Raw genomic sequence first — 71072 nt, 5'->3', positions numbered from 1 at the left:
CCCTTCCCTACTCTCCTCACCTCTTTGATCCTTTTCTTAGGAGTTCCCGGACCAAATAGGTCTGAGTTCAAACCTCCCTCTATCCCCATCCCATGCAGGTGGACAGTCTTTGTGTCACACACCTGTTTGCACTTGTGACTTAGGGAGCAGGGCAAGCAGAAACACCAAGTATCCGCCCTGGAGGCCCTGGGGCAGCCACACTGCCCCCACTTGCTCTGACCTCTGTTCAGCAATCCTACAGCTGTAGGAACACGGTTGGAAACATCTAAGGAAGCAACAGCCCCATCTAGGTCTCCCAGGGATCTGCCTCCATGAAGAGGGGCCTCTGATTGGGTTCACAGGCCTCCCTCCCAGTGCTGGCTAATTTTATGTCAACTTGACACAAGCTAGAATCATCTGAGAGGAGGGAGCCCCAGTTGAGAAAATGCCTCCATAAGATTGGACAGTAGGCCAGCCTGTAAGGCATTTCCTTATTTAGTGACTAATAGGGAGGGGCACAGCCCATTGTGGGTGGTGCCATCCCAGGACTGCTGGTTCTGGGTTCTATAAGGCAGTAGGGTGAAAAAGGCACATGGAGCAAGTCAGTAAGCAGCATCCCTGCATGGCCTCTGCATCAGTTCCTGCCTCCAGGTTCCTGCCATATTTGAGTTCCTGCCCTGACTTCCTTCAGGGACTAAGATATGAAATTTTAAGCCAAGTAAACAATTCCTTCCCAGCCTGCTTTTGGTCATGGTGTTTTATCACATCGATGGAAACTGTAATGAAGACACTCCCCTTTGGAGGCACCAGAGTTTGAGGGTTGGACTTGTCCTGTCAGGACTGCTAGTTCCTTCTGCAGGGGTTGTCATGCTGGATACAGGCAGGGGAAGTCAGTGGGGTTTGGCACAGAGCATCTTTTGGTTTCCTCACGTTACCCTGTACCTTCTGCCTGGAGCCCTCAAAGGCCTGCAGATCAGTGACAGCCCATCTCAGAGCCTCCTTACTGCATCAGTGGGGCAGCCAGATGCCCGAGAGAGGTGGCTGGGAGAGGCCTGGTGACCACTCTGTGACGCCCAGGCCAGACGTTTCTAGAGCCCTCCCTCAGTCTGCCAGACGGCGCCTGAGCAGGCAGAGGGTCTGGCAACGGGACAGGACACTAACCGTGACGAGGGTAGTAATCACAGAGCTACTGCAGCATCCAAGGGCATCGAGGGGCCAAGGCTGAGGCCATCCAGTCCTGGCTGAGGTAGAAGGAAGACTGTGCTGAGGTCAGCCAGCTTCACAGATGAAAACACAGATCATGGGTGGGTGGAGACTTCCCTGAGCTTCCTACTGTGTGCTCTCCAGGCCAGGTCTTCAGTACGATCTGTGGGCCAACACCTGGCACCTTTACAGCCAAGCTCACAAGAACTTGATGTGAGGAGACCCCGGGGCCTCCTGAGGCCCATGGCTCAGCAGGGGAAAGCAGGACACACAGCACACAGGTGAGAAAATGAACCTGAGAAGTTTGGTGGGGATAAGTGTCATGGAGACCCCAAGACACAAGACAAGGAGGGCTTGGGGACCTCCCCATCGGGGACTACTTTCTGTCCTGGAGCTTAGACACTGTGGTAGAGGGAATCCCTGGAAGAGCTGGGGAGGAGGCTGCTCTGGGCAGAGGGAACAGCCGTGCAAAGGTCCTGAGGTTGCACAGCTTGTCATCATAGAATGGAAGGAAGGGCAGTATGATCAAGTGAAGAAGGCAGGAGCTGATGTGACTGTCATAACTTGACTGTGACGAGAAGGTTAGCCATGGTGGGCAGTAGTAGAAGGCCTCACCTAAAGGCCAGCTGCAGGGGGTGTAGGAGAGAGAATCCTGGAGATGAGGATGTCTCCTTCCTCTCTGTATGACAAGCCGGTCCCTCCTGGCCTTTACTGGAGTTTTCACTTTCTGCCTCTGGGTCCTTTGTAAGTAGAAGTTGAGTCCCCCAAGACAAAGACTCAGGCCTCGATCACAGTTTCACCTTCCCAAAGAGCCTGGTACGAAAGGGGACAGTCTGAGAGTCCTGCCCTGACTCATGGTGTGACCTGGCTCTACTCTGTGTCCTCTCTGGGCCTGCCTCTTCCCTGCTCAGGAGGGGGCTAGTCAGGAGCCACATGTGGCAGCTGCCTGTCTCTGAGCATGTCTTTAGCCCCTGTCTCATCTGTGGAATAAGGCTGGCAGAGTCCCAAGGTCACTATGAGGTCATCGGTCACGGTGGGAAATTCCTATTCTTTGCCTCTCTATGGCTGTTGCTAGGGCTGTCATCAGGATAATTATGTAGACCTTGCCCCGTGTCCCTTCTGGCTTCAGAGAAGGTGGATGGCTCAGTAGTCAGTATGTAGGAGGGTGACTATTGACACTTGGATCTCAACCTAGGGTTGGGGTTGGGGATGGGGACAGATCATTCCTTTTGGACTGAGTCTTTCCATTTGTCCCAAAGTTCTACCTGGGCCTTGCCCTTCCTCTCCCCTCTCAGAGGGAGGCACCATGTCTTCACCTTCCTGAAGGCCGGCCTGCTCTGCTGCAGAACTGTGTCCTGCCTATGGGCTCTGTGGCCCAGCTCCATCAAAATGCAATTAAAATTCAGGAGGCGCCCCCGTCCAGAGCTCTGGGCTTGGTCCTAATCACTCCCAGGCATCTTGGCTAAGTAGCCACGGGCTGCTGGCTGCCCTCATCCTGTACTGGAAGGGACAAGTGTAGACCCGGAGCCAGGCTTCAGGCTCTTGGCCTGTGAGTGGAGGGCAGTTGGTCACGGCTCCTGGGCAGAGCTAAGCAGAGGCTGGGAGCACAGGCTGTGATGGCAGCCAGCACGTGTGGCTTGTGCTGCTGCCGTTCGTCAAGGGACGTATGTGTTCTAGGATCAGGCTCCCCATCTGGAAAATGGGATGGTAAAGCTCTCTCGGGAGAATGGTTCTGGCCCACAACCAGTACTCAATACACCCACTGGAAGGCTCCCCGCTCCAACTTCCCTTCCTTTCTTCCACCACTACCACCCACCAGACACTTGGGGTTCTGGGGAAGGGGCCCGGGGAAATTTGAAACTCTGCTCATGCATCCACTTCTGACCCATTTCCTTCCCATCCTCAGCTCGCAGTTCCCTAGGATGCTCAGTGCACACGCTGTACTCCCAAACAGTTACAAGGGCTGAAAACACCCTCATCGAACCTGAGCTCTGCTCCTATTGTGTGCTTAACACAGCTCTTCAAAAAATCCTGATATGCCATTGCTGACTCAGCGGGGAACGGGCTGGAAGGCATAAGGTGGCGAGTTGGCCCCGCTTCCTGCTCATTCCCAGCTCCTTACGCAGACATGTCGTTCCCCAGGATTCACACTGCACACGAGGGCCAGCAGTTTCCTTTGTCCCTGGAACAATGGGCTCCGCGCAGAGCCTGTCAGCGCAGAGCCTGTCAGCGCAGGGCCTGTGCGTCAGACGTTTTCATCACTGCATCGTTTTCGGCACTGTGGCTGGGCCACACGGCTGCTGTTGCTGGGCAGCCGAGCTGGGGCTAGTGTCCTGTTACTAGCAGGGCTGTGGGGAAAGTCCTTGTTGGTGCCACGGTGTCCTCGCAGGCCTGCTTCTCAAAGGCAGCGTCCTAGAGGCCAGTGGGCACCGTATTCTTTATTGCTGGGCTCAGCCACATCCCACCTAAACTGGTCCAGACTGTGTCCTGGTGTGGAGTTCCCAAGCCCTCCCCTCCCCCCGACCCCGCTTCCACGAGTGACTTTTCTCACTGCTGTGATCAAACACAAGAGTAGAGGCAGCTTATAGGAGTAAGGGTATATTTGGGCTCACAGTTCAAAGTTAGAGTCCACGAAGGCAAGGGCATTCATGACTGCAGGGGCAAGAGGTGGCCTTGTCACCGCCGGCAGGGAGCTGCGTCAGATGAATGCTGCTGCGTATGAATGTATTTGAGGATGTGTGTGAACACTTGTGTGTGCTGGCGTGCATAGACATGACATGTGCGTGTGCTGGGGGAGGGAGAGAGAGAATCAGAATGTATGAATGTGTGTGTGTGTGTGTGAGAGAGAGAGAGAGAGAGAATCAGAATGTGTGAGAGTGTGTGCATGTGTGTATGTATATGTATATATCACACACACACACACACACATATATATATAGTGAATTAGAATGTGTGAGAGTGTGTGTGTATACATACATACACACACACACACATATACACACACACAGAGAGAGAGAGAGAGAGAGAGAGAGAGAGAGAGAGAGAGAGAGAGAGAGGGGAGAGGAGACCAGAGGTTAACATTAGCTGTCTTCAATCTCTCCCCACCTTGATTTTATGAGATGGGCTCTTTCACTGAACCTGCAGCTTCAGCTGGACGGGATTATAGGTGTGGACTGCCCTGCTCAGCTCTTTCCTCTTTTTTTTTAAGGGGAATTTGAACTTTTAAGTTCAGGGGACTTGACCTCAGGGTCTCATGCTTGTTCTCACCCTCCCCTCCCCTCTTCTTTCTCTAAGAGCCTAGCCCATGGGATGGTGCTGCCTATACTCAGACTGAGCTTTCCCTTCTTCCCTGATTCTCCTTGGAGACCTGTCTCCTAGGCAATCCCCAAACATCAGGCTGACAATAAAATCCAGCAGTCCCACTGGCCTTCCCCAACCACCAGGCCACTTGCCTTGTTCATATCCAATTGTTAAGAGGTGGCTATTGTCCTGTGGCCTTGGCAATCAGGTCTAGTAGAAACAAGTTCTCACCCCCATCTTAGGGGACACTGCCACAAATACCGACAGAACCTGGGTGCACAGGTGCAAAGGATGGTTCAGTAGAGCTTTGATGTGGGATTTCTGCAGCCAGGCACCCAGGTTCACATCCAGCCTCTGACATTTGCAGGCTGTGTGACTCTGGGCAAGTTACTCAATGTCTCTGAGCCTTGGTGGGATCATGAGACGTGCCAAGGTAGTAGGGGTGCCTGGTTCAGATGGCTGCTACGCACGGTAAATGAGTGAGCGGATATTGCTGGAATTGGATGCTTCAGCTTCTGGTGTAGTCATCTGCCCTGTGGTACAGAGAGGAGGAGGGGTGTGTGTGTGTGTGTGTGTGTGTGTGTGTGTGTGTGTGTGTGTGTCGGGGAAAGTGATTAGTGAGAGGCTTGTTCAACTTATGGAATCCCTACCTGGAAGGGAACCAGGGGATCTGTGAGGTATGGGGCTGCAGCCAGGCTGTCTGCTCCCCAACCTTCACCTCCACCCTCTCCTTGTGGATCTTATGTGGGGCTGCTCTGTCCCTGTCAGGAGGGTGGCTGGCTCTGGCTGGTATACGAGGTTTCCAGGGCTGGGGCCCAGTCCACAGTTCAGGCTTGATGAGGAGCAGATGTGAACCCAGGTCCACTCGCCCTCCTCCCACACTCCTCCCCCCTCCCCCACCACCCTCTTCCACTGTCCTCCTCTCTGCCCGGGGCACAGATAGCTTCCAGATGGGCAGGCCATGGAGCTGGCCCTAAAGCAACTTTGTCAGGGTCTCCTCAGGGGCAGGCTGAGCTGATTGCTCCTGGTCCCAGCGGCTTCCTGACACAACACCTTGGTTCAGCCCCAGTGGTCCCTCCTTCAAGCTGATCTCCCCAGTGATGTGTCTTAGGAAGCAAGAGGGGATGGCCTGCCCCAGTAACCACCTCTGAGGAAGCAGCTTCTACTTTACATGTGTTTTCTGAGGATGTACTCCCCAAGTATAGCTTGGTCTCAGGGTTACGAAGGGACACGTGCCCCTGCCTCCAGCCCCTGAGGCCACATCATGGCCGGTTCCCTGTCAAACTTCCTAGGTATGTTTTATCCACACACGGGCCTGTGCTGTCCTTTGCTGTCCCAACAGAACTCTTCATATCTATATCTATATCTATATCTATATCTATATCTATATCTATATCTATATCTATATCTATATCTATATCTATATCTATATCTATATCTATATCTATCATCTATATCTCCCACTAGGACAACCGCATTCTTTCTGAGGCCCAGTGAAGATGGTTTCAAAACACAGAGTTCAGCATGGGCACTGATCAGCCAGAGTGGATTCCGTCCAGCCTCTGCACATGGACATGGCTGACAGCCAATACCAGTGCTGCTGCTGTAGTTTTTCACAGCCCTGGCAGGCCAGCATGCCCCAGGCAGTCTGCAGGCCAGGGCACAGGTGGCTTCCGGTGCTTTCCCTTTGAGTCCAAGTTGCAACAAATACCATCTTGTATGTTTGTGGGAAGGTGGACAACATTTTCCCTCCCTCCCTTCCTCTCCCCCTCCCTCTCTCCCTCCCTCTCTCTTTCTTCTTTCCCTGCCTCTCTCTTTTTGATACTTAGTCTAAAATACCCTTGAACTCCCAATCATCCTGCCTCAGTCTCCACAGTGTTAGGATCACAAGCATGTGACTTTAAACACAGCAGAGGGTAATCTTCTCCCTTCCTTCCTTCCTTCCTTCCTTCCTTCCTTCCTTCCTTCCCTCCCTCCCTCCCTTCCTCCCTCCCTCCCTCCCTCCCTCCCTTCCTTCCTCCCTCCCTTCCTTCCTTCCTTCCCTCCCTCCCTTCCTTCCTCCCTCCCTCCCTCCCTTCCTCCCTTCCTTCCTCCCTTCCTTCCTCCCTTCCTTCCTTCCTTCCTTCCCTCCCTCCCTTCCTTCCTCCCTTCCTTCCTCCCTTCCTTCCTTCTTCCCTTCCTTCCTTCCCTCCCTTCCTTCCTTCCTTCCTCCCTCCCTCCCTTCCTTCCTTCCTCCCTTCCTTCCTCCCTTCCTTCCTTCCTTCCCTCCCTCCCTTCCTTCCTCCCTTCCTTCCTCCCTTCCTTCCTTCTTCCCTTCCTTCCTTCCCTCCCTCCCTTCCTTCCTTCCTTCCTTCCCTCCCTCCCTTCCTTCCTTCCTCCCTCCCTCCCTTCCTTCCTTCCTTCCTCCCTCCCTCCTTCCTTCCTTCCTTCCTTCCCTCCCTCCCTCCTTCCTTCCTTCTTTCCCTCCTTCCTTCCTTCCCTCCCTCCCTTCCTTCTTTCCTCCCTTCCTTCCTTCCTTCCCTCCCTCCCTCCCTTCCTTCCTCCCTTCCTTCCCTCCCTCCTTCCTTCCTTCTTTCCCTCCTTCCTTCCTTCCCTCCCTCCCTTCCTTCTTTCCTCCCTTCCTTCCTTCCTTCCCTCCCTCCCTCCCTTCCTTCCTCCCTTCCTTCCCTCTCTCCCTTCCTTCCTTCCTCCCTCCCTCCCTCCCTTCCTCCCTTCCTTCCTCCCTTCCTTCCTTCCTTCCTTCCTTCCTTCCCTCCCTCCCTTCCTTCCTCCCTCCCTCCCTTCCTCCCTTCCTTCCTTCCTTCCTCCCTTCCTTCCTTCCTCCCTTCCTTCCTTCCTTCCCTCCCTCCCTTCCTTCCTCCCTCCCTTCCTTCCTTCCTTCCTCCCTCCCTCCCTCCTTCCTTCCTTCTCTCTCCCTCTCTCCCTCCCTTCCCTCCCTCCCTCCTTCCTTCTTTCCTTCCTTCCTTCTTTCCTTCCTTCCCTCCCTTCCCTCCCTCCCTCCTTCCCTCCTTCCCTCCCTCCCTCCTTCCCTCCCTCCTTCCCTCTTTCCCTCCTTCCCTCCTTCCCTCCCTCCCTCCCTCCCTTCCCTCCCTCCCTCCCTCCTTGCCTCCTCCCTTCCTTCTCTTTTATGCATGTATGGCAGCATATCTGTAGAGGCAGAGGCCAGCCCTGGGTTTTAGTCCTCATCTTCCATCTCCTTTTTAAAAAGGGCCTCTCGTTGCTACTGTGTAGTCCTGCCTGAGAACTTTCTGGCATCCCCACTTCTGCCTCCCATCTTGGCATAAGAGTTCTAGGATTGTAGACATGCTACTGTGTCTACATGGGTTCTGGGCATCCAAACTATATCTTCTCTTTACCTCCCAGCACCCATGGAGGATGATTTTTCTAGGAGTAAAACTGCATTTTACTCTCATATTAAACAGAAAGACCCGAGAGATGGCACAGCAGGCAAAGGCACTGACTACCAAGCCCGAGGGCCCGAGTTCAATCCCTGGAACTCACACAGGAGAAGGAGGGAGAAAACTGACGCCTATGAGTTGTTCTCTGACCTCCATACATTCAAGTCAATGACCACACACACACACACACACACACACACACACGCACGCGCATTAAGAAAAAAGGACAATTTTTAAGAAATTAGAAATTAAGAAAAAGGAAATCAAGAAAGGAAGACAAGCTTCCATCACCTTCCCTCATGCACCTTGAAGGAGAGAGCCAAGAGCTAAGTGGAAAACCTAGAGCCTTACAATGTCTAGACGTAAAACAAGAGAAATCTCACTGTGACTTTTGGTCAAGCCAAGAAGTTTTAGACAAGACACAAAAACTATGAGATAAAAACTGGAAACTTTTGACTTAAAATATAAAGGTTTGGAACCTTTCCTGGTGGCTTAGGATTCAGGAGGTAGAGGCAGGAGGATTAGGAGTTCAAGGTCATCCTCAGCTGCACAGCAACGTCAGGGAAGCATAAGATCCTGTGTCAAACAAACAAACAAACCAACAAACCAACAAACAACCCCCAAACACAGACAGTAACACAATATGAAAGCAGCACTCTAATGGCATTGGCTGTTAAAGACATGAAAAGGTAAACCAGATATTAGGATGTGCAGGCAAAACCAGCATGGGTAGAAGGCTTGCATCTAGAAGGTTCCTATTATCTATCTGTCCATTTATTTGTCTCCATTTCTTTTTCTAAAATTTTATTTATTTATTTATTTATTTATTTATTTATTTATTTAATGTATGTGAATACACTGTCGCTGTCTTCAGACACACCAGAAGAAGGCATCAGATCCCATTACAGATGGTTGTGAGCCACCATGTGGTTGCTGGGATTTGAACTCAGGGCCTCTGGAAGAGCAGTCAGTGCTCCTAACCACTGAGCCATCTCTCCAGCCCCATCTCCATTTCTTTTTTTTTTTTCTTTTTTCTTTTTTTCAGAGCTGGGGACCGAACCCAGGGCCTTGCGCTTGCTAGGCAAGTGCTCTACCGCTGAGCTAAATCCCCAACTCCCCCCATCTCCATTTCTTTTTTTTTTTTTCCCTGGGGCTGGGGACCGAACCCAGGCCCATCTCCATTTCTATACTTGATCTTTGTCTATGTAGAGAAAGAAAAGAGAGAAAGCTTTCACAACTCAGTAAGAAGAAAATAATCCAATAAAACAGACAAAATATTTAAAAAGATACTATATTTATTATCTTTAGGTATGTATGTATGTTTGTATGTATGTATTTATGTATGTATGTATGTATGTATGTATGTATGTATGTATGTGTGTGTGTGTATGTTGATGTGCCATGAGCCTGGCTAGTGCCTGTGGAGGCCATCAAAGTGTGTGAGAATCCCCTGGAACTGCAGCTACCACCATGTGGTTGCTGGGAATTGAACTCAGGACCTCTGCAAGAGCAGCCAGTGCTCTTAACCACTGAGCCATCTCTCTAGCCCCGAGAGACTGTATTCATAGCATTTTTATCATTGTGAGGAAACCCCTGAGAACAGGACTTATGGAGGCTTCTTTTTTTTTTTTTTTTTTTTTTTTTGGAGCTGGGGACCGAACCCAGGGCCTTGTGCTTGCTAGGCAAATGCTCTACTACTGAGCTAAATCCCCAACCCCTGGAGGCCTCTTTTTATTTGGTTCATGGCTTGGAGGCTTCAGTTTGTGGTTGCTCAGCTCCTTGTGTCTGGACAGAACATGGTGGCAGCAGGAGTGCATGTATGTGGAATCCTCACTTCATGGTGTCCAGAGGCAGAGAGGAGGAGGGAGACAGAGCGGGAAGGGAGAAGGAGGAGAAAAGGGAGGACTCAAGAACATGCCCCAGTGACCTTAATTCGTCCAGATGGGCCTCGCATCCTAACATTTCCAGATCTTCCCCGAATAGTGTCATGAGCTGACCACCCCTTTATTGACTCTTATTTAAACCATTACATCATGCTCCAAGCCCTCAATGTCTCCTCTCCATCTCGTAACGCAAAATGCATTTGGTCCATCCGGGAAGTCTTCACAGCTGCTTTGGGCAGCTGTCACGCTGTTCAAAAGGGTAAGTCCAGAGTCTCCTCTGAGACTAAAGGCAGATGCCTGTAACATCAAACACAAGGGTCAAAACCACACAAAAGCATGGAATAAGCACTCCCATACCAAACAGCAGGCATTAGGAGAAAACGGACCCAAGCAAGATGGACAGCCTGCAGGGGAATCGTGAAGTCCTGTAGCATCGTGCTCCCTCACGGATGCGCACACACACTGATGGGATGCGAGTTTGAAAGGGCGTGGGCAGACCTGCCCTGTGGCCTTGCCCACTGTGGTCCACATAGCTTCTATCTTGGGCTGGTACCCAATGCCCACCTTTTACTCAGCAACTTCACAGTCTTGGCACCTTCAACATCCCGTAGTCTCCATGACAACTGAGGCTTCAGCCTCATGGGTTTATAAGTCAGCCTCTTGGGGGCTGCCAGTAGGGACTCTGACCCTAACACATATCTTCTGATTCCCCAAGGCCTTCCATTTGAATCTAGGTGGAAGTCATGACCCCATAATTTTAGCCTTTCATAGCCTTCTTATGAGTATCACTTGACCAACACCAAGGTCTGCCACCAGCTTAACTTCCAACTGCTTGGGCGCTGAACAGAGTCAATCTTCGAGAAACACCTTCCCCTGGTGATCCTGTGTGCGCAGGTGCCCAGGTGCTCTTCAGGCAAGGGAGTGTCTTTCGGGTGACTTTATTCTTTCATGTTCTTTAAATTAAAAAGAAATACCTTATTTTATGTGTAGGGATGTTTTGCCTGCACATATATCTGTGTACCATATGGGTACCCGATGGTCTTAGAGGCTAGAAAAGTGTATCGGATCCCCCTGGAACTAGGGTTACAGGTGAGGTTAGATGGTTGTGAACGTGAGTGCTGGAAATCAAAACCAAGTCCTCTGGAAGAGCAGCCAGCGTTCTGAGCCATCTAAGCCCCCCTGACTTCTTTTCTGCTAACTTCCTGTGAATCTATGCCTTCCTTATCTTTTCTGACTAAGCTGTCAAATTTTCTTTCTGCTCCTTATTTTAACCATAAACTTGGCTCAATGCAGCCAGCAGCCAGGTCTGACAACGCAGCTTGAATTCTGGGTGTAGTAGTTACTTTTCTATTGCTGTGATAAAGACATCATGGTCAAGGCGTTTTATAGAGGAAGGCTTTATTTGGGCTCATGGTTACAGAGGGCTAAGAATCTGTCACCAAAACAGTGAGGAAGCATTATGGTAGGAAAACAGCAGTATGGTGGCAGCAGGCGGGAATGGCAGTTGGAGCAGCAAGCTGAGAGCTCACGTCTCAAACCAAACAGCAGAGAAAGAAGTGCCGGGAGTGGTGAGAGGCTTTGAAGCCCCAAAGCATGGCCCACTGACACACTTCCTTCAGGAACACCGCACCTCGTAAGCCTGCCAAACAGAGACATCAATTAGGGAGAAAACATCTGACCCTGTGGGGACATTCTCACTTAAACCACCACACTGGGCTACCTTGGCATATCCTCTGCCAGATATCACATTTAATTACAGCCTCCCACAGTCAGTCTCAGGATGCAGGAAAAATGCTGGCAAACTCTTTGCCAGAAGGTAACCTCCATGGGTTATAATCCAGTTACCAGTTGACCCCCTGCTTCCATTCCTCTTGGCGTTCTGGCCTTCTGAGGAGCCAGGGAATCAGCTGGTGAGTTCTACAAAGAGTGTTCTAGACTTTTCTGTAGCTTGCTGACCTAAAGCTTCCCTAATTCCTTCAAAAACCAAGTCCAAAGATTTAGAAACCACATGGTCCGACTTAGTTCCATCCATGACCTGATAACAACTTTCATGATGGTTACTTTTCCTGTGGATGGGACAAAATGCCTGACAGAATTGTAACAGATAAATTATAACAAGGCCCCAGACCTTCACACAATTAACACCAGGACAGAAGGACCTTGCAGGCCGTAAAGCTAAGCACACATAACATAGCAGGACCTACAAAAATGGAAACAAAGACCTAATCCATCCAGTTCCATAGTTCCGAGGAGGTCTCTAAATGAACTGATCTTGCTTTTCAGCTTCTGTAGTTCTGAGTCTGCCTAACTGTTCCTGTTAACTGAAGTGCAGCACCCCAGGACATATTTTTTTGTGCCTAAAAGCTCACCTGAGAAAGGCTCGGCGCTACGTTGGGATCCCAACCGTTCAGTGTAGTTCCTCACCGCTAACAAAGACTTTCTATTGGTTTAAACCCAAGTCTGATTAGTCATCTCCGGTGAACACCCACAGCAGAAACAACTGGGAGGAGGAAGTTCACTTTGCTCATGGGTTTTGGAAGTTTTGGCGCACTGCAGTGGGGAAGCAAAGAAGTTCACATCATTGTAGCCAGGATGGAGGGAGTAGGGAAAAAAGGGAAGGGGAGAGGGAGGGAGAGAAGGAGGAGGGACAAAGAAGGAGGTGGGAAGGAGAACCCAGGAGGAATGGTTACTGCTGTGATTTCAAAGAGTTGTGTGGCCTAGCAGCGGCTCACTTTGCTCCTCTGTAAAGTGGCTCTTTCTGTGTCTGAGGAGACTGCAAAGCACAGAGGCGGTGCTCAGAGACGCAGTGATCTGGCAGCTCCATTGCCTCCCTCCTTCCATCCCTCCTCCCCCTCAGCTCCTCCTCCCTCCCAGCTTCCTTTCTTCCCCAGTATTTATTTTTCTTCATGGTGACTGTGATGACGACGACGACGACGACGACGACGACGACGACGACGACGATGATGATTGGCTGGCACACAAAAAAGAGCTTTAAATCGGGTGTGCTGGCATACATCTTTAATCCCAGCAGCACTGGGGAGGCTGAGGCAGGCGATCTCCAAGAGTTCCAGGCAGCTGGGGCTACATAGAAAGACTCTGACTGAGCAAAACAAAAACCGTAACAACAAAAAGAAGTGATTCGTCTAGCAAGCGCAAGGCCCTGGGTTCGGTCCCCAGCTCCGAAAAAAAGAAAAGAAAAGAAAAAAAAAAAAAGAAGTGATTCGGTCCCCAGCTCCGAAAAAAGACCCCCCCAAAAAAAAGAAGTGATTCTGCTGCGATATTCTTTCTTTCTTTCTTTTTTTTTTTTTTTTTGGTTCTTTTTTTTCGGAGCTGGGGACTGAACCCAGGGCCTTGCGCTTCCTAGGCAAGCGCTCTACCACTGAGCTAAATCCCCAACCCCCTGCTGCGATATTCTTAAAGGCGCTCACCATTAGTCCCCCATTGCCCCGATCTCCTCCCCACACCATGCAGGTCTCCTCTCCTTCCGTGTCACATATATTCCATTACTCTGGTTTGCCCCTCCTCTCTTTAGACTTCTTCTGCCCTCTCATAGCTTCATTTCCATTTTCGTGTCCTACACTCACGGGTGTGTGTGCGCCTGTATTTAACCAGATTCCTCGTATGAGAGAAAAAGGTGGTATTAGTCTGTGCTGTTCAGTTTTGTAAACTTGTCACAAACTGGAGTCACCTGGGAAGAGGAACCTCAGTCGAGGAATTCCCACCATCAGGTCAACCTGTGAGCATTCTGTGTGGGCACGATCTCCATCCATGATTGATGTGGGCGGGCCCAGCCCACTGTGGGAGGGGCCATCCCTCGGCAGGTGTATTTAAAAAAAGTATCTGAGCAAACCAGAGAAAGGAAGCCAGGAAGCAGCGTTCCTTGTGGTCTTTGTTTCAGTTCCTGCTTCCAGGTTACTGCGTGAGTTCCTGTCTTGATTTCCCTAAATGGTGGACTGTGTCGTCGGGTGCTGGTGGAGAAAAGGATGATTGTGGACAGGGCTCTCTAGAGCACCCTTGTCCAGTTCAGCCTCAAGGTTTCCTTTCCCAGCTTCCCAGACACTGTTGCCCTCTAGTGGCCTAGACAGGTATAGGACGAGGCAAGGGTAGAAGGGAGTCACCGGAGGACAGAATGGTGGAGCAGATGAGACTCTTTTAAGGAGTGTCTGTGCTAAAGACACATGGTTTCACTCAGGGGTTGTGAGAAAATGGAAGGATGGATGAAGTGATGACAGACAAAGCTACCCACCTTGAGGAACACCATTGTATGCCCGGGGTTCACAACTCACCAAGTTGCAAGGCCACTAGGATAACATGCTTGCTCAAGATCAAGCGGCCAACCAGGCACAGCGCTGGAGACATGCCGGGTGACTTGCTGGTACGCTCTGTGGCTCCACTTCGGGGAGGACAGAGGGGTCCAGGGTGTGGAGGCACAGTCCAGCAGTCTGGGCATCTGGACCCTGTCTTAGCAGCTGGACAAGAGCAGGCTTGCTGGGAAGCAGCTGATGGTACAACCTTCAAGCATGGACGCTGAGTCTTTGATAGGCAGCTGGAGCAGCACGCTGGGGAGAGGGCTGTCCCCCTTAAGTTCCACATATCGTCTGAAAGATGTATCCTTTTGGACTTTATGCCAAAGCCTTTGGAGTTCTTTTTAAGGGCATCTTTTTTTTTTTTTTTTTTTGGTTCTTTTTTTTCGGAGCTGGGGACCGAACCCAGGGCCTTGCGCTTCCTAGGTAAGCGCTCTACCACTGAACTAAATCCCCAGCCCCTAAGGGCATCTTAAGACCAGTTTTCACAATATTTTCTTGACCCGATGTTGGTCAAAGGGCTTAAACTCAAAAGGTGCAAATGTGAAAACGTAGGCCCCTTTCGGCCTCCTTCCAGCTCCAGCCTTTGCCCAGGTCCCTAGAGCCATCAGGGCACTCGTTCTAATGCCTTCTTTCACACAGGCTTGGTGCACGCACGCCCACCCTGCACATGAGGGGTGTTCCTTTCCTCTGCACGGGTGCCTCACCCTGCACTCTGACATACATGCTTTTTCTCTCCGCAGCACATCAGTTAGCTGTGTGATCCATCCCAAGGCCCGTCAGGACGCTATCAGGCCACACAATGCACATTTTACCCGACCCCCCTTTACTTCTGGGTATTTCCGGTTTTCTTGTGTGCGAAAACATACGGGGCTGGAGGGAGCAGCATGGACCCAGGAAGCTTTGAAGTTTCACTTGTGGGACAGCCTAAGTGAAAGGGGAACTTAAGGATGCGGGGGCCAGAGGGCGTGTGCGCGGCCATTTTGATGGACGCTGTCAGATGCCTTCTACAACAGCAGAGCGGAGTCTCCCTCCTCTGAGGAAGGCATGGAGAATGGAGGCCTGCCTAGTCACCGTTCTGACTCTGTGGAAATGGTATCTGTGTGATGTGTCATCGTGATTTGGATTGCCAGTGGGAGGAACTGTCCTGCTCTCTCCCATGCCATGCAAAGCAGACCTCATCTTAGGAACACTGTGACACGTGGCAGGAAGGGCCATGGAATGCCCCGTGAGGGTCTAGTTCTGGTCAGTGTATGATGTGGCTGTGGTAGAGCTGTTCGTTGTTTTAATGTTCCAACTCTATGGCTTACTTCCTAAGCCTTGGATTTCCTGTTGTCACGCTCATTTTATTCATGTTGAATGACCATGTTCATGGGTTCTGAGGGTCAGGACCCAGGCAGGGCAGGAAGGCAGCCTTCGCTGGTGGACTCCAAGCTGGGGGCTGGAGCCACTACCCAACTGGCTTTTGCCACCGCGAGACAGGGTATGTGTGTTCCACCTCAAGGAAGAGAGGAAGATGGGTAGAAACCCAGGGCTGTGGAGTGGGCTGACTGATGGAGACCCAGAACAGGAGCGGCAGCCTCAGGATTGAGCCAAGATCTAGCAGTTTCTGAGGCTTTAAGTTGGGATGGGAACTGATCCTTGGGCCCTTTGTATAAACAGTGACTCCACACATCCCTCCTCCCCCCATGCCTTCTGCTCTCTGACCAATGGGCTATAGACAGATGTTTTCACTTTCTTCTCAGAATGCCTGTCTCCTTTGCAAAAGGCCTTTTACTACTGGAGTTGACTGAACACACAGGAGGAAAAGGTCACCAGAATTCTGCAGTATGAGGTACATAGTAGGCATCTTATGCTTTTTTTTTTTTTTCTGAGTGGATGGGGCTGACGGATCTGGATGAGTTTGTTTCTTCGGTAAGGTGGCTGACGGGTGTGTGAACCTGCAGGTGATAAAGGCTGAAAAATTTTAGGTATATAATGGGGGTCAGGGAAATGTGAGTTATGGTATCTGTTGAAGGGACGGATTAAACAAGCTGAAACACGACTGTAGGGCTCTTAGCACTCTACCATACAGTAGGTGCTGAGCTGATAGCGGACACCATCTCCACCATCACTATCGTTTTTATTTTTAGAATATACACATTCCCAAGTCAGAAGGGTCCCACGGGATGAATGAAACCGTCTTAAAATTATCTGGAGTGTTCACTGTTGCCTGGGGGCTGGTGTCTGCAGGTCATTCATGGCTCTCCTGGAATGTTGAACTCTTGTCTTCTGAGTCAGGTTTCTGTTCTGGGCTTGGAATGGCTTGGGACCTAGACATTGTGTGCTGCAGTGAAGGCCATTTCACTGAAGTCACTGCTCTCCCTATCCCCCCACCCCAGGACTACAATATGTCCCCAAATTGAAGAGAGTGGGCAACGACCAGGCTGGCAGTTACTGATTGAGCGACACCCTCTAGTGGCTGTATATGGGAACACCAGGCAGCCCAAGGTGAAGGATTGGGTTGAGATGGGAGGGGTGACTCTGAAGACTGGTACAGCCTTGCAGGAACGGAGTAGGAAGGGCAAAGCGACATTGTCAGTCACTAGAACATTATCAAGGGACCAAACAACGACTCCATGACTCCAGCCAGCTGTAGGACATCTCTGAATGTTCCTTGCATTGTCTGGGCCTGGATCTTTTCTTACCAGGAGGGTGGGAGAGATGTAGCATGAAGGCTTATCTGAAGCCTTAGGTTACAGTGAGGGCTCTGGGAGAATTTTTTAAACTTTAAAACATTAAAAAATATTTAAAAAATATCCAGAGCCCTGGGTTAGGAAAAGAGTATCAGGTATCAGGTCCCTCACCTCACAAGGGAGAGCATAGCTAGATAATTGCAGGCCCAAGACCTTCCACTCTTGCCCTGTAACAACTATGGAATTTAGAGCCTCCAGTATCATAGGGTTTGAACTTAGCGGGAAACTCCAGACAGAACATACCTGGATTTCCCATCTATCCAGACTCAGACCTTTGAGCTCTGCGGTCAGAGCTCGTGCTGTGGTCCTTAATCCAAATCCTGGAAACCTAGGTGCCCTTCCCCCCAACTTATTCTAGAATAAGTTCTTCTTAGTCATTTCTCAGCTTGTTCATAATGTATAAGTCTGGGTGGGACCCTGAAATCTGAAGCTGTGAAACTCCCTTAAAGCCCAGCACAGTGCAGAACCTTCCAGATGCATACAATGGAGCCAGACCAGCCTTGTCTCTTCCTCATCCATCACAAGGTAAAACAGAAGTCCAGAACAGGCGCAGGCGCAGACTCCCAGCTAACTGCTCACAGGCTGGGTTTACATCAGGTCACCAGAAGCCCAGGTTATTCCCATGAGTCAATGAGACCGTGCTTCACAAGTTGAGGCCTGGGCTCTATCTAATTCAGGAGTCTAAGAGTTTCTGACTTTTGCATCTGGCTAAAGCTCAAGTGTTCTCTCTCTCTCTCTCTCTCTCTCTCTCTCTCTCTCTCTCTCCCTCCCTCCCTCCCTCCCTCCTTCCCTCTCTCTGTATATGTGCGTGTGTGTGCACATGCATGTGTATGTGTTCTGTACAAGTGTATAGAGGCCAGAGGATAACTCAGGTGTCGCTCAGTGCTGGCTAACATTTTTTGAAACAAGGCTCTTTACTGGCCTGGATCTTGCCCCTTGGGGCAGGCCGACTGGCCAGCAAGGCCCAGGCATCTGTGTCTCTACCTCCCCAGTGCTGAGACACAAGGGCATGCCACTATATCTGGCTTTTTCATGTGGGTGCTGGGGGTCAAACTCAGGTCCTTTGCTTGCAAAGCAAGCACTTTAATGATGGAGCTCCTGAAAGCCTCCTTCTTAGGAGGAACTGGTCAGCACTCCAGCAGGAACCCTGTCTGTTCTCAGTCAGTCCCCATGAACCTTGGCTACTCTCAGCCAGAACACTCTGCAGAAGCTGCCCCGGGAAGTCCACCATTGTGAACCTCTGGGCATGGTGGTTCCTAACACTATCTGATGCCCAAGAAGTCTTCACAAGTTTCTTTCATTTTATCTTTCTTTAAAAAGTAGCTGGGAGTCTCAAAACAACAGGGAAGCATTTCAGAGGTGCGAACTTCTGCAGAAACCTGGGCCCCTGGCCTGACAAGCTGGGTATCCAGATGTTCTCGTGGGGCGCCAACGAGGAGCACAGCTACAGGGTCAGCAGTGGTGGTGGGGACCCCCACCTGCCAAGTGTAGGGTGGCTGTGCAGGTCACTGTGTGAGAGAGTGACATTATATCACATGGAGCTTCTCCCTTGCCTATACCACATCCTCCCCAGCTGTCTCTGGTCCTAATGCCCAGACTCCTCCCAGCAACAATGGCAGCTCATTGGCCAATGGCAGGGTGAGGACAGACTTGCCATTTGGTTTGTTTTACCTGAAGGCTCCTCCCAGTATCCTTCCTGCCTGGAGTTGGGGGCATCACAGTAAAAGAAAACACTCAGGGTATCCACGTGGAGGGTGGGTAAGTGGGAGGCCATCCCAACTGCTAACCCAGCAATCCTCTCTACTCCCCAAACACACTTGAACTTCTTCATAGACGTGATGTGCGGACCGAAGACAGAGTACCCATCACTTCCTTAGACGTCAGTCTCTATGGGGACGATGGGCCGTAAGGTAGCAGGGTGGTGAATGGGGTGGGCGCGACCACCTCTTAAGTTCCATTTAGCTTCAGTAGCCTTCGGGATTATTGAATAACAGGAATCACAGTGCCATCTGATCCTGTGCTTGGGTCTCCAAAGGCCTTGGGAGGCTGGTCAGTTGTTGCAAGGTCGTGGCACTACGATAGGGAGAGCAGAGTGGGGTGGGGGTGGGGTAGGAGGTGTGGGTGGAGCGGTGGGAGGGTGATCAGAGCGGGTGTTGCAGGCACTTCCAAGGGGGTGTGGTGGTGGGCCCGAGGCCACTGTCTAGCCAAAGGACCCCTAGTGGCTCCTATGCCACCATCCTGGATAAGGGGTTCAGGCCGGGCCCTCGGAGGTTCCAGAACCTGTCTCTGGTGGCCTCATCGAAGAGGCAATGGCTGAATGCTGTAGAATCGGCCTTGAGGGACTGGCCTGGTGAGCAGTTCTTAACTCCAGCTGCAGGGTCTCTCTGGCTAGAAGCAGAGCTCTCAGGACTTGTCAAGTTGCACCCAAACCTATACCTCCTAAATTGTAGCTTTGCAAAGACGGAGTCAGGACAGAGTCACAAAAAGATCTAGAAGAAAAAGTTTGTTTTGAGGTGCAGAGAGCCACACGGGGGACACAAGCTCAGTCTCTTATGTCTGATATGGACAGTGAAGAGCAGAAAGGAAAACAGAAGGAAATGAAGAAAAACGTATACGGAGAGAAGGGAAGTTCCAAAGAAGAAATAAGGATGTGAAGAAGGAAGTGACGGGGAGAGGAAAAGGGAGATCGATAAAATATAACGCAAAGACCGGGCAGATGGGAAAAGTAGCCGACAGAAAGAGGGAAGGATGTGGAGAAAGAGCGGGGCAGGGGAGAAGGAAGGAGCCCACAGTGGAAGTGCAGCAAGCCAAAGGCAGAGGCCAGAGCTTGAGATGGTCACTGGGAGCCATGCTGGTGCAGCCTGCGCTCCAACTTCCTGTCCTTGCGCTGGCGCCGATCCTTCCGGTTCTTCTGCCTGGGATTTCTTTCTGCAAGAGAACGCAGGTCCTGTCCAGGGAGGTGCTGAGAGCCGAGGAAAGCCCCAGTTGTCCCTGCAGACTGCAGACCTGGAGTGCTGGGCTCAGAGTCACCCTGTTTTAAATTTGGGCCTGGAGGTGAAATTGTTCCAGAAAACTCCTTGGTGATCCTAGGGGGCTGGGAGGACACTGGCCTGAGGGAGTGGCTGAAGTTGAGTGGAGCTGGGAAACAGCCTGCAAGGGCTGAAGGACCACTTGGGTCAGCTCCCCATCAGGACTTAGGATGGCCTCATGGGGGTCTGTATGTCCGCCTCCCACCCCATGTACTACCTCACTGTTAATAAGGCTTCCTGCTGGAGACTGAGTTTCTTCTGCTCGACCCTGAGGTTTAGCTGCTGCTTGGTGTGGGCAGGATGTCCCGGAGAGTAAATCCACGCCATGGGAGCAAAAGCTACAATCTCATCCCATTCACAGGCAGAGAAAGAGCCTGGGCAGAGCTGGGGCGGGGGGATATTTGGCTGCAAATCCCAGACCCTGGTGTGTCCTACAAGCCCTGGATGAGTACGCCACATGTCCGATGTCTGATTGGTCTCTTTTCTCAGAGAAGGCCAGATGATTAGCTTGCTCAGGACCCTGGAGTTCCTGGAGCCGGTACTGAGCTCCCCTTAGAGAAGCTCATCTGGGCTGAGGTTGCTGGGTGACCAGTGGCCGACGGCTGAGTGTGTGGACAGAATTCCAGCATGCTGTCTTTAGGAGGACCCTGGCAGGGTCCTCTGCCGGCCTCCCTCAGTACCTCGGTTTTTGCTCATGGTCACTAGGCCAGGCTGTGCTTCCCCTAGTGATCCACACTGCTCACCAGCCTCTGTGGGAATCTACCTGTCCCCTGGGGCACTCTCTTCCCAGCTGCTAGCTGCTGTTACTGATTGACAGGAGGAAAGGCCGAGGTTCGTCTTGGAGCCATAATGAGCCTAAATTTCTAGTTTATAAGGTATCTCCTCACCCAAGCCATTTTCACACGTTCTTTATCTCAAGGAAGTCTCCTGGGGAGCTGTGTGTCCTTGGAACTAATGGTTCCACTCAGGGCACTGCCTTCCAAGGATGTACGCAGACGGGGCACACTATCTCTCCAGGGATAACTAACTGTGCTTTTGCAAGGAGCCAGGGTCTCAGCATCTCCCTTTTCAAGGCAGACTCAGTGTTACCTCACAGACTAGAGGCTCCCCACCAAATCTAAATCCTTGGAGGCACTGCGCACATCACAGGCGAGGACTGGATCTGGGGACATCGAAGAGCATTGCCTGAGGAGTCCTTGTCAGCTTTGAGGGCTGGGATTGGGAGAGATGAGTGATTTGTGTTTTCGACCTTCCCCTATGTCAGTCTGCTAACTGACTGTGCACACCTCCATTCATACCACCACGATTCCACTCACCTACGCTCCATCCCACCCACACATCCTCCCACCTACCTAGGTAATCTCCCACCCACCCATATACCTTTCCAACCATCTAGCTATGGACTCCCAAAACTACACCTTTCCATCATCCTATCCACTCATCCCCGCACCCTCCAACCATATATCCACCCACTTACCTAATTTTCTACTTACCCACCCATGCAACCTCTCACCTCCCACCCATATGCTCACCCACTCATACAACTGCCTAGCTACTCATCCCACCCACCTACCTATCCTCCCTCTACCCAAGAACTACCCATCCCACATCTGGGTCCTGTTCCAGCACCAGAGATAGCCTTCATTTGAAAAAGGGCTTTCTTTGAGTTCTGGATATCTAGTCTCATCTAGGCACCATTCTCTGTCCCAACTGCTCACTGGGTGTGTGTGGGTAGAGTCCCCAGGCTCAAATTCTGCCTCCAGCATGTGGCAGCTGTGTGTCCCATGTGTCCTGGTTCCGGGTCTTTCACTATTGACTACAACTTAGATTCTTCTTTGGCCTACTGATCAAGATCTAGGCTCTCCTAGCCCTGGCTGTGTGACCCAGGGGCATGGGCCTCACACCCATCACAGTCACTGGTTCAAAGGCACCAGTGACTATAGAAAATTTAACACACCATGCTCACGTGGTTAACACTGCTTTTCCGTGTTAATGCCAACTCCCTCACACTTCACGACCCACGCGGCTGGCCCTCTCTTTTGTGGTTTTTACTGGTCTCCATTGGAAATCTGTGGCCTTACCCAGTGACTGGGTCCTACTTGGTGGGGTGGTATAGCCACAGGCCCCCGTTCTACTGTTGCATAGTTGACACCATCGACACGGCAGCTGAGAGCTCTTTGCCTATGGTTTTAGAGTGTTTCACTCAAATGTCTATGGCTACCCTGGCTTTCTGCATCCTTGGATCTGCCTTCACTGACCCATTTATGTTGGGTCAAGCACCGCCTTCTTGGCACCTCTTGCCTTTTGTATTCCAGTAGGTGCCACACTGCACTGCAGTCACAGCCACACTTCCCAGGCTTTCCTGGGGACTCCACTAGAGAAAACAGACTAAGTCCTTACAGTACGGAGGTCTGGGCAATGCAGACCAGTGTTCCTACTATGTCTGGGACACTTCTCTAGAAGTACCTGACAGGGTGATAATTAGCTCACAGAAAGAGTTGGCAGGTGGGGGCCTTTCAAGTGGCCTTGCAGATATCAGCCATGGGTGGTGTCTCTTTCCCTGGACCCATTTACCTCTGGGTCTTTCCCAGAGGAACCCTGCCAGCCCAGTTGCTCACCTCCTGGGCAGGGCCTCTTTATAGGACATTTCCTGGACTCAGATATCACTCGGCAACTTGCCATCTCTTCCTGCTTGGCTGGGCCAGCCTCCCGCACCCGGGTCTCTAGGCCCCAGCCTGAGCCACAGGTCTTCCCATTGTGTATGCAGGGGCTCCAGCTGCCCCAAGGGCTCGGCTCGCACTCCTCTGTGGGCAAAGGGAGAGACAGACAGGTGAGTCAACTGGCAGTGTGTGCCTCTTGGATTCAGTGAACAGGGCTCTAAGGATACCATCTCTACATGCAAGGAGCTCAGTCCGTTGCTGGGAGCAGAGAACTGCATTTCACAGGAGCTTGCAGAGAACGCAAGGAAGGCTGTGCTAGAAGCTAGAGCTGGCTCCTGTGAGTGAAGCGGAAGGCTTCACAGGAGGTAACAGAGCTGAATTAAGCATCCCTGGCCAGCAGGATTTGAGAGTCCAGATGGATAGAATTCAGAAAGGTGCAGGAGTTGGACATGAAGTAGCTGGCTGCTAAAAGGTCCCCAAGAGCAGGGTTCTAGCTTTGAACTTGACCACATGCCTTTGATCAACTGTAGAAGGCCAAAGCCACCTAAGTGGTGCTGTGAGGGAGACAATGTGCTCATGGGCAGAAAGTTCTCAGAAGAGGGAATTACAGATACATTCCACTCATTTCTGAATGGGAGGCAACACCCAGCCCAGGGGACAGGAATGTCCCATCTTAAAGTCCTAAGTGCTGAGACCTGGGGCAGGAACAGGTGTACACAGCAGGGCTGAGAAGAGGTCTCCAGGCCTCAGGTAGCTATTCTGTCACCACCCAGGGGTTTCACCTGACCAGTCAAGATTGAACATTTATTGTTAGACTTGAGGTTGTTGGTATAGAGGGGCAGTTGCATTTAAGAGAAACCCGCCTGCTCCCAGAATGCACCATGTTGAGACACTGCACCAGGAAGGCAGGGTGTTTGGAGGGCACAGAAGTGGTGGGAGCCCAGAAGAGGCATGGGCCATACCCTTGGGTGCAGGAAGACTTCTTGGGGGAGACTGTGTTTCTAAGTCTCCAGGGGAGTAGGAAAGAGAGGCAGGAGGTGCTTCCAGGGGATGGAGTCCCCCCACAAAGTCCCCAGGACGCTGAAGAGGGATGAAAAGGTCACAGATGGAGACCTTCAGGCCCAGGCTCTGCCAGCGTCCAACAGGAGCCACAGAAGGGCCTTGAACAGCAGAGGCACAGGTGGGCCTGCAGGCTCAGAGGCAGACCCAGGAGCCCACACCAAAGGAAAAAGATGTAGGACGTGTTTGATGGGGGGAACTTTGCAGTGCTTCAGAATTCCTCTCAAAGATTCGGTACCTAAAGTGCTGGGGACCAACTGCATGTCCCTTCTGTCTCCCCCTGACGTGTAAGGACAGTCTTAGCCCCTCCAGGGATCCACCTGTCTCTCACACTGCTGGAGTCCCAGGGAGTGCCCGCCGTGCCTGGCTTTTACTGGTGCTGGAGGTCTGCACCTGCACAGCAAGCCCTTTCCTCACAGAGCCACTCCCCTGGCCTCACACAGCTACTTAAAAAAAAAATCTTCAGATGAAGTGACTTTCTTGAGATGGCTACTCTGTTTCTTGGTGCCTTGTTGGTGAGAAGACCCTTGGTGACAAAAGCAGTGTCAGAGTTGGTGACACAGTATCCACAATCCTGATGGTTACAAAGGCACCAGAACCCTGAAGATTCTCTAAGTACCAACGTGGAGTCAGGCTGCCCACCACTCCATAACATTTCACGGTTTCCAAGTCTCATGTCCTTTTCCCCCAACACTAGGACAGGAGGCCAGGGCCTCACTCACCCTGGCACTCCCGGGTACTCTGGTGGGTCAAGGTGCCTGGCGGACAGGTGGGCAGACACTTCCCTTTGTAGAGGTGAAACCGCCTTTTGCAGCGGATACAGAAGTCCTGGCTGAAACAGCTCTCGCATGTGGCCCCGCATTCTGCAACAGAGTCAGGGACAACACAAATGAGCTGCGTGTGGTGGGCCCCATAGCTCTGCCTGAGGTAGGAGGGCTCTGTGCAGCCCCAAGCTCTGGAACACTGGGGTCGGGATACAGTACCATGTCAGCAGCCCAGCCTTGGCCACTGTTGAGCTGGGCTCCATGTGAGGAAGCCGTCCTTTCTCATCCGAGCTAGGCTGAGCATGGGAAGTGATAACACTATAAACATCACATAGCAAATCTAGGCTGGGAGTGAGGCTCCTTCACCCTTTACCTACAAGACTAAGATTCATTTGTCCTAGGACACAGTGAAGATGGAGGAAAGCTTAGGGCTACTTCTCCTCCTGGAGCTAGACCCAGAGGAGGCGAGGAACCGGCTAGAGGCCATACAGAACCCAGGTCGAAGTAAAAGTTCCCTGCCCTATTTGTGCTGAGACTGATGGTGTCCTCTTAGGGCTGAAGGAACCAGAGAGGCGTCTATCTGGCCTTGGGCTGCAGGAACAGCTAGAACTAGCGAGCTTGGGGTTGGGCAGGGCTCTGCTTCCTCCTAGGGTACATTTAAGGAGAGGGTGGGATGCAGGACGCATCTATCTAAGGTTGCCTACGACATTGGAGGAAATACGTACTTTTGCACCTGTTGGCCTCCTGGCCACGGATTCCGAAGAAGCCAAGGGGACAGTCATGCACACACTTGCCGTACTGACGGATACCTTCCCGGCGGATGAAGAGGAAAAGCCTTTGCTGGCAGGTGGAGCAGCCATTCTCCTCCGAGCATATGACACAGCCTGTGCAGTTGCCCCCCAGACCAGTGCCTGCTGCAGCCAGACCAGGAGAGAGGGGGAGGAGAGGGGGAGGGAGGGGGAGGAGGAGGGGGTGAGGGTGAGGGGGTGAGAGAGAGAGAGGGAGAGAGTGTCAAATCACACACGTGAGCTACTTAGATGGACTCATTGGGCTCTTAGCTGCATACAACAGAAGACTACATTTCCAAACATCTTTAGCTACTAGATAACACACGATCAAAATCTGGCCAGCGGAACATAAAAGTAGGCATTTACAGACCACTGAGATGAGAAAAATCAATGTGTTCTTTGCTCTCCCACTGTTACCTGGACTTTTTTTTTTGTTATAAACACATTTCCTCTTTACTAAAGCAATTTTGTGTGTGTGTGTGTGTGTGTGTGTGTGTGTGTGTGTGTGTGTGTGTATGTGTGTGTGTGCGCGCGCGCACATAGGGACGGGTGGGACCATCACCTTCTTGCCCAGTTTCTGAACAATACTCCAGTCCCCACTGTTACCATCAGGTTCAGAAGTCACGGGGAGGAAGCTGGGGAGAAGGTGAACAATGTTCAGTAGCAGGGCTGGATGCTCTACGCCAAGGTTCTCACGGAGATCTTTGCTAAATCAAGTGGGGTGCTAGTCTTCATGCCCTAAAGCTGCCACCAGTCTCTTCTTGTGCCTCTCTGAGCAGAAAGGGATCCTGAAGAGTGGGGCAGAGAGCAGCAGCAGGAAGCCAAAGAGACTTCATGGCAAACACGAGGGACTTGCACCGAGGGAACTCATGGAGAAGTTAAGCCTGAGGAACTTGCAGCAAGGGGATCCATGGAGGACTCAGGCCATAGGGTCTGGCTATGTCTTTCAGAGGCACGTGCCCAGAAGAGAGGGAATGCTGTAGACCACAGGGGTGAGGATGTGGAAAGAGCTGGAATCACTAGGCAGGATTCATTCTTGCAGGAGTCACTAAGGACGGATACAGAAGTTGCTCAGAGTGCATTAAATTGTTCTATGTTTACATCTTATTAAGCTGGGATACTGAACAAGCTGGTTGTCCACCCTGGCCCACCTGACCCCATGACTCCCCACAAGAGGACATTTTTGGCTCTCTAGCTCCCAGCCCTCCCAGTCCCCTTAGTGTGCATTTTCCCCACTGAGGTGCCTCTGGTGTGTGAGGTACCAGGATCTCCCTAGAGTAGAAACCAGGGGCCACCCTTCCTCCTGCCGGCAGAGGGCAGTCCTCTCAAGGCCTGGCTGATATCAGATTCCCCATACACAGTGAGGGACTGTGGAACTGTCTGCTGTCTCTGCTTAGCCTTGGTTGGTTTCTGTCCCTCTCTCCTTTCTCCCAACTTAGCAACCTGAGAGCCTTCCACTTTGCCACCCGTTTCTGTTGCTTACACCTAAGAAGCTGACTGATGTGGTTGGCCCTCAGAGGGTCACCCTGTAGCACATGAGCACCCTGTGACACACCCTGGATACCAGGCAAGGGTGCCAGTGACCTGGATGCTCTTCTTCCAGGAAAAGACTGTGCAGTGGGATGGAAAAGTAAAGATTTGGCACCTCCGAAAGTGGGAAGCCATGAGAGGGCCCTGGACTAGAGAGGGCAAGCCACATCATTAGAGCCAGACAGAGCCAGGTCCTTCCCACACCCAGCAAAACCTGCTCAATTCAGATAACACCAAGGACAGACAGCAATGAGAGGAAGCCCTTCTTTCTGCTATGTGTGTAAGCCCTGAAGAAAAACCCAACAGCATCCAGTCAATTGAAGGCTTGCCTTCTTAACGCTCCGTAGTTCAGCATCTGAGCCTCACTACAGAATGGCTGTGTGGTTGGTTAGTTTCATGTTGAGTTGAAGTAGGACAGAAAAAAGAATATGGGGACATGAGAAGGGGAAGGAACCCCACCCTCTGGGGTCTAGCTAGAGACTCACTAGCTGAGAAGCATTAATCCCAGTATAATCAGCAGCGTTGACTTGAGGGCTTCTCTCCTTCCAGATGGAAACCTGAAATTTTCTAGAACCTCCTTGTGCAGCTCCAGGGGCTTGTGGTTTTACTTTATCAGATTATAACCCCACCGAAGAGACACCCTAGAATCTCAGTGATCAAAAGCGGGACTAGATATATGGGAGAGTCTGGTACCTTATGAGCCCATTTAGCAGGGACTAGGGAGATGGTTTAATGGACAAGAGCATTTGCTGTGAAAGCAAGAGAACTGATTCAAATCTTCAGCACTCACAGAAAAGCTACATCTGGCCATGTAACTTTAGCACTAAGGGGCAGAGACAAGCAGATCCCAGGAGTTTGAGGCCGGCTGGCCTGGCCAATGGTGAGCTCTGGGTTCCGTGAAAGACCCTGTCTTGAAAAGACAAAACGGAAGGTAATAGAAGATACTTGATCTCCTCTTCAGCCCACTGAATAGATGTGCATCACACACACACACACACACACACACACACACACACACACACACACAGAGAGAGATATACACATAATACACATACTCAAATACACATAAACACACAGACACATACACATAACACACACATACACATAAACACATACATACATACACACACATACATACACACACACTCACACATACACTCAGAGACATATGCACATAACACACTACACACATACACATAAGCACACACACATACATACATACACACATAATACACATAAACACATACAGACAAACACACACGCATACAGGCACAAACACATACACAAACACACGGAGATACACACACACACAGAAGCTCCCAAAGTCCTTTCTATTGTCAACATTAGGACACTTCGGTGTGACTTCTTTGAGAAACTTCCCTCCCGCAATGATCTTGGGAGTGTCATATTATTTCCTCGAGTGCCTTTCTTTTTTTAATTAAATTCCGGCTCCATTTCATACTAGACTGTCCTGAAATGCTTTTCTGTGTTGAAGCCAAGGGTCTGGTTTTATCTAAGATGAGATTAAGGGAACTTCTTAGATGCCAACAATGATTCTGGGGGGAGGAGGTCCTCTATTCCACAACAGCTGATGACTCAAAAGGAGGAAAGGTTTACCTCAGCCCAAAGTGTCAAACCAGTTCCATCCATGATGGCAGAGAAATCGTGGTGGAGCAGAGCAGTTCCTGACTGTGACAGCCTACGGCAGAGGCTGTTCCCATCACAGTGGGCCAGGAAGCACAGAGGGAGACGGGAAGTTGGAGTAAGGAAAATCTTCAAAGGGTACTTTCAATGACAGACGTCTACCAGGCTGGCCCTGACTCCTATCAGTTCGACAGCCTCTACAGTTTCTCTAGCTATGGGACGGCTCTCAAAACACCAAGCTGTGGGGGACATTTCAGATTCAAATCGTAGCAGGAGGTCTAGGATGAAGCTTGAGGACCCACTTTTCTACCAGGTGACCGGCTACCGCGTGTCAGCAGACCTCACTTGGGAAACCACAAGGCCAAGAAAGTCTTGCCTGTCTGTGCCAAGAGACCCTGACAGAGATGTTTACGCAGGGCGGCTTGATAGCACACAGTCACAAAAGAGAACCCCGCTGTGGGAAGAACAGATAAACATGTGGTGGGGTAGTCATACCACAGCCGTACACCACACACACAGCGCGGCCACGATCACCGGCTGAGGCAGAGCTAGTTATCATTGTGGATGCAGCTCAAAGCCAACGCGGAGAAGAAAGAGCGAGCTGTGTGGTGAGTCATGTGGAAGACACCATCTGTATCAAGTTCAACAGCAGAACCATGATTTGTAGCGTTGCCTATCTGAGGTATCTGAGGGATGAGACACGTAAGGGGCACGCACGCTTAATTCAGGATGGGGGCACCTCTGGGGCAGAGGCGGGAGGAGTTGGGAAGGACGAGAGACCTCCCTCATAGTTATCGTATCTAATCTGAAGCAAATGTGGACATGGAGAGATCTGGCCAAAGTGGCAGACGAGGGTGGTGGGTGGGAAGATGGCTCAGTCGGTGAAGTGCCTGCCGTGAAAGCATGGGGAACCAAGTTCTGACTTTCAGCAGCCAAACAAAAAGCCAGCAGTGTGGAGCGTGGTGGTAACCTCAGTGCCAGGGAGGCAGAGACACGGGCTTGCTAGCCAGGCAGTCTGGCCAAATTAGAGGGCTCTGGAATCACCAAGAGACTCTGCTAACAAACAAACAAACACAAACAAACAAGCAATCAAACGACATAGAGAGTGACTGAGGAAGACTTCCAGTGTTGACCTCTGGCTTCCACATGCTCACACACGAAAGCACACACAGCACAAGCATACGTATATACACCAGAAAGTTAATTATATTCATTTTTAATTTTTAGTAGAGACTTGAAACAGTTTGCGGTAAAATCCATTTAAAGGAAAAAGAATTTAGCTTCTCTGGTGTACCGGAGGAGGGGAGTACTACAGCTTTAAAAGAAGATGATTGCTTTGTGTGTATGACTGTTTTGCCTGTATGTGTGTGTGTTCACGCACCGTGTGCAGGCCTAGTGCCCACTGAGGTCAGAAGAGGGTGCTGAGTTCCCTGGGACTACAGTTAACAGATATTTGTGAGCCTGTCACGTCGGTGCTGGGAATTGAACCAGGGTCCCCTAAAACAGTGGCCAATGATCTTCACCCCTGAGCCACCTCTCTAGTTTCATAGGAGTGTATTCATTCTTCCCCATGTCCTCCGGATCCCCTCCTGCCCCACCCTGCCCTCACATTTAGGTGATAGGTAGGGAAGGAAACGATCTGGAGGAGGGGCTTTGGGAGCAGTGGAGACCCAGCCTCAGGCCCTGGGCTACTCACCTCTCACATTCATTCCCCCTGTCCTCAGGAAGGGGCCGCTGAGTTTTAACAGATTTGTCTAAGAAAGGTCATTTCCTAGGCCCCCTTGCACTGTAAAGTGGTCACATGTGTAACCCTGGTCAGTGAGATGGGTATGTCATGGGCCAAGAAAGGACCACATCACTCTTCTCTCCTCTGTCTTCTGCTGTTAGAGTTGGGGTTTCAATGGTGATCCCTGTGGCAGAGGAATCGTGAGAAAGGCACCACCAATACATTCACCACAGGAGCCCAGGGCTTTAATAGGAGGAGGAGAAAATCTCATGCACCCTGTTCAGGTCACTGGGCCTTGCCAATTCAGCAAGGCCTGTGTTGCTGGGCAGGTCAGCACAGTGGCGTGGGTGGCAATGAGGTGCTCGCTCTGTGCCACACACCAGGGAAGACCCGTGGAGCTGAGCTGACACCCCAGTGATGAAGGGCAAGGGGCCCTCAATTGACACAAAAGTGTTGCCATGGAAACCTAGACACACTGCAAGTTACATCCTGCCATCGGAGTGCAAAACTGGTTTTCTTTGCAAACTGAATTTGTGGACTGAGATACCCTGCTATGGGGGAGGGGGGAGTTGCCATTTTCCAGCTGAGGAAACCCAAGCTTTGAAGGAATGGCTCAGGGCAATCCAGAATCAGGAGGAGGCGGCGACCTCCCGCTGTTGTCACCTCCTAACCCCCAACCCAGAGTGCAGGTCTTGTTTGTGACCAGCAGCAGGAGATGAAGCTGTGGCCTGGCTTCCAGGGGATTCAACGTAGCAGGAGTGGCAGACACCACAAAAATAATGTCTGAGGAGACAAAAGTACCTGGAGACCTGGGCAGGGCAAAACTGTCTCCAATGCCAGAAGAACTTAACAGATCTCTCAACCTGACACTTGCAGTTTCACTGCAGACCCTGAGATGACAAGGGGCAGGGACTTCCTCCAGGGAAAAACAAAGTCTCAAATCTACAGAAATCCCTACTAGAGCCACAGCACCCTTTGAAGATACTGAGTTTTGCTGGAGGCAAAAGAACACCATAGGATCCTTCCCCTGGGAGGTGTGTGTGGGAGGGGTGAGGGAGGGAAGGAGGGAGGGAGACAGAGAGACAGAGACAGAGATAGAGAGAAGGGGGGCCTTCTGACTGCATCCTTGACTCAGCAATCGACTAGAGTGCCCTCTAGTGTTTCTACATTGTAATGGCATCTTTTGATTTTTCAAGGTATCATTAGACAGAACACTGGTGCCCCCTCAAGCTCATGGGAGTAGGAACAGCAGTGCTCACTTTATGAATGAAAAGTGATGACTACTGGAGTTTGGACAGTGCTGCTCCAGAAAGACCCAGACAGGATGGTTCTTAAACCTGACTGTATCAAAGTCCCAGTGAGGCTCAGGAAGTGGTTAGTTTGGGTCCAAGTCTGAAACAAGCACACTGGGCCTTTCACATTTCACAGTGTCTTTCTTGTTACAGTTTCCTTTCCTTGAGCAAAGGAGCTGGCCACCAGGCACGTGCTGTCTGGTCCTGGCTTGGGTCTGGCTTACCCAGGCCAGTCAGACATAACTCTGGAGAGTGACTTTGGATGAGAGCTGGTGGTCAGGGCTGTGCTCGGTAGCTAAGGACAGTGGCAGGTGGGGGTGGGGTCTTCCCCAAGGTAAAGTGGCCACTGGTGGGCACTGACATCTTTTCTAGCAAAGGCCAGCCCTCAGCTCACTTGACTTTTGACACATGTGGAGCCATCTATACTCTGGAACACATTATCTGGCTTGAGTAGAAAGATCCACCATGCATCCTTGACCTGAGTGACCACTGGTCCAGATCCAGGCATGTGTCCCAACATGGGGTTTTCCTTTTCTTTAACTCAATAGGGGTGTGTGTTGTTTTATTTTATGTGTGTTAGTGTTATATGTTGTATGTGAGTGCACGTGCTGTTTGTGTGGTGGTGGTGGTGTGTGTGTGTGTGTGTGTGTGTGTGTGTGTGTGTGTTTGAGAGAGAGAGAGAGAGAGAGAGAGAGAGAGAGAGAGAGAGAGAGAATGAGGTGTGTTGTTTGTGTGGTATGGTCTGTGGTGTGTGCATGAGTGTATGTGCTATTTGTGTGGTGTGGTATGCAGTGTGTAATGTGGGGTGTACGTGTTTGTGTGGTGTGTGGTGTGTGGTGTGGTGTGTGGTGTGTGGTGTGTGTGTGTGGTATTTCATGCACGTCTTCTTTTCTGCTCTTTGGTTCTATGAAGCTCTGGACGGTGGATGCTGGTGAGTGCTACCCAAACCAAGACCCTCCTGACAGTGAAGAGCACACAGCAGCAGAGCCAGGAGCTGTATCTGAGCTTCAAAGGGAGCCTTCACCCCACTGGCCCGCCGCAGAGGTCCCGTCCACTCTTCTCATTTCTCACGGCATTTTCAGTTAGCATTTCTGTCACTTGCAACCAAATGATTTCTGACTAATACAGAAGCAGAGGAAGAAAGAGAAATAAACAAATGAGATGCAGAGAGAGACGCATCAGCCAGGAACCTCACGAGCTCCAAAAGGCAGCAAGGCTTCTAAGGGCCATCCGGGCCCTCCCAGGGCTTGGCTTCCTCATGGCTCTGAAGAAAGGCACTTTTCCACTAATGCTTCTCTGTTAGCCTGTAATCAGAAAAAGACCCCAATAGGAAAAAGGCCCTGGTCGGCAGCTATGCTTCTGCAAGACAGAGGGGCCTGCAGTACCACTGCCCTCCGTGCACCCCGGGGAAACCCTGGGTCTTTCTTTATGTCAGGTGGAACCCCTACCCTATCCTGGATCAGGCATCCGCGTATAAATAAGCACATTTGGGCTCTAATTGCAACCTCATGATCTTTCTTGGCACATCAGAGTCAACGCCCATGTGATTCTCCTGAACAACTGTCTCTCACAATTGAGACCGGCTTCCCCCAGGGGAAATGCCAGTTGACCCCACAGGTATTGCTCCACCGTGGGCTAACAGCTGAAGGGGTCTGAAGCACACCGAGTCACCTATCTTTCTCCCAGTACTGGGGAACAAGTTAGCACTTGGAACTTCACTCCGTAGAGCATGACAACTGCTTTAGGCTCGACCGTTTACAAGGTAACTTTGGCTTACAACTCTGAGTGCACTAAGAAACCCAGTCCAGACACTCACTCAATAAACAGTTGCCGGACCCTTTGAGACGTTTTTTGGTGGGGGAATGCAAGGGAGTCGATGGATACATGCTTTGGGGGTGGCACGGTGTGCACCTGGGCAAGATCTGTTACCACCCTGAGCCCCACCTTTTCTAGGTCGAAAATGACACGATGGCACTCATCTTGCAGGGCTGCCGTGATGGAGGGAGACAGTGTGTGCTGTGAGCTCAGAGCCCAGCACACGGTCAGCATTTGTGAAACTGAAGCCATGGTTAGCATCTTGAAGAGGATGGTGTCATTTCTGTCTTCAAAAATATTTACAGATGTGTGCAGGTGACCAGGTGGACGTCCTGCTTCCTCTGCTCGGTGAACGACCTTTACAAGTCCCTTCTCACTGGTGCCTTGGTTTCCCCACTCGATGACTTGAAGTAGCAACTCCCAGCCCTGCAACCTTAGAGGGGCACAAACCAGCAGACTGCCCCACACATAGCTCATCTACACACTGAAGTGCCCTCCTGTCTCTATACCGACACGACCCACAGTGGAACTGTGAACCACCGTGTAGCCCCCTGTCTCGTGTCGGACACGGACATGGGAAAGCCTAGAAGGTAGAGGTCAAGGACTGGAGACATGGCTTTCTGTCACCACTGATCTTATCAGGTAACTTTAGTCTTAGATGAAGGGCAGGTTTGCTCTTTCCTTCGGGGACAAGGAATGACCCTAGGGTCAGAGTCATCTGTGTCCCAGGAGCCAATTCCTGTTAGACTTGGCCATTTAGAAACTGAGCAGACTTTAGGTCACCTCAATATCAACATACACCACGGCCATCTTTTCCCTAGGGCTCCTGTGGACACCTGGGACTCCGACAATGACAAGCTGGCCCAGTCAGGTTCATCTCAGTAGCCCACAGTGTGTTTGACATTAAAATGCCTACGGTACCCAAGCCAAGTCTGCAGCCCTACACTTTTTTTTTTTAAAAAGAGTAATTGGAACAGATGGTCAGATTTATAAAATCAAGAGATTTCACATAATAAGCTGTAATTTGGACTTCTGGAAAAATCTAGGGCATCTGCCAGTTCACGCTACATACTCAGGGTGGCCGTGACTGAGGCGGCCCACAGTGATGCTCTCAGGTGCCATTTGCAGACCCTCCAAGTCCGATACCCATCCTGGTGCCAGGCATGAGGGAAGAAGCTCCAGGTCTCACTGTGACCGGGGAGTCAGTCGCACCCACTACCCTCTCAGTGACAACGGGAAGCGAAGGATCTTCCGTTACTTTTGATTTAAAGCGGGGAAGTTTTTGCTGTGCTGCTCAGGCGGACCTTGAATTCTTGGGAACCCCCCCCCTTCAGTCTTCCAAGTCTATGGAACAACAGGTGTGGGCCGCTACACTGTGCTAAGCAGGATCCATTCCCTTTGGGCATACATGGTTTCTCCTGAAGGTTTGTGGATCCTCTCTAGCTGTCGAATCTATACTTTGGGAGGGCCTGTCAGGACCTGGAATGCACACATGGCTTATGGATCCTTCCTTATAGTCTTCAAGCTCCACTTTTAAATCTACTAGTGCAGATCAGGTTCAAGAGTAGACTACATAGGTTCAAATCCTGGTTTGGACCCTCCCTTCTTATCTGTGTTACCACAAGCCAGCATCCTTACCTCTCTGAGAACCAGCTTTTCATTTGTAAGGCAGGAATCCTGTGAGTTCAGCTCACAGATACGATGCATGGAGCTGCTGGGCAGGACTGACAGATAAGAGGTTCTCAGTGATATCGCTGTTTGGCTATGACGTTTACCACCTGCCTGGCCTCCACCAACTGTGGCTCCTGTTTCTGACAATCACTGCAGAGCTGTTTATTTCAACGCCAATGGTTTTGGGGGCAGAGTTTCTTCATAATTTGGGTGTGCCCAGTGAAGTACGCCTTGCATGAGAACATGGTTTGTCATGGTGGATAAAAGATTTAATACAGCCGTCCTCAGGACTCCCAGGGCGAGAAGGTGGGGGAGGAGGGCAGGCAGAGAAAGATCGTGGTCCTTGCCCCTCCCCTGCCCTTGGGAAGGGTCCAGAACCCCAAAAGAGGAGCTGCAAAGAGAGGGTTGGTTAGCACATCTCAGTTATTCCCCTGGCAATGAGGGATGCATGTCATTGATGACCAAGGGAAATGAACAACATCTGGGCGCCCGCCTGCCCGCTCTGACTGCCACATATGGGAGGCAGTTGCCACCGCTGGAGGCTGGCTCCCAGGGCCAGCACATTCCAGCCTGGGGGGAAGATTGCACCATCCAGACTCTGGAGATAGCTCCCGGCTTGGAGGCTCCCAAAGAGTGCAGGCTTAGAGGCTTCTAAGTCCCTTCTCAGCACCAGGATGGGACATCTAGAGGTTACACACTCAGCAGAATCCAAGGGCTTAACCCTGGTGTCAGTCCATCACCTGCTCCTTCAAGTCAACACTCAGTGAGAGCCGCAGGCCCTTCACTAAGGTCCTGAGAGCCTTCCTAATGGCATGCTAAGTTGACTGTCTTCTCCAGTGTTAACCTGACCTTAATGGAGGTAGAAAACCTGCCAAATGAGGGAAGGGACAGTTCTGGCTACCTCAGGCCTGACCCAACATCTGCCTTTCTAATCTCAGTCTCTCCCAGGAGCCATGGAACAGGTCGGTAAGGGCTTCTGAAATGAGGGGACAGTGGCTTGGGATCACTCTGTCTACAAGAGGAACTTCAGTTGTGGACAGTTCCTCCCATGCCTCATATTACAGGAAAGAAAAGGGTTAGTTGGGTCCCTGTGTTCTCCCAGTTGGTGTATCTGTGACCACCTCTAACAGACTGAGATGACCCTGGATGCAGCATGGAGAAAAGCCTTTGGCCTTTGCTCAGCGGTGCCCCTGCCTGGCCTTCTGGTGGGGTGCAGGATATAGACTAGAAGAGGCTGCTTATACCCAACACCGAAGCCTATTTCTTCTCCCATCTCTGCAGACCCAGCCTGGACCACCAGATGTGTTCTGCCCTGTTTGCTGCTCAATAGGAGAAGCTAGATTGGTGTCCCTGGTGGGAAGGGTGGGAGGTTTGCAGCAGAGCCAGTCATCCTCGGAACCAGCAATGTAGAGACCGGATCCCTCTTCTTGGGGCCTCACTGGTGTGGACATACTGAGATAGGAAGGTGGGTAATATGGGAGCCACCAGCAGGCTTCTCCCAGATTGTCTCCCCGAAGCCCAGCCTTTTGTTAGCCGCCAGTGCGGAATCATCAGAGAGCTGCCCTGAGGGGAAACTGTTGGAGAATCCACCAGCCTGCCCTACATGTCAAATGTGTAAGAAGGAACTGAAAAATGGGCCACGGAGACAGCTTGGTCAGTAAAGTGCCCGAGGCATAAGCATGGAGACGCAGGCTAATCCTAGAACCCACATAAAAAGTAGGACATGGTGCAAGCTTGTAATCTTATAAAGTGTTGACAAGTGGAGACAGACAGGGGGACGGATCCCAGGAGCATGCTGGTCAACCAGCCTAGTCTAACTGGAGAAACCCAGGTTCCTTTAGAGACCCTGTGTCAAAAAGCCAAGATGGATGCCTCTTGAGGAATGATACGAGGTTGACCTATACCCTCCCCATACACAGACACGTGTGTGTACCTGCACACCCACTTGGGAACCCGTATGAGTATGCGCGTGGCCCTAGGTCATCACAGACTGCAGCAGCTGTTGCATGGGGCTCAGCAACTCGGGGGCCAGAGCCCTCCAGCTGCTCACTGTGGGCATTGACTCCACTGGCCTTTCCCAGCCATGAGATGCTGAGGGCAGGGTGGGGAAAGGGAGGAGCTCATGCCGAGCCCTTCGGTTCCTTCCATCTATCTCTAGAGCAGCCCAGAGGTTGAGCTGAAATCCAGCTGGGCTGATGGCAGGAGCAGAGGAGGGCTGTGCTCAGGGCAGCCAGGGGCATAGGCTGCAGAGGCAGACGACCCAGATGAGTCTCCCTAAGTCTCGGTTTCCCTTCCTGTAAAAGAGGGATCCCTGTCCCCATATGCGAGGTCCAGCGTGGCGGCCTATGTGAGCCTACGCTCAGAACATCTGGCAGGCGGCCGGCAATGGGAGCTGTGAACATAACCCTTGTACTTGGGTTTTATTAACTCACAGACAAGGAGGCTAAGGCACACCGGAGAGCGAGTTGCTGGGGGCTACATAGTGAGTGGGTGTGGAGCCAGGCAGTCTTAGAAACCGGAGGTCACTATTTTAGGTGCTGAGAATGCAGACCCCATGTAGCTTCTATCTGAACATCCGCCCCTCGTGAGGCAGAAGGCGGCTTTGGAGCATTTGCTTTCAGTGTTGAGGGAATCTGGCCCCACTGCCAGTGAGCGGCAGGGAAAGCCTCATGGTCAGGCCCAGGTTGATGCCAGGGTGGACCCTGTCTGTCAGGCCCAGGGTGAGCCAAGGGTGGACCCTGTCCATCAGGCCTGGGGAGACGGCAAAGGGTGGCAGAGCTGAGAGCCACACTTGGCTCCGCACCACACCCGCTCCTGGGAGCACATTTAGAATCTGATTTTTATCTGACCTCTCCCTGTGGGCTCCCTCCTCCTCTCAAATCCTGGAATTAGGAAAAGCCTTGATGTGACCTCTTTTCTAGGGCTGTGTGTTCTTGGGCAAGTCCCTGCCTGATAGTTAAACTATGCTTCTAAGGACGAGGTCCACTTATCCATCCACCTATCCATCCATCCATCCATCCATCCATCCATCCGTCCGTCCGTCCATCCGTCATCCATCCCCCCATCCATTCATATTACTGTCCTTCCATTTACACATCTGTTCATCCATCCACACATCTACCCACCCTTCTACCCATCTGTCCACTCATCCACTCATCCGTGCGTCCATGCATTTGTCCATTCAGTATTTCTTGAACACTTCCTCCATACCTGAATACTGTTTCTAGGCTATAGGAATCCAGGGGGTGGGTGTGAAAACAAGAAACAAGGCCCTCCCTTGTTTATACTGGATTTATTAAAGAAAGGTAGAGGCAAAACAGATTTTGAAAACATTACATGAAACAGTACTAGACTAGAAATGTAAGCTTCCGCCAGACTCCACTTTGTTTACCAGTGGCCCTCGCCCCCACCCCAGCCCCCACAGAGCCTGCTGTGCGAGCATGCTTTGTGGGTATTCCGTTGAATAACCTCGGTCCTCTAAAAAGTAAAACTAAACTCCCTGTGCTCTTCCCTTAGTCTAGAATTGGGGTCCACCCCCTCCTGGGAGGGGACCAGCTCTCTTTAGTACCTTTCATCCCTTCCCTTGTACCTCTCTAGCTTGGGGTGCCTTCCACAGAGCACTGAAGGACAGCCCCACTGTGACTGTGGCAGCAGCCATGGCCCCTGCTCCCACATGCAGGTGGGCTTCTGGTTTGGAGGGGTCTGGAGGATGGGGTGTCTGGAACACCACACCCCAACTACACCCACATCTGTTGTCGAACTTGATCCACTGAGGACAAGCAAACTAGAGAGAGAAGAAAGGGATGGGGCAGGTGGAACAGCCATATTGTCATCATTTGACTAATTTATCACCCCAGTGTAGGGACGCCAATGGAGGTGACTGATTGGTTTAAGCTGAAGGTTTCTACCCGGAGGGGTTCAAGGCTTTGGGGTCCCACAATGGGGCACCTGCCGTCCACACAGCACAGGTACACCTGGGACAGCTCTTCCTCTCTACTCCCTGGGACAGGCACTGAGTTTTCGAGCTCTGGGAATTTTGACATGACAGCTGTAGCTAATTTGGTCCCCACTATTTCTGCTCACAATGCACAGGCAATAACAGTTCGGACATCACCTCCAAAGACCTGTATGTGAGAGACCCAGTCCCCTAATGAGATGTGGGGGAGCCTTTTGGAAGCAAGATCTAGGTTACTGGGGCACATGTTTGGCCTCTTTCTCAGCTTCTCCCTTGTGAGGGGAATAGTTTTCCCTACCTCTCCACCATAACTGTCACATACCCCACCAGGAGCACAGTGGAGCTGCCCAGAGGGGACTGGGACCTCCAGAACTGTGACCTAAACTTTTCAGTTGTAAGTCATTTATCTCAGGTATTTCCCTGTGGTTACGGGAAAAACCAGCCTGATCCAGCTAGGTCCCCATGGGATGGGGCCTGCCTGTGACAAGGGGCACTGGTATGTGGGGAAGAGAACCGGAGTTTGGCATCTGGCCTCCTGCACAGGAGAGAACTCTGAATCAGACCCATGCTTTAAAATGTAAGCACCGGTCTGGGTCCTGTTTTGTTGTTTTGTTTTGGTTAACCTTAAATTTACCAGAAAGTTTTGAGAACTGCTCAGTTACCAAAGATTGGGTTTTAGAGTGAAATTGAATTAGAGAGAAAAAGAAGTGAAAATTTCCTATTGCATGCTCAGCCTGGTCATGAAACCAGCTTCAGAGCAGGCCACGGACAGCCATCTGTAGTACACAAACAACTTTAAAAACACAGTTTTTCCAAGACAGGGTTACTTTGCATAGTCTTGGCTATCCTGGAACTTGCTCTGTAGACCAGGCTGGCCTTTAACTCAGTGATCTGCCTGCCTCTGCCTCTGAGTGTTGGGCTTAAAGGCATTCGTCACCACCATCTGACTATGAACAGCTTTTATAAATCAATAAGGGGAATACAACTCAAAGGGCAGCAAAGAGATTCCAAGCAACTCAAGGAAAGATGACCAACAGGACAGTTCCTACATAGCAAGTGGCTCTCTATCCCTGCCAGTTTTCAAGCTGAAGATTAGAACCAGGACAAAGGCTGGAAAGATGGCTCAGCTGGTGAGCGCCGACCTCACACACCTCAGGACCTGCACTTGATCTCCAGAATCTACGTTTTAAATGGTCACAGATGAAGGCATAAGCTTTTGTTCCTGGTGCTGCAGAGGTCGAGACAAGAGGATCCCTGGTGAGTTCAAGTCAGTGAGGAGCACAGTCTTGGAGAAGAAGGTGGGTAAGCATGTGAAGAAGAACGCCGAGGTGTATGTATGTGAAAGACTCCGTCCTCTAATGAGAGGTGGGGGAGCCGTTTGGGGGCAGGGCCTAATGCAAAGTTGTCAGTTACTGGAGCACACGTTTGGCCTCTCCATCTTTCTCTTCAGCTTCTCCTGTGAACAGTTTCCCCTATCATGGGCTTCTCCACTATTGCTGCTCTGTACCCAACCAGGGGTCTCCATAGACCATGCACACACATGTTAAAAAAATCAAAACAGACAGAATATTACTGTGATCTATTGTGCAGGCAAACTGAAAATGACCAGCAACACCTGCCACTCTATGCTAGGAGGTGGGCAGCCTGGCAGGAAACAGCATTTTACTGAGGGCGACCCTTCAGTAAAGGGTCCTCAGTGGAGGAGGGGAACGTTTCAGAGGCACACGGTGAGTCCTTGGAGTCCAGGGTTGGGACCTTGGATCTGAACACGTGCTTCTTCTTGCTTTTCATCTTCCAGCTACCGTTGTCTCCCCATCTGGACACAGGCACATCCCCTGACTCAGAGGCCAGCACTGCCACACCCATTGCCTGTTGGAACTAACAAAGATTGAGGCTTTGCCACTCCAGCCTGACCTCAATGTGTGGACATGCAGAAGAGGCAGGCCACATGTAGATGTCTCCAGAGGACTTACTGTAGTTGACTTGTTCAGGTCCTGCACTAAAAACATTAAGAAAAAAAATACCCCTGCACAGAACACACCGGGAGTCTCCCCTTGTTACCCCATAAAGAACACAATGGGATTATTTACAAACAGTTACGTTGTCTGTGGCCTCCTCTGTGACCTCAAGCTTATATGGTGTCTTAGTTACGTTTCAATTGCTGTGACAAAACACAATGACCAAAGCAACTTACAAACAAGGCGTTTAATGTGTGGCCCATGGTTTGAGAGTGTTGAGTCCATGACCATCATGGTGGGGAGCATGGCAGCAGGCAGGAAGGCTCGGCACAGGAGCAGTAACTGAGAACCTACTTACATTTTTATTCATAAGCGCGGGGCAGAGAGAACTAACTGGAAATAGTGTGGGCTTTTGGAAACCTCCAAGCCTGCCTCTATGGCACACCTCCCCCAAAGCCACACCTCCCAATCCTTTCCAAACAGTTCCACTAACTAGGGACCAAGCATTCAAATCCATGAACCTACAGTGGCTATTCTCACTCAAACCACCAAATAGGTCCATATGCTATGTTATGCAAGAGGCTTAACACCTGCAGACTGGGGTCTCGAGGTGGTGGAATAGCACAGAGCGATTGTTTTGTGTCAAATACTGTACAAGGCAGAGAGAGACCTTAGTGAACACGATAGCCAATTCACAGTGAAGGTTTCCATCCTGAAGGAAGTGGGATTCCCACACCTCTTTGGAATATACATTCTTGGTAGAGGGATCAGCAAGTATAAAGGTCCTCAGGCTGGAGGAATCAGACAGCAGTGACCAGGAGAGGAGGAATGGATGCTGAGGTCAGAGGTCAGAGGCGCAGAGCATTAGAATGGGCTTCCTGTAATTGACTTGTCTAGGTTTTGCATTAAATATATTACACACACAGACAGACAGACAGACACACACACACACACACATACACACACACACACACACACACACACACACACACACACACACACACACACACAACGTGTTGACAAAGCAGGCAGGGACTTTTTGCTATTCCCTAAACAATAAAACAGATCTAGCTACAAACAGTTACATCGTATGTGGCCTTGTATATGACCTTAAGACAATACGCCAGGATCATTTTAATTTTCCTGAGCTCGGAAGTCACTGGCCAGGCACGCTCAAACCAGTCTGCTATCCCAAGCACACACCCCACCCTCTACCCCAGGCATTGAGGAGAAGGGACAGGAGAGGTGACGTGGGGAGGGAGACTGAGAGCCCCAGCAGACATGGTGGTTATCCATGTAGCTGGGAGGAACAGCAGACTCAGGGAAGAGGAACCATCAAGTCTGCTTGTGTGTCAAAAGAATGAAAGGGCATATGGCTCTGTCCAGTGTCATACCCAACAGATGACAGATCTTTTACCTCTTGTCCTCAGCTTCAAATGGACTTTGAAATCCACTGCGCTAGCTAGTTTCACCTCAGCTTGACAGAGCTAAAGTCATCTGAGAGGAAAGAAGCTCAATTAACAAAATGTCCCCATTAGAGGCTGTAGGTGAGCACTCCTCTATGGCTTCTGTATCAGCTCCTGCCTCCAGGTTCCTGCCCTGCTTGAGTTCCTGTCCTGACTTCCTTCAATGACCAACTGATATGGAACTGTATGCTGCTGGGTCGCAGTGTTTCATCACAACAACAGGAACCCTAACTAAGATACTCATGACCATTCTTCCGTGCCCCAGCCACTCTCACTCCTCCCAGTCCATTTTTTTTTGTTGCAGTCTCCTCTTTTAGGGGACCACCAGGCAGAAATGGACAGGGAGAGGTTGGGAGTCTTTACTCCGATCTGCATCCCACCTGTCTGTTTTCTGTGCATGCTCTGATCAGCCCTTGACCACTCTGAGCCCCTCTCGTCTGTGTGGATGAGGTGTGCAGAGCGCATGCCTTGCAGGTCTGGGATGAGCCCTGCCCCTAGTGTGTGTCACTAAACTCACTACCACCCTCCAGATCCCTACACAGAAGCTCCTCGAGGGTGGCTCACTAAGGCGCATCATTAAGCACCAACTTTATCCTCAGAACCTGGGTTTCTCAAAGTTACCTCCCTTTGACTCATCAGATCCGTTTAAGATCTTCAGCCAGAGTTAGAGCCCTGCACGGCATTAGTTTTGAGCATTCCAAACACTAGAGAAGCCAACCTCCTGGGATATATGGCTGCCATCAGCAGTAGCTGAGTGCTCTGTGTCTTCCAGATGGGCCACAGCCAGTGACCCTCAGAACTGTCAGGTGCTCTCACTGGCCCTGTTATCCTGATGGACAGCAGTGACATTCAGGAGGATGTGAACCCAGGTCCTTGCCTGGGTCTGACACTGGCCATTCTGTTGAACAGCCCTGTGTGCTAGTGTGCTCACTTCATTGCAAGTCTGCCTTGTGAAACAGCCACAGAGACAGCCACAGAAGAGGGCATGAACTGGGCAGGGCATCAAGAGTAGCAGCATCTATGTCCCCCTTGCTATTAGCCCTAGAGCTTGCCTGAACTCACTGGACAGCTGTGCCACTCAACGCCAGAACCCCTTCCAACATGTCTCTCTGTTTCTGCCATCAGCTGCAGGGAAGGTGGAGGAGACACGGATGATCCCCCATGTGGTCTGGGGTCTCAGACTTAGCTTGATTTCCTCTTGCATTGCTAGGGTACAGCCCCTTCTGAAACAGGCCTCAAAGCCTCCCCAAGAGTCACAGAGTGGAGTCTGGGCCCTAGAAGAAATCAATCCAGGCTATGGTGGTGGTCCAGCTTGGGCATCAGCACCTAAGGGAGCAGGTCTCCACAGCAGAGGCCAGACATGAGCAGAGGGATCTGGGGCGGGATACGTGACTTAGCCTAAGAAAGAAGGCTTGGATTCTCAGATTGCCTGGGGATATCCCATCTCTCCCTATCTGTGTGTGGCCTTGGCTACCAGATGCCTGCCCCCTGTTCCTCAAGCAAAGAGGTCTGCAGGACCAACTCATCTCAGAAGCCATACTATGATCGGGCCAGGAGAGGGCTGGCATGCTGGCACCGGACCTGAGCTCAGCCATCAATCATCTGGATTTAAGTCCGGTTTGGCAAACCTTACTTTGTCAAGCTATTGTTTTGAAACATGAAATTTGCTGGTATTTGGCTGTTTTCAACCTACAAAAATGGCAACTGCATATGCTGCAATTAGTGCCCCTGCTCTAATTCTGTTTGCTGCTCTGTGGGATGTGGGTAACTCAATCTCCGTGAGTGGTGGCTGTGAGGCTGCTGTGCTCAGGAGTTAGAGCTTAGGTGCCAGGGCCACGAAGGATCTGAACCTTAACTGTGTGGCCTTGGATAAGTTACCCAGCCTCTCTGGGTCACATATTTTCTCCTTTATGTAATTATATCACATGTCACGGGGTTATTAATCCCATGAGCACCTTGGAGTCAAGGTCTCTCAGCCTCTGGCTTGTCCTCTCAACATGGCTCAGTGAACAGTCTCCCAGCGTTGTTGAGGGCTTGAGAAGGAACTGCTCTTACCCCGTCTGCAGAGGCAGAATGCAGTGGAGAGGATCACTGGTTGAAGCATTAGAAATTGTCATTCCCGTAGGTCAAAAAATTAGGCAGTCCCTCAAGGAGACTAAGGACCATGTGATGTTTGGCAATGGGCAGATTTTGTGTGGAAAGTGCTGGGCAAGGTGCATGTTCTAGGAGTTACCACGCCAGGCCATTTCACGTCGCGACAGTGTCCACAGACGTGGCTCTGGATGAATGACCAGCCCTGAAATTATGACACCTTTAACGCAGACCTTAACCAAGCCCCCAGACCCCGTGTGGTAGCTGCACACCCCCAGATCACTGGGAAACCCTGGGAAGGCTCCTGACCCTGGCTGCTGGCTGCCTCCCTCCCTCTGTGGGAGGTCTCCTGATGCCTTCTGACACTGATGCTGCCTGGGGAAGGCCAGAGCAGGCTAGCAGCCCTCAGCTACACAGTGGCAACAGAGGCTCTAAGAAGCCATCTTAGTCTCCCCAGACTCTGGAGCAGGTTGTCTTATGATGTCCTTGGCACTTGTCCTCCTGACCTCCATAACCATCGTTAGCTGATGACCTGACGCTGGCCTTTCCCGGCTGACACCTCCATTTTTACACGTGTTGATCCCAGGTTTCCTTTTTTTGCGTCCCCACCCTCCAAAATTCTATAATTACAATCAGGAACTCCAGAGAGAGGGTTAAGCATGGACTGCTCTGCAAACTGTAAAATTCTGTGCAAGAGGCTAGTTAATGACAGCACTCGGCACTCCACAGTAAGTGGGATTTGATCCTGTGAATTGAATTTTGGAACCAGAAAGATCCAAGACACACACACACACACACACACACACACACACACACACACACACACACTATGTGACTCGATCCCCTCTGAATCAGTTTTCTTCCTGTGTACAGTAGGGAGGAGGAACTGTATCCACCAGACAGGGCTGGGATGAAGGCCAGTGTGAAGAGAACATGATGGTGTTTGTCACAGCTTTGGGGTATCTAATGCAGAAAGACCCCCAGCGCCCAGACAGATGACTCCAACCTTCCAGGAGCTAACATCCAAGTACACTGTGGAGGGCACAGCACCAGGCTCAGGGCGACTAGAAGCAAAAGATTAGTGCTGTGTGGCTCACTGCCCTCAGCGCCCCCTGGGAAAATAGAGACCTGTTACCTTCATAAGGTCCTGTGTCTTACATCTGTCCTATATTAGGCCAGATCGAAAGGGTCGAGTGTTTCAGACAGGCAGAGCTTGGGGAATGGCATTCAGATTCCAGTAACAGGAAGAATACATGTTCAGAAGCTAGTAAGATAGATGAAGCAGTTGGTGTGCAAGTCTAGTGACCGGGTTCAGGTCTTTAAACCGATGGAAAACCCAGGCAGGTGAGGCAGCCAGCTTATAATCCCAGCACTCAGGAAGTAGAAACAGGGGCTCCTCCAAGCAAGCTAGACTTTTGGAGAGAGACTCTGCTCCAATAAAGGAGAATCATTGTGCAAGACACCTGGCATCAGCTTCAGGCCTTCACACTCATGCACACACGTGAGTATGCATACAGATATACATGCACACCACGAAGGCATGTATACTATACATACATGAACACACACACACACACACACACACACACACACACACGAAATATATTTGCATTGTACCCACACCCAAACTCACGGGTACCCACACCACATATTATACTCACATACATGTGCCATTACACATATTTGCATGCATGCTCTCATACCTGTGCACACACCCCTACACACAGGCAAGCAGTAATATACTTCTTAATACTTAAGAAGCACTCTGTTCTTTTCGAGGGGGATGGTATGCCACGGCTTCTGACATGATCCCATGTGGTCCACAGAACCTAGAATATTTACTCTGGTTCTTTACAGAAACACCCGGAACTCCACTCTCCTTTCTTCCATCCCATCCCATTCCATGTCATTCCATTAAAAACTCTGACTGTACCTTACTCAGCTGACTGTGACTGCCAAGGGCTTCAGGTCTCGGTATGAGCACCCTCATAAGACACAGCAAACCTCATACCTGTCACACCCAACTCAGCAGTGTCCCTTCATGGAGTCCTCAGCTGAGATTAGAACGACACACAGCCTGCCTATCAAAGGCTGGGCTGAAGAGTACTGAAGGTCCTGTTGTGGCATTCTTCAGGGACATGCTGGGTATTGTGGCATCAGTGACATGCGGTCCTTTGGACCCATCAGAGCCTGGACAGGGGAGCCCAGCAAATGTGGTATCCAAAATCCCTCCATGACCCACACTGGCCCTGACCACAGTGTGATTTCCATCTTCTCCCCATCACGTGCTCCCTAGAGTGGCCGGGCTCCCTTCTCCTACAGCTTGCCACACTGATGTCCTACTTGCTGACTTGATGAGGCTCCTCCTAGACATGGCCGTCAGTCCCAATAGAGTCCCTTGCTAGCTCTAGGCACAGGCCAGGGTCTCTCCAAGGCTACGGTTCTGTGCCCCAACTCAGCTGCTGGGAGTTTTCCATAGGCCACTTGACCTCAACTTCCTTGCCTGAGAAATGGGTATTCCACAAGGCACGGCAGAAGAAGTCCCCTGTGCAGTGCTCTGGTACATGGCCAACCCTCATCTCTGTGGTCTCTGAATCCCTGGGGATGGAGAGGGTGGCTGGATGGCTTCCCAGTGCCATGGCAGGGTAAGTGGAAAACACCTCTCTTTGTACCCAGGCTGGTTTCACAGAGGCCGAGAAGGGACAGGCCAGGTGCAGAGCTCAGAAAGCTGCCTGCTTGCCTTTCTGTGCAGGCTTCTGCTTTCTAGATTCAACCGGCTGCTGTTTCACCAAGAGGTCTGGTCAAGACTCCCCCACACCATTCCTCAGCACATACTAAGGGACCGCCCTCCTCCGCCTCAAGGGAACTGGCTTCCCTTTTAGAGCCATCACAATGTCCATCTGAGCCTGGCTCCATCTGCACACCAGCTCTTGGGGACACCCCTTGCTCTGCACCCAGTCACTGCTCCAACCTGCAGACAGGAGGCGCAGGTAGCCTCTGCGAATCCCTTGTCTGTCCAAGTGTCGGCCTCGCCTCTGGATCTGCGTGTAGGGCCAGAGCTTCCATTCGCACTTTGCACAGGACATTTCTTGCACCCACCTGAGGGGCACCTGGAGTGGATGCCACCCCCTTGTGATTTCATAGTAATCAAATGGGCTCAGGGGAGCAAGCAAAATGTCTCAGGGAAGCCAATGTTCAGGAGGTATCCTCTACTGAGCCTCTCTGCCTTAAGGCCTTTGCACTTTTCCTCTGGGACGGCAGTACATTTCTCCTGCGGCCCGAGGAGACGGGTTCTGTGGTTCCCACTTCACAGAGGCTTTGAACCTCAGCTTCACCTACAGGAAGCTCCAGATCTCTGAACTGGGGACACAACTTAAAGTCCCCTCATTTTGCTCCACTGCCCCACTGCCAGGCACACCAGCTCATTTCAAGAGAAATGTCCCCATCTGGTTCTAATTTATACTTAATTAATCAGAGTGTTTTGTAAGAGACCCTTGAGGTCCAAGAACCCCTTTCAAGCCCTTTCCTTTCATTCTATTTTGTAGAAACAGAAAAATTAGGTTTCATCAAAAACCAGTGATGACGCTGGAGTCAGAGGAGCCCAGGTCCATGAGAAGCAGACCCCAAGGGAGGCAGCGCAGACCAGGCATGTCTGGGGCAGGCAGGATATTGGGCCAAAGGCTGAGGTCGAGGGCGGGGTGTGGAGGAGGAAAGCAGGGGAAGGTGAGTCCGTGTTGGCTTGGATGTCTCAGCTTAGCATCCCCCAGGCTTCAACACAACCTGGCAGGGAAGGAGGCTGCCCTGTGACGCTACATAAACAGACAAATGAGTAAGCAAGCGAGTAAGGCTGTGCTAGTATCCATGCATCTCAAGGACACATTCTCTAGCCAACGTCAGATCAGAGGGACAGTGTCGAAAGGACCCCGGGGACCACATGCACAGCCTCCCAATTCTCAAAGCCCTAGATAAGCCAAGAACTCAGCCAAACCCAGCACTGCCCCAGAACATTTGCCCACAAGAACTGTGATCGCCTTGCAGAACAGGCTCTACGGACATATAGCCTCCATATCAGCACTAACAGGGAAACTGAGGCTATGGGCAGAAGCAGAGAAGAAACCCTTTCGTCCAAGGTCACACGGCACGAATGGTTCAGGAGAGGGAATGAAGCCCAAGGCTGTCGTCTCCTTTGTATCCTATGAACAGTCACAACCTCGCTGAAGACGCTAGGCAGGTGTGCACACCTGAGGCCCGAAAGCAGCCTCGTCATCTAACTGGGCCAATGCAAGGAGCAACACTCTGCTCTCAAATTCCTTAGGAGGTGCTGGCGAGCAGGGCTAAGGGGAAGGACAAATGGTTTTCATGTCCCCTGCCCCCTTGTCCTCTTAGAAAGCTAACTCTGCTTCCCTCCAAACTGAGGTTCCAAGAAAAGAAGACTAACCCAGCTCATAGGCTCTCACAACACCTACCAGGTAAGAGCTGAGCCCGCTGTTTTGCTTATCTGCTGTGCGAGCGTAGACAATGAACTTGCTTCCTCTCTGAAATGTAAGCACACTCCTCTGCACTCGCTGGGCTTTTGTAAGCAGTGAACGACATTCCCGCCAAGAAGCTGGGATGGTTAATAGCAACAGGCACCCCAAGGCACCTGCAAAGGCAGCTAACGGTTTACTTCATCTTAGCTATGGTTCTCCTGATGAGTGGAAGACCGAAGTATATGGCTTCCACCTTAAAGACAAGTTGGCAAAAAGAAGGGATTTAAAACATCGTTTCGGAATGGAGAAGTATCTTGGAGGACTAAAGTAAAGGATCTCATATAGGTCAAACGGAAGTCTGAGGTCATTCCTGGAGGTCACTTAGCTGGAGCCTTCAAAGGAGGGCCATGGATCCAGCTAGGCTGGCTCCAGTGACCGGCTCTGGACAGCAGAGTGAAAGTCATTCAAGGTTTCCTTCCACCTTCAGGACCCCCAAGTCCCTGCAGCTTGCCTGAGGTCCCCCTACACCTCCATTCTCTCTGTTCTTTGTCCAACTCCCTTGGCAGTTGGATCCCTAGACCATGGCCTGCTATCCCACCCCACCCATACCTGCTTGCCCATGTTCCCTGCTTCCTTACAGGAGTAGGAAAGGCTTTCTATGCAGATGGACTAGAAGTCCCTATGGGTAAGGCCACTCCTGAAATCTACCATTCAGTATTCTCAGACCCAGGCTCTCAGCCAGACCAAATCAGAGCTTCCACCTGCCTGTGGGACAGATCAGCAAAAACACCTGCATGAATGTTGGGTTCCTGCTCTACAGAGTGAGCTAGCCACTGTCATTAGGGCATCATAGGGATCTGAGGAAAGCGTGTATGGCAGACTCTTGGCACGGCGGTCAGGCTTTGGCTGTTGATTCACATACATCTGGAGTCCCAGGACCTGCCATGTTCAGACATAGGGCTTGCTGGTCCTCTGGCCCTCCCCACCAGCTAAGGTTCTGTCAACTCTGGCTCTGCAGGGGCAGTCGCAACTCACCTCCAAAATACATCTGACTGTGGTACTGAGGAACTGTGGCATAGACCCCAATGTTTACAGGGCCCAGGCACAGTTAGTCTCAGGTTTAAGTTTCCTAATGGCTCCAGGAGTTCCCAAAGGAAAAATCTCAAAGCTGTGAGAGAGGACAAACGTCTTCCGGGTCATCCCCGGAAGACTGCAACTTGAACATAAGTCTCAGTCAGGCTGAGACCTCCAGAGAGGTTTACCCAGATCAATTCTGGGGGTGACAGCAGGGGTTAAAAATAGTGATAGAGCCCCACATGGGCCCTGGAGTCATTGATTTTCATGTGACCTCCCCTGGCCCAACGTGGATGCCTGGGCTGGCTTCTAAGTCACTAGCCCTGTCTTTTAGTACACTGTTCCCAAGGATGTTTCCTTGGGTTTTTGGTGTCTGTGGAGTTACTCTTGGGACGCAGCTGGGAGGCTGGGGCCAGTGAGCCCTACCTCTAGTCCCTTCCTGGTAGTGTTTCCTAGGTCCAGGTTGCTCGACAGCTCCCCATGCTGACCCTGAGTCCAGGCGTCAGGCACCAGACAAATGCCCATATCCACTAGGCTACCACGAGTCTGCCTCGTAGTGCCTACCCATCACCAGCCCGGCCACATCTGTACCTTGCTTCTTCCTTCGGTACAGGGCGAGCATGTCCACTGCGTGGGCGAGGAGCAGCAGCAGGCAGAGTGGCGCCCGCATCTGGGCAGTCTGGTGCTCCTGGCTCCCCGACGGCCCGGCAGCCCCTGTGAGGCGACAGCTTCTGGCACGCGTTGAGCATCCGCGGGTCGCTGGTCGCTGGTCGCTGCAGTCACCAGGGACCCGCCGGTGCGCCCAGGGCGCGGTGGGTCGAGTGAGGGCGTCAGCGCGGCCGCGCGGCCCGGGCGGGGAGGAGCCGGACGCTGGGCGGTGCTTAACCCTCGGGGGGCCAGTGCGGGTGCTAGCGGTCCTGCCGGCTCCACGCCGCCCCACGCCGCCCCACGCCGCCCGCCGCGCACGTGCACAGGCCGGCTCTAGGTACACACCGGCACACGCAGTACTGTACACTCACCGGGACAGACCCTCCCTTTGCCACTTCTGCTCTTCTCCTTCCTCCTGCCCCCAGGACCCTCCTGGCTTGTTTTTCTGCTAATCTGACTGCCTCACCTCCAACACCGGACTCTTGCCTCGCTCTGGCTCACTGTCCCCACCTGTCTAGGCTTGGGTTCTCTAGTGTCTGGCCTTCTCCTCCTCTCTCTTCAGGGTGGAAGTGTTGAGTATGCTGCTCCGCTCTGTTTCCTTTTCTTTCTAGGTATCCCGAACACTTTCTAGTCGCAGATTCAGAACTTTCCCTGCTGCAGCCTTGGGGAGCCCCTACTCTTGGACCCGGTGTCCAACATCTCATACATTTTCTTACTTAGGGGCCTGGGCCCCTGGGTGTATTTCTTCCAGCCTTATCTCCAGGATTGGGTTGTTTTTAACCTTTTCAGTGCCAAATTGCTCCTCCAATAAAACTATTCTCCTGCCTCCTGTTACCCTGTGAACCAAGCCCAATCTCAGTGATGCTGCCTCAGAGAATGTTTGAGAGCCATGAACTTGGCCTTCTGCTAATTACGTTACATAAGCTTCAGAGTAACTGACGTTTATTTTCACTAATTGTTCATTCGAAGCGGGACGGGATATCCAGAGAGACCAAGTAATTTGCCCAAAGTTGCACAGCAGACCCTTTCTCAGCTCAGTACACAGTCTCATCAGAGAGGGGTGGAAGAGAGCCTTGGAAGCCCAAAGGACAATCTCGCTTCCTGTTTGCTACACGTGTGACTCGATAGGGGTCCTGAAGCTGCTGTCCTGCCCATTCCACACCCCCAGCCCACGGGCACTGTGACCAGCCAGGTTCTGACGTCTCTGGTGTCTGTCTTCTCCCTTTCAGCCCAAGTCTCCAACTTCTCACGGTATTTTACAGTATTTTGCAAGCTTTCCAAGCCCCTTCTATGGGTTGTTTGTTTGTGTCTGTGTTTCAGAGACAATATCTTATGTATCTTAGGAACTCGTTATGTAGCTAAGGATGACATTGAACTGTGTCTTCCCTCCATTTTCCCAGTGCTGACCTTCCAGGTGTGTAATACCACTTCCTGCTTCCTCTCATATCCTGAGCATTTTATTTTGTCCTGGCCTCTCCATGGATTGGCAGCCTAGTTCCATTCCTCCACTGACTCTTTCAGAAGTCAGTCATAATTTGACCCTCTTCCAGGAAGTTCTTCCTTTTTCTCAGTTCCTTACCTCTCCTGGGCACCCACATTTCCTCTTAACACATTGGTAAGCATAGTTACTTCTGTCTCCCTCTTTGCCCCAGTTATCTATGCCTCCCCTTGCTTCCCACTCTTAAGGTACAGGTCCTTTACAGGGCTTTGCTGTGGCTCTGTCTAGAAATTCTCTCCATCTCCCCAGGACTTGGCTCCAGCATGGCCTACCCCAGACCCACTCCCGTCATGGCAGACATACTGAACACTCATTTCTGCTTGTTACCTCACTCCCTTCCGCTCGCCACAGTGTCGTGCACCACTGGCTTGCTTTGGGCTGCCGCTTGCCTGCGTGTGAGCTATCATCTGTGTATTCTCCATGTGCCCAGGGCATGAAATGAGTGCTCCATACTTTTGAAATGAATGAATGTATGAGTGAGTGAGATGAATGAGTGAGTGACCGAGCATTCACTAACCCCCAGATTTATTGTGGGACCTGCTTTTTTTTAAAAATGAGAATGACCCCATGGACTCAGATGTTCGAGTACTTGGTCCCCAGCTGGTGGTGCTGTTTGAGTAGGTTTAGGAGGTGTGGCCATGTTGAGGGCTGTACCACTGGGGTTAGCCCTTGGGTTTAAAAACCAGGCACCACTCCAAGCTTCTGCTCACTCTCTGTAATGTGAGTCCTCAGTGCTCAACTTCCAGCGTGGCCACCATTTCTGCCATCTTGTTTCCACTGTTATGGATTAGATTCTGGATCCCTACGACCAAATAAACCCTTCCTTTTGTAAGTCGTCTCTGCCATGGTGTTTTATCACAGCTATAGAAAAGCAAAACCTCAAAGATTTTCTAATCTTGTGAGCCCTGTGGACTTTCTGGGACCCCCAGAGTCTGCTTTTGAGGATTTAAGGTCCAAAACTCAGGAACTTTTCCCTCCCTTAGGTGCTCAGGGGGGCTGCAGTTTCTTGAGGGCTAGTCTGGACACTTTAGCCTGCCATCTGGAACCAGCTACCCAGGGAAGACATTGAGGCTGCGGATGCTGATGGTCTGTGTAGGAACTGTGGGCCCGAGGATATTAGTGAGGGGATTCTGGGCCCTGTCAAGGACAGTGACTTACAGCACATGCTCCAGACTAAATCTCCTCAGACCTATGGGCTCAGGCTTCCCCTCTTCCACACAGGAGTCCCTTCCCGACCATGGTTTTCTTTTCCATGGTTTCGGGTTATGCCGGTTGAGAGGGTCTGCAAATATAAAATGGAAAATTATAGAAACAGGTATTCATAACTTTTAAGTTGTAGCCTGTTTTACGTAGTGCCCACCTCCTGTTAAACCTGGTCCTGGACTTGAATAATGCCATTTTCTAGTATATCCCTTCAGTGTACATCAGCTTCCTGTTAAACATTTCGTGCTTGTGCTCAAGTCAGCCTCGTGCCATTTGTTAATGGTCCCAAGTAATGACACTAGTGATTCACATATGCCAGAGAGAAGCCAGGAAGCACTTCCTTTAAGTAGAGAGGCAAACGTAATATAGGATATCTTGAGATGGAGAGTATATTTTATTCATGTAACTTATTAAAGTATAGTTTTACATGTTTTTTGCCTTTTTATTAGCTGGTATTGTTAATCTTGTACTGTGCCTAACTTAGACATGAAACTTTATCATGGGTTGGGTGTATAGAAAAAACAGTATATATAGGTGTGGTATATCTTGTTTCAGATGTGCACTAGGCATCTTTCGGATAGGCATCGTGGGGAAGTCACTACTCTACGTGGTTTCAAGTTTCTTGAGATGGGCAAGGGTTTATGGAGTGGACAGAGGTGTTCATTTATGTTCTGTTGACTGGAACTCTGCTTCTGTGCAGGGGTTGCTGGGAAACGTAGTCTAGTCCAGTAGCTGGAGTCCGCATAGTAGGAACAGGAAGAGTGGGAGGACATCTGCAACCAGAACACCTGGGCTTTCCATCAGGTCAAGTCCAGGCTCCCCAGAGCTCAGATGGCTCCTGCTCAGATGGCCAGCAGCCCAGGTTTGCCAGTGACTGTATTGTTTCCAGAATGCTGTGTTATCTCACCGCATGGGGCTTGGTTTCAGCATCACCACAGTCGAGATTCTTAACAGAGCCACCACCACAGGACTCCCACATGGTACCCTCATGGCTCTGCCCGTCCTCTCCCTCCTCAGCACTAATCCCTAGCAACCACTCATCTGTTCTCCATCTCTGTAATTATGTTGTTACACAAATATTATGTAATGGGATTGTGAAGTGTGTACAGTTTGAGAGAGGCTTTCCGCACTCAGCATAATTTCCTTGAGAGTCACCCCGTTTTTGCCCATGTGCTACAATCAGTCGCTGTTTACTGCTGAGTGTCTTCCATGGTGATGGACATTAGATGTAGCCGTCTAGCCGTTCCCTCTGTTAGAAACATTTGTAACATTTTCCAAAACTTGCTTATTAAGAATAAAGTCACTCACTGCCTTAAAAAAAAATACCAGATAAAAAGTGCTGTGTTGGCTATCGTGATTGTCAAATGTTTTCCCCTGCTCTGTAATTTGTCTTTTCATTTCATTACCAGACTCTCTGACAGAGCAAAGGTTTTTAACTTCAGTGGGTCTACTTTATCAACTTTTCCTTGTCGTAAATTATACTTTGTGTTCTAGTTTGCATTCCTATTGCTGTGACAGACCCCATGACCTTTCAAAAGCAACCTGGGGAAGAAAGGGTTTATTTATTTCAACTGTATAGGTTACAATCCAGTGCTGAAGGGGATCAGGGCAGAAGCTCAAAGCAGGAGCTTGAAGAAAAACCATGGAGGAACACCACTTATTGGCTTGCCATGCTAGCTTTGTTGTACAATGGAGGGATGGTATTGCCATAGAGAGCTAGGCCCTCTTACATCAATTAATGACTAAGAAAATGTCCAATCTCATGGAGGCAACTCCTCAACTGAGCTTCCCTCCTCCTAGGTGTGTCCAGTTGACAACCGAGATTAGCTATCACTAATCACTAATCTTTATTTTAACACTCAAGTCCAAGAACCTTTTCTAATGCCAAGTGTCAAGGGCTTTCTCCTATGATTTCCTAGAAATGATGTGACACCTGGTGGTGGCATGTGCCTTTAATCCCAGCATGCAGTAGGCAGAGGCAGGAGGATCTTTCTGACTTCGGGGCCAGCCTGGTCTACAGAGCTAGTACCAGGTGGACAGCCAATCCTACACAAAGAAACTCTGACTGGAATAACAAAAACAAAAAATGAAAACATTATGCCTTTATTTACGTTCATGATTCATTTTGAGTTTGTTTTTGTGAGAAGTCTGGGGTTTAGGTCAAGGTTCATCTTCCGTTCGGGGACATCCAGTTGCTCCCATATGCTATGTGATTCAGCATTCCGCCTCCGTTGGACTTCTTTAACTCTTTTATCAGAAATAATTGGACATTCACATGGATCTATTTTGGAATTTTCCGTCCCGTTCTGCGGACAGGATATCTTTGTGCCTAGCAACACTACATTGTTGGGGCTTGGGAGGGGGCTAAATCAATTTGGGCTTTCAGTACAAGCGTGTGGTCCTGAGTTCAGATCCTCAGCATCCGTGTATGAAGCTGAACTCAGCATGTCTGTAATTGCAGAGCTGGGGAAGTGGAGGCAGTTCCCTGGGGATTCAGCCCAGTCAGTATGCTTAGGTTTAAGACCCCAAACCATTAACCCCTGGTCTCTACATGCAAAGTACACACACACACACTCACTCACACTTACACACACACACACACTCTCACATACACACTCACATACACACTCACACACACTCACACTCACACTCTCACACATACCCACACACTCACACACACTCACACACTCACATACTCACATACACTCACTCACACACACTCACACACAAACACATACACACACTCTCACACACACTACACATACACACATACTCACACACACACTCACACATACACACACACACTCACTCAGACTCACACACACACTCACACAAACACATACACACACTCTCACACACACTCACACATACACACATACTCACACACACACTCACACATACACACACACACTCACTTAGACTCACACACACACTCACACACTCACACTCACACACACTCACTCCCACTCACACATACACACACACACTCCCACTCACACATACACATACACACTCACTCACTCACACACACTCACACTCACTCCCACTCACACATACGCACATACACATACACTCACACACCCACACACTCACACACACTCACACACACATACACACTCACTCACTCACACACACACTCACACACACACACACACACACACACACACTCTCTACTAGTACTACTATATTGTCTTGATTACTGTGGCTATATGTAAGTCTTAAATTTAGTTAGGTCCAATCCTCTTAATGCTTTTTTCAAAATTATTTTAGCTATTTTGTTTCTTTTGTCTTCCTGCATGCATGGAAACAGACTCTTACAATGTGCTTATTTGTATCCATAAAAAGTCTTACTGAGAATCATATTACTTTTGGGAGAAATATCTTCAATCTACTGAGTTGTCTCATCCACAAACATGGCACGAGTCTCTGTCTACATCGCATCCTTTGGTTTCTTTTCTTTTTTTTATTCTTTCCTTTTTTTTTTTTTTGCTTCTGTTTTGCTTTGTTTTGTTTTTTGAGATAGGGTTTCTTTGTGTAGCAGAGTCATGGCTTTTGGGAGCACTTGGTAGACCAGGCTGGCTTTGAACTCGCAGAGATCCACTTGCCTCTGCCTCCACCCTGGCATTGAAAGTTTGTGTTTCCCGGTCCAGCCTTTGGTTTCTTAAGTCAGATTCCATTATTTCAGCATAGTGTTCACATCCATGTTTTGTCAGGTTCAAGGCTATTCCATTGCTTTGTTCTATTGACAAATTTAAATGCTGTTGGATTTTTTTTAAAAAATGTATTTATTTTATGTATGTGAGCACACCATCATTCTTTTCAGACACAGCAGAAGAGAGCATCAGATCCCATTACAGATGGTTGTGAACCACCATATGTTTGCTGGGAATTGAACTCAGGACCTCTGGAAGAGCAGTCAGTGCTCTTAACCACTGAGCCATCCCTCCAGCCCCACCTGTTGGATTTTTATTTTGCTGTCTCCATCCTCATTACTAACATGTAGAAATATAGACAATTTTGTGTGTTGGTCTTATATCTTTTCCCTTGTTAAACTTGCTTTATTAGATCCATGAGTGTGTATATACTCACAGAGCTAACACACACACACACACACACACACACACACACACAAGTATTCTGCATATACACTCTTTTTTACAGACAGTTGTGTTGCCTCCAACTAGGGAGCACTTCCCTTTCTTTCTGAATGCAGTGCCCTCTCTTCCTTTGTTTTTGCCTTACTGAACTGGTGGGGACTTCTAGCACGAGGCCGAAGAGGACAGAGGAGAATACACATCCCTGTCTTGTTCCCAGTCTGAGTGGGAAGGCATCCAGTCCTTACCAGTGAGTACGATATGACCAGTCAGGCCTTTGGGGATGTTTTTCATCAAGTTGTGGAAAGTCTTCTGGATGCTGTTTACTGGTTGTTAAAATTATGAATGGATTTTTTTGAATTTTCATTTTTTTGTGTACACTGATATTCATTCAGTTTTTTAAAAAATACCGATAGATACCATACATTACCTCCTGAAGTGGCACAAGCCCCACTTGCGCATGGTTTTCTTAGTCCCTTTTTCTGAATGTTTTTTAAGAACTTCTGTGAGTATATTTATTAAGGGTAGTGCCTGTAGCTTTTCTTTGTGTTCTCTCTTGATCTGATCCATTGCTTAACACAGTCTTGGAAACCCCAGAAGAGCAAAGCAGACAGAATGGAATTGCACAGGCTCTGATGGCCACCCTGACCTTTATGGTTTAATTGATCGATGGATTGATTAATTAGGTTATTCAAAACCGAGTCTCTCCATGTAGCCCCAGGTGTTCTGGAACTCACTATGTAGAGCACGCTGTCTTTGAACTCACAGAGATCCACTTGCCTCCGAAAGTGCTGGGATTAAAGGTGTGCACAGCCACTCTGGCTTTACCCCGTCATTGTAACTCAGTACCTGAAGGTCAACAGGATCCCTGTGCTCCACTCCAGCAGCGAAGACTGTTAAATCGAGAGGCATAAAGGCTGAAGTGGTGACTTGATGATGGAGTACCACTTACCCAGTGTGTCCTAACGTCCTGGTTTTGATCCCCAGCACATAAGAGCAAACAAACAAATACACGAATACATAAAAAGCAAAGATGTAATAAGACTTGAAGCTTCCTGACATAAAAGCCCAAATGTCTAGGATATAATAGAGAATTATTTGTCATAACGAGAATCAGGATAACCACAATTTTAACGAGAAAGTACACTCAACTGATGCTAATATCAAGATAATTAAGATGTTGAAATCATCTGACGAGGATTTTCAAGCAACCATCATAACAATGTTCTCGTAGGAAATTACAAATTCTCTTGAAACAAATAAAAGCATAGAAAACCATGACAAAGAAAAAAAAAAAGGAACCAAAAAGAAGTTACGAAGCTGAAAAAAAATAATGATAATTGGAAAAAACAACTTGCTAATAGACCCAGTAATAGAGTAGTAATGAGCAGTGATGGACAAACCCCAGGTCCCTCTCCCAAGGGACAGGGTGGCCCAAGGCATTTCCCAGCCACTGTCTCCCGTCCGCCAAAGCCAGGAGGAACTGAGAATTTTGAGCTTGGCTGCAGGTGGTTCTCACTGAGCAGCTGACCTTCAAGGGTCAACTTCCTTTCTGTCTCGGGCCTGTTTCCTGTCCTGCGCCATGTTTTAGGGGATTGGTTTCCACATGAACTTGACCCCCAACTCTTGAAGTCAGGATCTGCTTCCAGATCTAGACCAAGGCAGAACGAGAGTAGTTCTCAGGATAAGTGACAGGTAGTGCAGGTGAGCTGGGAGCAACTGCCAGCCCAGGGAAGGACCTCACTGTGTATGGTCCTTACCTTTATCTGCTCAAAGTCTGTAAACAGAGACATCGGACCTCCCACCTCTCTTCAGGACTTCATGGCAGTCCCTATTCAACCAACACCCTCAACCGCCATCTTCATTCCCTGTGTCTAACTTTTCGGGGGTAGGGAGGGAGAAAGAGCCAGGCCCTCCTTATGGGGTATTCAAGCACATAGCTTCAAGCCAGCCTGCCCCTCCTGTGCTAACCCCTGAGGAATCCCAGCCTCCACCCGCCATTGATTCGCTTGTTGTTATTTTAATACCAGTGTGAAATAAATTGAAAAATTACCCACAAAATACAGGTTTTGAGCATCTTACTTGAAATTTCTTTCCATAAACAAACAAGTTTGATGAGATGCCTTAGTACCACCCTCAGACTCTCTTAAACTTTAGTGTCCTGTGTTGGTGTGGAGTCTGCCTTGACATGGCCTCTCAGACAAAGACAGACTGCGAGGAGCCATGGTCACCTCTAGGGCTCTCGTTGATTCATGTCTACCCTCTGTGCTATGAAGGATCCCCAAGGCCCACTTCCCACCTCCTTTCTCGGTTCCCACAGTCAGCATAGGCTCAGAAGCCAGGCTCCCCCATTGAAGCAAAGGTTCCCTATGTATGTATGTATGGCTTCAAACAAGTGACTTAACTGATCTCTGCCTCGGTTTCTCCACAGAAAACAAGGATAGTATCAGTCCATGAGGTTGCAGTAATGGACAGATGAAATGGCTCAGTGGGTTAAGTCTTCGCTGTGAATGCCTGATAACCTGACTTTGAGCCCCAGAACCTTCAGAAAAAAATGGTAGGAGAAAATCACATTGGCTAAATATATAACAAAGTTCGTAGAGGGCAGCCCCGGACCATGCTATGGGACTTAAGCTACTGCTAGTTTCACAGGTAGAAGAGGAAGCAGAAGCTTTAAGGAATGAGGCAAACCTAAGTGACATTCCAACTCTTCTCCAGGGTCACAATGAACTAGCATCTGGCAGGCAAACTGGCTCATGGTCTCAAAAGGACAAGAGTCGGGCTCCATTTTGACTGGGGACCCAGGATGGATCCTGAGCCTTGTCAAACATTGAAGCTTGAACCCAATCCTATCCAGAATGTCCCAGTTTGCTTCCTGCTGCTGTGCTGGATGTCATGTCCAAGGCGGCTTGGCAGAGGGACAGTTTATTTAATCTTACAGGTCATAACCAACATTTGGGCAGAAACTCAAGGCAGGAGCTTCAAGCAGAAACCATGGAGGAACACTGATTACTGGTTTTGCTCTGTGTTCTGTGTTCTGTGTTCATGTTAACTGTGTTTCTTATATAGCCCAGGCTGCCTGGCCAGGGATGGTATCACCAGCCCATAGTGAGCTGGTCCCTCTTACATCAATTAGTAATCAAGAAGGAGCTCCATAGACACGCTCACACACTCTGTTTCATAGAAGCAATTCCCCAGCTTGGGTTCTGGCTTTCCAGGTATGTCAAGCTGACAAGCAAAATTAGCCATCACATTACTGCAGTGAACACGCTCCAAGGGAGAGTTCTGGCCGCATTATTAATTATAGACTGAAGTCATGCTAAGAATCCCAATCTTAGGTGGAACTCAGAACCTCGAATGCTATTTTTCACTGACCCTTGACGCCAGTCCCAGAATGGGCTTTGATATTTATGGTACACTGATCCCTAATCCTTGAGACAGACTGAATCTAACACTGACCCCATGTTGACTCTAGAGCTTGGCACCATGCTGAGTGCTAACTGCAGCCACTGTCTAAGCACATTGGGGACCTCTGACTTAGATGCCACCTCTCCTGCCACCCATCTTCCCCCAGGGTTAGCTCATCTGTCCAGGAAGCAGTGAACCAGAAGATTGAACATTCCTTGGAAAAGGTCCAGGTGTCAGGGAAAGATTCAGAAGCCATCACACAAGTAGGACCCTGTTTCACCTCCTGGGTTTGCAACTCCCAGGCGTACCCCAAGGAGAAGAGTCCCCAAAGGTCTAAGTCTTCTGAAGCCAGCGTGATGACGTGAGCTATTGTCTGGGTGGTTTTCAGTTTCGATTATTGAACAAGTCATTTCTGGTTTTGTGTCCAGCCTGGGGTAGTGTGGTTTTTTTTTCCCCCTTCTGCTGTTAGAAGTTGTGACATTCTTTCAAACAAAGGGCGAAATGGAAAAACAACAGTGAAAATATTTCCAAAATATGTTCACAGTCAAGTTGATCCCTTGGTAATTGACTGAGGAGAGAAGAGATGGATTGAAAAGTTTTCCATCAGGAGGGGACAGTAGATCATGGTGGATGGGGGACAGGCATGTGGAGCCTGAATGTGGCTGCCAGTCTTTGTACTGAAGAGTGAAGGATAGAAGGGGACAGGGGTGGAGAGCTGAGCCCGTGGAAGCGAGGAGAAAAACCTCTGTGTCCTGGCTCTGGAGGAGCAAGCCCACGAGCTGCTGTGTGTCTCCCAATCTGGGGTCAGTCACCGATACCTGCCCAAGGACAAGATGGCTGAGCAGAAGCAGGAAAGAACAAAGTCTCCCTTTGTCGTTTTTATGACCACTGCCGGTGAGGTGGCAGGATAGTTCGGTGAGCCACAAAAGCTGGAGTCGAGCCTGTGGGCTGCGCCTTTCACTTATGCAACTTTAGCAAACTGCAGAATCACTTAGAGCTTCAGTCTCCTCATCTTTAAAATGCAGATGGAAATTGTGTACTGAAGCTTAAATTGGCTAATACACGTGGTTCCTGGGGAGTGACAGGTGTGTCAGTCGTTTTTCCTGTTGCTGCCAGCAATGCCTGATAGAAGCAACTCACAGTTTGAAGGTATAGTCCTTGACAGAGAAGCTAGGGAGCTGGAGGGAGCTGGTCACATGTCATCTGCAGTTGGGAGAGCGAACCATGGCACTCACTTTGCTTTCTTCCTTTTATTCGGTGTGGGACCCAGCCCACGGGATAATACCATTCATGTTTAGGGTAGGCTCCCTCACCCCAATTAACCCAGAAATCCTTCCACAGATATGTCCGAGGCTTGTTTCCATGGTGATTCCAAGTCCATCAAGTTGACAGTCAAGGGTTATGATCACAACACCTGTACGAGGGGTTAGCTTGTTAAGGGTAAACAAACCATTTCATGCGTACATGTAATGTTCAGGCGGCAAGGACGAATGGTAGGTCTCGTGAGTTGTAGCATGCATACTGGGTCCAAGGTCTCCTGCCTCACATTTACTGGTGTGAGCAGTTGGGTTGTTGTGTTCATTCGCTCATTACCCAGCACTCACTGAGGCAGAGACTGGTTGAGGTTGAGGATGATGTCAGGAACCTTCAGGCGGTGCACAGGTAGACTAGAAAAGAAGGAATTTTCATAAAGTCACTTGAGTTTTAGAATCCAGGGCTGTGGGGGCATCCAGGAGAGGTAACAGGAGAAGCCTATAGAAGACTGGAGTGAGTTGGCTAGGGCGTATAGTATTTCATTCATTCATTCATTCATTCATTCATTCATTCACCCATCCATTCATTTAATAATACTTGCTCAGTACAGGTCCACCTATAGTTGAGAATTACGTGACACCTCTGCAGACATTTCATGCACTTATCTGGACAGCTCCACAGAGGTCCTAGGATGTCTTGGGCCCAGGATGTAACAGACTTGCCTCCCTGCCACCACACACACACTTGGCTTCCCAGAGGGGCCTGTCTACTTCCTTATTCATTAGGTGTGTGGACCAGGGCTTTCCTCTTCTGCCATGCCTCTCGCTCCAGTCTGTCTCCCATGGTGCACACGGTATCTGTCACACCTTGATCCCCTCGATGTTTACCTTTCCATGACTGAGAAGCCTTCTGCAAACACCCATGACTCTCCTGAAAGCTTCCAGTGCTTTAGCTTTGGGCTGAGGAATTAGAGTGCAAGAAGCCCTCAGCTAATGAGATATGGGGAAGGGTGGATGGATGGTATCCCCAATACCCTGCCTTGGCTAAACTTCCACAGGAGTGTGCCCTTTGTTGCCTTCAGGCACCCTTTGGGGCTGGGCTCTGTCACCCACCTCAGCAGATTTGCTTGATTTTGCATTAGAAGAGCTCCTTGTGTCTCTTTGTTATCTCTGAGCCACAGAATTGTATGAAAATCATAGCCTGTGTCCCTAGCACCCATCCATGAAGTTGCTTTAACTCAACCTGAGAAGCCTGGGCCACCATCCAAGCTTCTTGCTATGTATTTGAGGACCCTGTACTGGGTCTACCCTTGTGTGTTTGCTCCATGCTGTTGTCTCTGGCCTAAGGAAAACTTCTTGACAATATTTCTTGCCTGAGTTGAACCTGTTCTTCCAGACTCAGGTCCAGTGTATCTCCAGAAAATTCTCCAGACCACATTTGTCCATGGAATGCCCTAGGGCCTGAGCCTGCTCCTGGCTTGTGGCACAAATAACATTGGGCTTTCTTTGCCTGTTCCTCTAGCAGTTGGCTGGGTTAGCATTCCTTCCGGGTGTGGCCTTGAGAACTGGGAACATTGGGTAGTGGACCTCAGGGGTCTCTCTATACAGGCCTCTTCCTGGGGTCATTGCATATCATCCGATGTCCCAGGATAGGCTTGCATGCTAAGCACTTCAAATAGGGGTAATTTACTTGTTATAACATCCTTAAGTGACATGTACATTTTCACTTGTGGTTTTTCAGCAGAAAAAGTCACTTATCTATGTCAGGGACAGAGCTAGGACAAGGCCTCAGGTCCCTCTATTCCTGGAGCCCTGCTCTCTGCTTGGTTACTCAGGACTGAGCTCATTGGGGTCCTCCTCTGGCTGGAAAGTGGTTTCTCTCTCTCCTCATCTGCTCCTCCTGTGGAGTCCATCTTCCCCCAGACCATTGTTATATGAATCCTGGGGCTGCCAAACTCCTTCCCTCCAACCATGTCATCTATCCAGATTCTTCCAGTCCCACTGCCTCAGTCTGTCTCCGGCCATCTGATTCCCACTGTAGGTGGAGTCCGAGGCACGCTTTTTGGTTCCTTGGTTGCATGCCCTACATTCTCTGGCTTTCCTTTGCCCTTCTGAGATTGATGGACAAATAAAACCTGACCCTGGAGCCAGAGCAACCTGGAGTGAGCAATCACTGGGAGGATTTTAAGCACACTTCCGGGGAAAGACACACGGCTGCCGCCACGGTAGCATCAACAATAGTGACACACTCTGTCGGTCCCCAGTGTCCACAGAGGCCACAACTTTGAGCTCCTATTCAAGCTGCTGACTTGTCAACAGCTGGGTTGCAGTCTCTCCTTTGGCCTCAGCTTCCTCATCTCAAGAAGGCTGGAGGAGGCTCAAGAGCATTGTATCATCAACTTCTTGTCGTTACAGTTGTTCCAAACAACTGTACCGCGATACCTCCTCTAATGGGAGCAAAGATGGTGAGAATCACAGAATTCCGGGACCATCATGAGGAAAGCTCTTCTAACGCTCCAGGGAACAACAAATAACTAAGCAAAAGAAAGACCCACGTTATCACTTGTGCATCGTCGGAGAAGCCCTGTGAGGTGGAATTTGTTGTGTGTTAAGCAGATGTGCAGAGAGTGAGTCAGAACAGAAGTAGCTCAGCTAAGGTCATGAGTGGGAAGACTGGAACAAAGGCCAAGGGACCATGGGGCTTTAAACCCAGTGCTTTCCACTCTGCTCATTCATTTGTCCCCTGCCACTAACCTAGAATCGACTACCCTTAGCCCTGATCACCCACAACCACCTGTGATCTCTCACCCTCTGGTCTAGGGACACTATTGTAGAGCCTGGTCCTCCAAGAAAAACAGTCACCATCTTCATGTGATCAGCAGTGCCTGAGTCAAAGGACCATCAGGACTGGGTTTGTTGACTACTGATGTGCCCACAGAGGAGAGACCGGGTGGGAACCATCACCAGAGTCTAGCCGCTCCTGCTAGTCATTTATATGCCATTCTGCCCTACTTACACATGGCCTTGGGGCCTTGGGAGGTTCTAGAGTAGATGAGGGCTGGGGAAAGTTCATTGAAGGGAGCATTGCCTGTGTCCTTGGTGGAAAGCCATCATTCATGTCGGGTGAAGACCTTCCAGTGGGGCTATTTTGGGTCACCCTTGCTCCAGTGGCCAAACTATTACCCATGTTCTGTAAGCCCAATAAACTCATCTGCTCTCCAATGTGAACTTTGGAGGAATCAATACTTGGATCTCTCATTGGGACCTTATAGGAGGGGCTGGACATTTTTTATGTCTCCCCAGGGAAGGGGTTCTTGAAACAGACACCATCCTACCCTCATCTACAGACACCCATCTGAATAAGATCATTCATCTTCTTGTCTACTAGACAACTGCTCAAGGCTGAAAGTCCACCAGTTGCTATTGCAGGGACTCAGGTCTGACTTGGAAAGACACAAAGCCTTGTCCCACAGGGCTCACTTTCTAGTTGTAGGAGACAGACAACTGTCAAATGGTAACACACTGTGCTGAAGGTCTAAGACAGCAGCAAAGAGAAGTGAATCTGGAGAATGGGTCCAGGAGTAATCGAGACAGGCTGGTGGCTTATGGAGCCCCATTTGAAGGTGACTTTTGAGCAAATGTCTAAAGAAAGTGAGGGAGGGACTCCTGTGATAACTTGGGAGGAAGGAAGAGAGAACAGCTGTGCAAGACCCTGAGGTGGGAATGAGGTAGAAAAGCTGTGGATGGAAAAGTGCAAGGAAAGCGAGAAGACACGGAGGTGGGGGAATAAGACCTGGCAATCGCTGGGTTCAGGCACAGGAGTTGGCCCACAGGGTCTTCACAGAGGTGGAATGAGTTCTCATCTGCCAGGAAAGGGGCCATAGCTATCCTGCCATGGGTACTTCCCAGATTTCCTTCCTCAGTGGCACCCAGAGTGGAGACCAGAAGGTTGAGGTCTGTGCATCAGCCTCTGCAGGAGCTGTCTGTCTTTTACCACAAGAGAGGCTCACAGGCACTGACTTTGCTATATCAACCCCATTTATGGAGGAGTAAACTGAACTGTGGGGCAGTTGTGTAGGTCCTGCCAAATTCATCCTTGTTCAAGTTTGGATATTGGATATCCCCAGAATCCCCTTGTGTGAAAAGCCAGGTTATCAGAGGAGGACTATTGACAGGCGAGGGGACCTTCATGGCAGGCCCTTAGGTCTTTGGAGTTGTGGGACCTCAGTCTCTTCCTTTTCCTCATGACCATATGAAACATTTTCTGTGCCTTGTGCTGTTGCCATTTTGTGTAGGCCTGAAGGAGGTGGCCAGCCAGGTAATGGGCTAGAAACAGAAAACCATGAAGCACAGCCTCTAAGTCGATTGCCTCAGGTGTATTGTTATAGTGATGGAAAGCTAACACAGTTCCCTATCTGGTCTTTCAAAACCTCATTTGCCAGAGTGTCTATGAGCTAGCAGACCATGGAGGAGAGGCCCTGGTAGATTCCTTCACAGATGGGTTAGGAGGAGATGTTAACCATCCAGCCCAGCCACCATCCCATGGCTGATCAGAGGGTATGGCCTCCAGACCACAGTTAGAGAATATAAAAACAGGTTTCTAACTGACGTCCTTCAGACAGCTCTTCTTGGAAGGAGAGGGAAACTAGCCATGGCTACCTCTGCTTGATGTTTTAACCTGAAGCTTGGGAACAGATGTGTTCTCTGACCCTTGACTGAAAAGCTAAGCACTTTTCATGGAGCTGTCATTGTGTTTGGGGACTGAAGCCTAAGGCTTCCCTCCCTGTGTCCACCATGGGTCAGTGACTGGCCCCACTGGTCATGGTTTGGGGAGGTGGGGAATGTTTGAATTGATGGAGCTCTCCCTTGACAGTTCTAGTGCTTTCTCTGCTTCCATTGTACAAAGGCTCTGAGGCAGTCTGAGGAGGAAGGAGAAGGAGGAAGCTGGTCATCTGCTCGTTGGGAACAGCAAGGAATGCAAAAAAGAGAAACCCAGCCTCTCCCTGGCTGGGGAAGAAAGCTTGGTATGGAAGTAATTCTGCCACGCCAGCCTCCTCCAAGCACTGCCCAAATGCTTTTCCGATTTCCAAACTTAATTAGGAGCCATTGCTGTAGCGTGAGTCAGCACTTAATAATGAGGGTGTTTATTAAGAAATGGGTAGAAAGAGCACAAGCCAGTCGGACAATTCAAATCCCGGTTGTCTGAGTTGCTGGCTGTGTGGTTTTGGGTGAACTACTTGCCCTCTCTGAACCATTTTCTCGTCTACGAGTTAGAATGTACTTGGTAAGACCTGGGGGAGTGCTAATGGATCAAGGATATAAAATCTATCAGAAGGGCTGGGAAGGTGGATTGGTTGGATCCGGTGCTTGCTGTGCAAGCTTAAGGACCCAAGTTTGGTTTCCTCAAACCCACATCAAAAGCCAGGTCTGCAGCATACCTCTGTAAGCCTAATTTAGGAAAGGCAGAGACAAATTTTTAAGCTCTAGATGCTGTGAGAGATTCTGCCTCAAAAACTAATGTAGAGTGTGAGTGAGGAAGACAGCTGGGGTCAAGCAGGCCTCCATGGCAGGTGTTTAATAAATAGCACCTCACCCCCTCAACTATTCTCTTTCAAACGAGTAGGAGTGTTTTCACTTCCTCTGTCATGAATGCTCACCTCTCAGAAGGTGCCAGGCTTGCCAGCACTGGTGATTCAGGTCTAACCCCACGTACCTTCTACCCTCGCAGGGTCCCGAGTCTCCCAGTAGAGGCAAGCACTGTAGTAAAACATCTTGAGATGAAGTGGGGGAGTCAGAGGAGTGGGGTATCCTGGGTTGGGGTCTCAGAGGAAGGACCCTGAAGGAGAATGCTAGCTAGCATCTGGTGAGGTGAAGGCTAGGGAAAGAGCTAGCAAAAGCAGAGCAGGTGGATGAGTACCAGAGCCACTGAGAGTGCAGAAGGGAAGAGGGGAGAGGGAAGAGGGGAGAGGGAAGAAGAGGGGAGAGGGAATAAGAGGGAAGAGGGGAGAGGGGAGAGGGGAGAGGGAAGAGGGAGAGGGAAGAGGGAAGAAGAGGGAAGAGGGGAGAGGGGAGAGGGGAGAAGAGGGAAGAGGGAAGAGGGGAGAGGGGAAAAGAGGGGAGAGGGGAGAGGGAAGGAGAGGGGAGAGGGAAGAGGGAAGAGGGAAGAGGGAAGAGGGAAGAGGGAAGAGGGAAGAGGGAAGAGGGAAGAGGGAAGAGGGAAGAGGGAAGAGGGAAGAGGGAAGAGGGAAGAGGGAAGAGGGAAGAGGGAAGAGGGAAGAGGGAAGAGGGAAGAGGGGCATTTCTATTAGAGGAGGGTCAAAGCCACTGTGCTGAGCTGCATCTGAGACAAGCACAGCTTCCGAGTCCTCTGCTTCCTGGGGTAACAAACCTCTGTCACTCAGCACACTCGCCATTACATGGCCCTTTTCTAGTTTTTAAGGAGCCCCGCCCTGACTCCCATTACTCTTCCCTACAAGGGGAGGGGCTTTCCATGTGGAGCCATTGAGGAAAGTCTCCCTCTTCAAACTGTCAGGAGGTTTCTGCTATTCATGCCTCCGCTGAAGGAAGCTGCTGTAGCAGGAGAGGAAGACACCCATGGTCAACCTCTGGTTTACGCTCGCGCACGCACACACACACACACGCGCACACACACGAATACACACAAGCACATGCAAATTTGATTTAAGAATATGTGTTTAAAATAGGCACAGATGAGTGAGCAAATCAAAAAGGCTTGCAGACTGTCAACACCCCATATGGAGCACTTAGATGAGAAAGAAATATTGGTCATGTCCCGGTCCCCAGGTCCCCATCCCACTTGCCACCCTCTATGGCAGCAGTTCTCAACCTGTAGGTTGTAGCCCTTTTGGAGTTAAATGACCCTTTTATGGGGATTTCATATCATATATCATGCATATCAGATATTACCTTATAATTCATAGCAGTGGTGAGATCACAGTTATGAACCTAGCAACAAAATCGTTTTATGGTTGGGGTCACCACAACAAGAGGAACTGCATTAAAGAAACCCAGCACTGGGAAATTGACAATCACTGCTCTAGGGGGTGGTCATCTCTACCCTCTGATGCCCGCTGGCCTCTTAGACTAATTTCACCTGTCTTTAAGCTTGAGGTGCAGGCAAAGCAGCGGTCAGTGTGTATCTCCCTTCTTCTGCACCTTGTTTTGCCGTGGCTTCTACAAAGGTGTGGGTAACTTTGTGCCAATAATTTTATACAGCACAAAGTGCATGCTCTAAACTTTTATTTGGGTGGCAGGTCTTGGACACCACTCTCATTACGTTGAGAGATTTACTCGTTCTTTTCAACAGCCCCGTGGATGCCACAGCTCAGCTGCTCCACTCCTGGATCAACTGAATTAATGGGGCCCCCTTTGATGGGCAGTTAGGTTGCTCCCTGCCTTGACCTATCTTCACACACAACCCATTTTCATAGATACTGTGAAAGTGTGCAGAACTGACTTTTGAGAGATGGAATCATGGAGCAGAGGGGACATCTGCTCTACTCTCACCAGGCAGATATATCCAAGTGGCCTCATCCTCCAACCGTGGGACAGGTGGTTGCCCTACACCTGGATTCTCAGTGCTCTGTTCTCATCTGCACCTGCATCCAGGTGCACCTGCATCCTGGTGCACCTGCATCCCGGTGCACATGCATCCCGGCACTTCCCAAGTCATGTCCTTTGGGGAATTTCTTTTTCTTTTGCAGGATGCCATCCAGGACCACATATCACCTTCAGTCGCTGTGTTTCTTTTGGTCTTTCTCTGTCCTTACGTCACTGACAGTTCTTGGGGAAATGTAGGAAACTTTGTTTCATGGAGTGTGTGTGTGTCCCTGAATTTGGAGTTTGTGTGTATTACCTCGAGTTTAGATTTAAGGGCTAGTGAGATGATTCAGTGGGTAAGAGCACCCACTGCATGAACATGGAGATCCGAGTTTAGATCCTCAGAAAGGGCTCGGTATGTTACCCACAAACCTGCAAACCCAGTCAGTGGGAGGAGTGGGCAAAGAAGGAAGGTTGGCTGGGGCTTGCCTGCCTCGCTTTAGATTCAGTGAGAGACTGTCGCAAAAGAATCAGAGAGTGATAAGGCAGGACACTTGATGTCTTCTTGTGGTGTCTGGGCATTCATGGTGCCTTGGCATGCATGGGCATGCACAGACGCAGGTGTGCATGGTATACACACACACACACACACACACACACACACACGCGCATATGCACCACACACACTGCATACACACATATACAAAGAGAAAGACTACACTCAAGATATGCATGTGGGACTGGAGTAGCTTAGAGAGGAGGCTGAGTAACACGAGGAGCTGTGAGGTCCCTTTGTCCCTCCTTGGAGATAACTTTGAAGATCTGGCTGAACAATGTTCACTTTTTCTCTGCCACATTGCTGCTTTCCCCTTTGTAATTAATAAGTGACTTTTAAGGAAATGTCTTCAATTATTTCTTTATGCCTTGTGAAGGTGCCGGGACTTTTAGGAAGGTCACTTGTCATGAGCACTATCATGAGCTGCCCCAGCAAAGGTCAGAGCCATGGGCTAACTGACCACTGACCGGACTGTCCACATCTAGGGGGCCAGAGCAGACCCTTTCTCTTTGTAAGATGACTGTTTTTCTTGACTACTTTGCTGATGCCATCTGGCAATGTTACATCACTCCAGTAACCTCAAGAGACCCAGGGCATCCTCTCCTGGACCCTTGAGGAGAAAGGCAGCATAGGAAATGAAGATGGCCTTAGGGAAACTTGGTAGTCAAATGACCTTGGCCACTGGTGCCTCCTCCTTGGACCCAGTTCTTTCTACACAATCTGGATAACCATGTAAATTATCATGTGAGCACCCATCGGAGGCTCGAGGAGTGAGTGTCAGGGAGTTCTGTATGGGGATAGAGGCCAGTCCCATGAAGGGAATGGGAATCCCACTAAGGGAAGAGTAAAATTCCCATGCGCATGTGTAGTAGCATGAAAAGACTAGAGGGCACAGTGCCCATGACTGGCATACCCTGACAGGTCACATTTTGTCTGGACTGGGGCCTCTTCTATCACTAAACTCAGTCATGCTCCCAGAGTCTCTGTCGACAGGATCTGTGTCTGCTCCTCCCAGAATCTTCAGCCCTCTTCACAGAGCCTAGTGCATAGGAGGCTCTT

The 71072-nt window shown here is 50.2% G+C and overlaps 1 protein-coding gene and 1 long non-coding RNA gene across 3 annotated transcripts in view; one reads left to right on the top strand and one right to left on the bottom strand.

Annotated features, from left to right (window-relative positions):
* LOC120101753 (uncharacterized) overlaps positions 1-2340 on the top strand; it is an 8480-nt gene extending 6140 nt beyond the window's left edge. Inside the window, exon 3 of the long non-coding RNA XR_005502652.1 lies at positions 1-2340. This exon is cut by the window's left edge and continues 1908 nt beyond it. This is a non-coding gene — a long non-coding RNA (uncharacterized LOC120101753).
* A 13830-nt stretch (positions 2341-16170) lies between these two features.
* On the bottom strand, positions 16171-50631 carry Rspo4 (R-spondin 4). Of its 2 annotated transcripts, none has more exons than XM_006235262.5 (5): positions 50385-50631; positions 25040-25228; positions 24273-24413; positions 22450-22635; positions 16171-19730 (listed from the first exon to the last, which is right to left on the bottom strand). In XM_006235262.5, exons 1-5 carry the CDS (start codon positions 50461-50463, stop codon positions 19639-19641), a joined length of 687 nt encoding a protein of 228 aa, XP_006235324.1. In that variant the 5' UTR covers positions 50464-50631; the 3' UTR covers positions 16171-19638. The 2 variants fall into 2 exon arrangements, with proteins under 2 accessions (XP_006235324.1, XP_063141151.1); XM_063285081.1 differs by having other exon boundaries at positions 25040-25225.
* Positions 50632-71072: the final 20441 nt, after the last annotated feature.

Source organism: Rattus norvegicus, chromosome 3 (genome assembly GCF_036323735.1).
Source record: "Rattus norvegicus strain BN/NHsdMcwi chromosome 3, GRCr8, whole genome shotgun sequence".
Taxonomy (NCBI): Eukaryota; Metazoa; Chordata; class Mammalia; order Rodentia; family Muridae; genus Rattus; species Rattus norvegicus.
The sequence above is the reverse complement of the archived record's forward strand: the minus strand, read 5'-3'. Positions and strand labels throughout refer to the sequence as shown.

Excerpts from the sequence above, each read along its gene's own strand:
- Rspo4 (XM_006235262.5), bottom strand. The coding sequence starts at position 50,463 with ATGCGGGCGCCACTCTGCCTGCTGCTGCTCCTCGCCCACGCAGTGGAC. Across the intron at positions 25,229-50,384 it reads GTACCGAAGGAAGAAGCAAG|CAGGCACTGGTCTGGGGGGC; the intron begins GTACAGATGTGG and ends GTCTGGCTGCAG. Across the intron at positions 22,636-24,272 it reads GAGTACCCGGGAGTGCCAGG|AGGAGTGCGAGCCGAGCCCT; the intron begins GTGAGTGAGGCC and ends CTTTGCCCACAG.